This window comes from Chenopodium quinoa, unplaced genomic scaffold (genome assembly GCF_001683475.1).
Source record: "Chenopodium quinoa cultivar QQ74 unplaced genomic scaffold, ASM168347v1, whole genome shotgun sequence".
NCBI classification, from domain to species: domain Eukaryota; kingdom Viridiplantae; phylum Streptophyta; class Magnoliopsida; order Caryophyllales; family Amaranthaceae; genus Chenopodium; species Chenopodium quinoa.
In genome coordinates, this window is record NW_018745000.1 from 7,851,613 (window position 1) to 7,923,701 (window position 72,089).

General features: G+C 40.4%; 1 protein-coding gene across 1 annotated transcript; it reads left to right on the plus strand.

The window, feature by feature from the left end:
- The first annotated feature begins 34,236 nt into the window (after window positions 1-34,236).
- On the plus strand, window positions 34,237-56,114 carry LOC110707577 (methyl-CpG-binding domain-containing protein 9-like). The gene is made up of 10 exons (XM_021885604.1): window positions 34,237-35,407; window positions 37,689-38,400; window positions 38,532-39,638; window positions 39,745-40,416; window positions 43,006-43,311; window positions 44,291-44,626; window positions 48,407-48,505; window positions 50,477-50,911; window positions 52,278-54,602; window positions 55,286-56,114. Exons 1-10 carry the CDS (start codon window positions 34,839-34,841, stop codon window positions 55,586-55,588), a joined length of 6,864 nt encoding a protein of 2,287 aa, XP_021741296.1. The 5' UTR covers window positions 34,237-34,838; the 3' UTR covers window positions 55,589-56,114.
- The last annotated feature ends 15,975 nt before the right edge of the window (window positions 56,115-72,089 follow it).

A 72,089-nucleotide genomic window follows, 5' to 3' on the forward strand; every position in this document is an offset into this window, starting at 1 on the left:
GAATTAAAATCATATTAGCCTAAATCAAATTATTAATTATCTTATTAAGCATGATTTCATTACAAGTTCCCTTTAAACCTGCAGAAAAGGACGTGATAAAGCAATAACAATAAATCATGAATAATCAAGCTAAGCAATGTATAATTATTGACACAACAATCATCATCATCATCATAATAATCATCAAAATATAATTAGCAAGATCCTAGGCATGATACTAACAAGATTAATAACAAATCCTAGCATGTCACTAGATAAAAATCAAAGCTTTAGCCTAAACATGATACTAGGAATCAATAAAAGCATCCTAACATGATACTAGGAATTAAAATAATAATCTAAGCATGATTTCTAAAGGAATAGAGCAATTGAATTACTCACTTTGAAGCCTTGTACCTCTTTCTATCAAAACAATACACACGTTAGTAAATTTCAAGAAAGAATAAATCAAACAAATAAATCAAATAAGAATTGAAATATGGATTTGGGACCAAACCCTCAGAACTATCAACCTTTCACGTCGAGGTCTTAGGCAACTTCGAGCTTGGCTAGGTGTATTCAAATCTCGTGAATGAGAATGGTGATCAAATTAAAGAAGAATCAAGAAGATGTGTGATGTGTTTAGGCTAGGCTTAGAAAATTAAAAGAGAGAGAAAGAAAGAATAAGCTTTAGCTTAGAGAGGGAATTAGAGATGATGATTGTTGGTCCGTGAAAACGGAGGTAAACGTCCTCTATTTATAGAGAAAAAACGATCGAAAAGATCAGGATAGAGTAAAACGCTTTTCATCGCGTCGTGATGCTGATATCACTGCACGATATTTGCATCGCTGTACGATATTTCCATCGCTGCGCGACGCTTTTCAGAAGATAAGATCCGTACGGAATCCGACTTCCAATCTAATTGGGTTAGTCGATATCCGTACTTATCCTTATTTTATCAGAATTAAATCTATTAAACAACATTTTATCCGATAAAATTCTTAGTCTTAATCCTTTCGATAACAAGATAAATTAGAACCTTCTAGAAGATTCTAGAAGCTAATAATCAATCCTAATGGAATTAGGACTCAAAACAACTTTCTAGATAATGCTAGAAGCTTATGATAAATCCTAATGAGTTTAAAAATACAGTTAAGATAAATGGACCCTCCACATGATCATTGGGTCCGCAGATAAGGCTCGGTTTAGGCCCAATTTAGTATTTTGGCCATAACTTTTTCGTTATATCTCGGATTTGGGATTATAATATATCGTTGGAAAGCTCTTTTCAAACCTCATCCAACTACACAATTATTGGACCCATATTATGGACCAAAATAAACTGGTTTGGATTTTTTTCATAAATAGGACACGAAAAGAATGATTTTAAGGACACGAAATGATATTTTGGTTTAAAAAATTTAAAGAAAAGGTTAGAAAAAGGGAAATTCACGAGACTCTTCAACTTTTCACCAAACTTGATAATCAAAGACGTGAAAGATACTCATCACTGGGTTTGGTTTTTGGGGAGACACAATCAGGTGCCCCAAGGTGACACTAGTTGGTACTCGCTTGGTTAGCTCCGTGATCCCAAGTGAAGGGTTCCATATTATTAAGAAATAGTTAAGGAAGGAAACTCGTTCAATGCGTAATCCAAAGTTATTTATTAATAATTAATAGTGCTAGTTTTGAGTCAAAGGTAAGTTGACTTGTAAAATTGTATGGTGAGCATGTTTTAGTATTATTGCTAGGATGATCATGTTAGTGTGCTAGTTCTACAAGTGCATATGTAATCAGCCTTTGCTGATTCGTACTTTTGTGTTTGTGTTTGGTTTTCCTTTGGATTGGCCCTACTATGACTCATTTATATGGTGAGTAGAGGGGTTGAAATAAAGAGAAAGTGAAAGGTACTTAAACCATGAAGAGCATGAAGGGAGTGAGTGCAGACAATTATCTGTTATGCTTTCTTAGTTTATATTTTGAATTGTTTGATTATGATTTATGGACTAACATTATTATGTTTTATTTTAAATTTGTTTTTGAAGGGCCATGTTTTTATTGGTTCCAACTTGTGAATGTTTTAGTTTACTTATGTTTTGAGGTTGTGAACTCAAGTTATTTATTTTCAAAAGTTGGTTTTTTTTAGACTTCCACTATGTGACTTTGAAAATAGCTTTAGCCGTTATCACGGTGGTGGTAATGTTTTGGTTATTTCCTAAAATGAGTTTTATTTAGAGTAAAAAGGGGATTTTAAAAGAAGAAAATTTCCAGGGTATTACAATAATGATGTTCACTACGGATTTCCGTTTTCAAAAATTTGTCGTTGAACAATTCCGATGACTGAGAGGAAAGATAGTGAGGAGAGAGAAAGTGAGTAAAGTAAACCTTAATAGAGAAAGTAATTAACATTAACACTTTTAATTACTTATTAATTATTTTACATATTTTAATTATTTCATTTTCTAATTTTCATAAATATTAATATCCGAATTCAAAAAGAATTTTTAACATTTTCTAAAATTATTGAAATGACAAAAGGAAAATAAGGATGGACAATTTTTTTATTTTTTATTTTTTTTATTTTTTTTGTGGCCAAGTTGCCACCTCAACAAGCCCACTTATTTCTTAAGGTGATCTAATTTTTTAAGATCACTTTAGAAACATCCATATGACCAACAAAATGCCCATAGAGAAAAGAGATAAGTATTTGAGAGAAATTGGGAGTTAGGCCAACAAGTGGTGATTAAGTTTTGGTATTTTTCACCTTTTGATGATTAAGTTCCCAAACACCACCGTTTGGTAATTGGAGTTAAAATTCTAGTGGAAAAAAATAAACGGGGAACATAAACATAATCACCTAGAGTTAATAACTTAGTCACCTAGGGTTAATCAATGAAAATCAAGCACATGAAATTATATTAATATTAAAAAAATTAATAAGAAAACAAAACTTAATCACTTAAAATATGTATGAGCTATTAAAATATCATCATTAAAATTTTCTAGAATAATTAGTATTAATGACCAATTTAATACTTTTTTTTTTGAATTGGAGTATAAAGAGTAATTTGATTGATTAGGGGATTTTTACCCCGCCATGTGGACCAATCAAGACCCTCCACGTGTCATCCACGTAGACCAATAGAGTCCGCCACGTGTCACTCAGTGAAGAGTCCAAAGTGGACCAATTAGGGCACGACACGTGGCAGACAGATATCCAACTAGGAATGGCTGCCTTCAAAGCCCAAACTCCTAGGCAGCCCAATCAGTCCTAGGTTTCCGTAACCTAGGGCTGGGCACGTACTTCGAGACCCTATAAAAAGGAGATGTTCCCACCTTGGGAACAACGTTTCACAAAGCGTTCAGTGAGAGCATTAATTGCAGAATTAAACACACTTGAGAGTTTACACTTGGATATTGAGGATGTTTGCTATAGCCAGATGATCATTCCTCTCCTAAGAGGAACCTGATCCCATTTACATTCCGCACTTTTTACATCCGAAGACATTCTAACTTGATCGTCGGAGGCGGAACTCCCTCCAACCGGAGTCTCCGTTGTTTTGCAGGTACAGGCGCTCGGAATCTAGCCTTGGAGTTGTAACTCTCCCGCAGGACACCGAAAACCCTGAAACATTTGGCGCCGTCTGTGGGGAGAGTACTTCTAAGATGGCTTCACATGAGTCTGTACCACCTCCTAATGAGAAGCGGCCCTCGGCCGAAGTCCATGTTACTCAGACCAGGACAACAGTGACAACTTTGACGTCAACACCTATGTAGCTGCTGATTGTTCACTCAGAACCAGGCGCACCCGAACCTTGGAAATAAAGGAATGGGGCAATGATCAAGCTGGTCCAAGTGATCCAACTGTACAACCGAATGGACAAAACCAAGCGGCCGAAGGCGCAGCTCCAATTACCAGAAATGAGCTCATGGAATTTATGACCAGCTTCAAAGGGGAAGTTAAAGACTTGATCAACAAGCAGACGGCTATCTCCGACAGGGGACAGTCGGCCAAGAAACCTTCTTCCTCAAAGAAGAAGAAACCAGTCAAGGACCGAGTGCCTACTCCCCATCCTTACTAAAAGGAGGAGAACCGGCACTTGATTGACTTTTCTAAAATTCGCTTCCCTGAGACAGAGAAGAGGAAGGCCATTCGACATGTTCAGGCGGATGGTTCAAAAAAGATGTATTTTGATGCCCGGTTGTTAACACAAGAAAAATCAACAACTGTCTGAGTCGGCTTCAACGTCGATTTATCCAAGCAGCTTTCAGAATACCTCAATGAGGTATTCGCAATCAAACTGAGAGGGTCAGTTAGGCGGCCTGTCCGTCTACTCTGGCCCTCAAATAATCCATTTAGCTCCGTATGTGCCTTAGCAGCCATAAATGCCGTATGGACAACCATACATGCAGCCGACCGTCTTTGGGGTGCAGGCGGCACAAAACGTACAACCTTTGGACTGGCAGCTCCGTCTGCTAAAACTTGGGGAACAACCTCCAGCGTTCTCCAAGGAAATAACCGAGGCGACATAGCTGGCCAAGGTTAAAAATGTTATGGTAGGTACTTATGATGGTACCACCAACCTAGAAGGTCACCTCATGGCCTACACCAACCTCATGTATTTACAAGGGTTGGATGATGCCGCCTGGTGTCGATGCTTCCCGGCCACATTGAAGGGCGTCGCCCAACGATGGTTCGACAACTTGCCAGCCGGATGCATCAACAGCTTCAAGACGCTTGTGTACTTGTTTGCATCCAACTTCTCTATAAACATCCCTACTAAGAAAACAAGTCTTGACTTGGGTGCCATTCAGTAGGGAGATAGAGAAGGGCTTCGGTCATATATCAAGCGGTTCAATCTAATGAGAATTCAGATTCAAGGGTTGTCTGATAAAGTGGCCTATACAGACTTTTTCAAAGGTCTAAACGACGGGTCGGCCTTTAAGTTCGACCTCGTCAGAAAAAGGGTTGCTACCCTCCAAGAGCACTGATGGAGGCGGACGCCAATATTCAGGTGACCGAACTCTGCAAAATTAGTAAGTAGTCGGACTCAAAGCGATCTGACAAAAAAGAGAGTCGGCCATCACAACCGGCTAAGAAAGAAGAGAATAAAAAGAGAAAGGACGGCCGACAGATGCAAAGTAGTTTGCAATTCCTTGATCACCCAACCAACTTTTGAGAACAGGCGTCTCAAATTGGGGACCATTATCAAAAACCATAGACATGGGAACCCCGAACCGAATGATGACATTTCTCCAAATGAATGAAATTACATCTTTCGTCTTGATTCCCTTTACAGCCTCCGCCTCTACCCATTTAGTGAAGTAGTCGACGGCAACAAGTATGTACCTCCTTCCGCCTGTAGCAGGCGTATATGGACCCAGAATGTCCATGCCCCACTTAGCAAACGGTAGTGGGCTGTGAATGGTAGTGAGGTCAGTAGCCGGACGGTGAATTAGTTTGCCAAACCTTTGGCACTTGTCACATTTTTTCACCATCTCCATTGCATCTGCTTCCAAAGTAGGCCAAAAGTAGCCCTGCCGCCTTGCCCTTTGAGCAAGCATCCTACCACCTATATGAGAAGCACAGTAACCAGAGTGAAGATCATCTAGTATCTCTCGTCCCTTTTCTGGAGTAACACACTTTAAGAAGGGTTAAAGGTACCTCCTCTTGTGAAGTTCTCCCTTTATCATTTCAAAACAGGTGGCTCGTTTTTTCAGTGCTGCCGCCTGTTGAGGATCATCCGGCAGTGTACCGTTTGTCAGATATGCCCTGATTGAATCCATCCAGGTTGAGCTTCTGTCTAGGATTCCAATAGGGTTTTCCTCGATGCTTCTCTTCTCCATTACTTCCCAAAAAACAGTTCGAGGAGTATCAGAGGAGGCGGATGATGCTAATTTTGACAGTGCATCCGCCTGGTTGTTTTCTGATCTCGGCACTTGGATTAGATGGAAATCCTCAAGGGAGCCGACTGCTTGTCGGACCGCCTGTAAATACTTGATCATGGCCGGATGGGTTGCTTCGTATTCGCCATTGTACTGACTCACTATCAATTGTGAATCGGAACAGGCGTCTATTTTTCTTGCCCCTGCCGCCTTGCACATGCGGATCCCGGCTAGTAAAGCTTCATATTCTGCCTCATTGTTTGAAGCCTGAAAACTGAAGCGTAGAGCATACTCGTACCTGTCGCCCTCTGGCAACTGACATATGACGCCTGCTCCACAACCATTTGAAGTAGAGCTTCCGTCCACATATACCTTCCATACTTGGTCTGGAACTTGAGAGTCAGGAGGACGAGTCATCTCTACAATAAAATCAGCAAAGGCTTGCCCCTTCACTGCTTTTCTAGGCTCGAATGTAACTTCGAGGCTCTGTATTTCTATGGCCCATTTAATCATTCGGCCTGACGACTCCATGATGGTCAGTGGCCGCTTGATAGGTTGGTCTGTATACACGACGACTGCATGTGCCAAAAAGTAGGGCTTCAATTTTTTAACAGTCATGAAGAGTGCAAGACCAAATTTCTCCACTAGGGGATACCTCAACTCGGCATTTTTCAGTACGTGACTGACAAAGTAGACCGGGAGCTGACAGCCGTCCCTTTCAGCAAGGAGAACAACGCTTAACGCATGATCAGAGACGGCCAGGTACATGTAGAGAACCTCTTTGGGCAAAGGGCTGACCAGCCTTGGCAAGGAATGCAAGTGAACTTTTAATTTCTGGAAGGCGGCCTCAGCATCCGGCCCCCATTCAAACCTTGCCTTTTTCTTAATTGCCTGGAAAAAGTATAGGCATTTGTCGCCTGATCGGCTTAGAAATCTTCCCAAAGCCGCCAGACAACCTGTTAACTTCTGAACCTCTCGGATGGTACGAGGCGACTGCATGTCAATGACCGCCTGCACCTTCTCAGGGTTCGCCTCTATTCCTCTCTAATTGATAAGGAATCCGAGAAATTTCCCAGACTCAACTCCAAATACACATTTCTTGGGATTGAGCATGACATGGTGCCGCCTGAGTGTGGCGAAAGTTTCTCGGAGGTCCGACAGATGATCTTTCTGAAGTTTAGTCTTGACAATCATATCATCAATGTATGCCTCGACGTTTCTCCCAATCTGATCAAAGAACACAGTGTTTATCATTCGTTGGAAGGTAGCCGGGGCATTCTTAAGACCAAACGGCATGACCGTGTAACAGTATAACCCCTGATCAGTGACGAAGGTCGTCTTCTCCTGATCTTTCTTCCATAAAGGAATTTGATGGAAACCAGAATAGGCGTCCATAAAACTCATCAAGGCATGGCCGGCTGTTGAGTCGACCAGGTTATCAATTTTAGGCAGAGGGTAACTGTCTTTGGGGCACGCCTTGTTTAAGTCTGTGTAGTCTACACACATTCGCCAGGTGCCATTCGACTTTTTAACAAGCACCACATTTGCAACCCAGTCTGGGAAGTAACATTGCCGAATGAACCCTGCATCAAGTAATTTTTTAACTTCGGCGGCTGCCGCCTGACTTCTTTCTTCGCCATGGTTCCGCTTCTTTTGCCGTACCGGCTTCTTTTTCGGATCCACGGCCAGTTTATGTACCGCCAGATCAGGACTAATGCCTGGCATTTCATGGACTTCGAATGCAAAGATGTCCTTGTATTATTTCAATAGTTTGTGAAAGTCGTCACCAAGGTTTCTCAGAGCAATCGTCCCAACTTTGACTGTTCGGTCAGGACGTGAGTCGTCTAAGATCAGGTCCGCATGCTCACCAGCCGGCTGAGGGCGGAACTCATCCGGCCGCTCTTCTGCCAATGATTGCTATTTTCTTGCTTTTCTTGCGGCCCCTGTCTGGGATGCCTTTCTCTTTTTGCCGCCTGCTTCTTGAACAGGCGCACTCTCCTTGTCAAGGTCCGTTTTTTCACCGCTTGACCCAGTAGCCATAACAGTGGGCTTGACATCCGAGAGATAGCACTCTCGGGCCATCCTCTGATCTCCCCTTAGGGAGCCGACTGTTCCATTATCCCTCTCAAACTTGAGCAACATAAGAGATGGGATTATAACAGCCTTGGAATTATTCAGGGTAGGTCGACCCAGAATCATGTTGTAGGCCGAGAGTTCCTCTACTACCAGGAACCGGACTACCATGTGTCGTCCTTCCCCTTTTTCACCCAGGCGGATGGGTAAATCTACTCGTCCCAGTGGGTGGACGACTCCTCCTCTAAACCCTACTAAAGGATGGGAGGCCGGATGTATGCAATCAGTCTGATATTTTAGTTTCGACAGACATTTGCTACTGATGAGATCTGAGGAGCTTCCGGTATCTATGAGGATTCGGCCAACTCTCTAGTTGGCCACTTTACATTCAATAACAAGAGGGTCGTCATGCGGCCCTCTTACCCCTCCTAGATCTTCTTCAGTGATGACAATCTCAGGAAATGAATATTTGGACGGCCGTTCTTGGTGAACGGAATTTACATCTAACCGCCTGATATTGTCTTTGTTGCCCCTAATAGTGGGGCCGCCTCCTGAGAAGCCGCCTGCAATGGTGTAGACGACTGCATCATCTGTATCAGAGCTGTCGGCCTGCTGATGCTTTTTGGCCGACTGCTTTTTTGAGGAAGTGTTCCCCGTAGATTTCTTGACATAAGTGTCAAGATCACCTTGCTCAGCCAGGCGGTCTAGGTACCGCATGAGACTGATGCAGTCATTGGTGTGATGACCAACATCATCATGATAAGCACAGAATTTATCTTGGTTCCGGTTGTTTGCAGAACCCTTCATGGGGACCGGCTTCTCAATTGAGATCCGTCCCTTGATTTCTTTTAGGATAAACTGGTTATCCTTGTTAAACGCATACTTTGGGGAGTATGGTTTGAATTCTTTTTTCTTTTTCTGGGCCGGCTGTTTAGAGGAATCAGCCGCCCAGACCTCTTTTCTTTTCTCATCTTTGTTTGACGACTGTTTCTGTTGTCCTTCTCTTTTGTCGAACCTTTTCCCATCCGACTGTTTTATCGTACAAAGATCAGTCGCCTGTATATAGGCTTCTGCTTCAATCAAGGCCTCTTGAAGAGTCGCCACCCTCTTTCGAACCAAATCAAATTTGAAGGTAGACCCGTCTTTGAGACCTCTGAAAAAGTCAGTATATGCTACCTCATCCGGTAACCCTTGAATCTGTATTCTCATCAGGTTAAACCGCCTGATGTAGGAACGAAGCCCCTCCTTTTCGCCCTGCTGAATTGTTCCTAAATAAAGGGTTGTTTTCTTCGCAGGGATGTTCATGGAGAAGTTGGAGGTGAATAAGTAAGCAAGCGTCCTAAAGCTATTTACACAACCAGTCGGCAGGTTGCCGAACCATTGTAGTGCGATTCCTTTGAGAGTCGCTGGGAAACACTTGCACCAAGTGGGATCATCCAACCCTTGAAGGTACATCAGGTTGGTGAATGCCATCAGATGGTCTTCTGGGTTAGTAGTGCCGTCATAGGCGCCTACTAGTACATTTTTTACTTTGGCCGGCTGAGCGGCTTCAGTAATTTCCTTGGAGAAGGCCGACGGCTGTTCACCAAGTCTAAGCAACCGTAGCTGCCAGTCCATAGGTTGGACGTTTTTTTGCTGCAAGTCCACCAAACGGAGGTGGCTGCAAAAAATACTGTTGTTGCGGCACAAATGGTAAGTTTGGTACCGCCTGGTCGCTATGAAAGCCGGACTGACGGGAGGTGCCGCCTGACTGACTCTCATGATACGACTGAGTATGCCTCATCGAGGCATTTCGCAAACTGTCTTGAAAGTTTGAAGTAGAGGCCGACTCTGACAATCGGTCACTCTTCTTCTGCTCTAGCAGTAGCCGAGCATCTGTGAATGTTTGCTTCGATCCGTCCGCCTGAATATGACGAACAGGTTTCCTATTTCCTGTAGGATAACGGAATTTTGTGAAATCAAGGGCAGGTGGCTCCCGCTTCCTAGATTTAGGATGAGGAGTCGCCTCTCGCCCTTGAACTGGCTTCCTCTTCAGTGAAGTGGAGGGTTTCTTGGCCGACTGCTCCTTGAATGGAGCAGGCGGCTTCTTGTTGATCAACTCTTGAATCTCTCCCTTGAAGTCCCTCATGAAGGTCATGAGTTTGTTCCTTGTGATGGGAGCAGACCCATCAGTCGGCTGTTGCCGAACAGGCGGTGCGCCTGCTGGCTCGCTTCCTGTTTGAAGATGTTCCCGTTCCCTCCTTTCGGTATGACGGGTACGTCGGGCCCTTAGGGTCCCGTCTGAAGCTGTATGAGCTTCAACTTCGAATTCACTTTCGGTATCATGGTCCGACTGAACTTGAGGGTCGTCTAGGGGACGCCTCTCTTCAGGAGTCGGTACAGACTTGGATGCCATCTCAGAAGTACTCTCCCCACAGACGGCGCCAAATGTTTCGGGGTTTTCTGATGTCCTGCGGGAGAGTTACAATTCCGAGACTGGAACCGGACGCCTGTACCTGCAAAATAACGGAGTCTCCTGGGAGCTCCGCCTCCAACTGTCAAGTTAGTACTTGATTAAGGAGTAATTAATGCGGAAATTAAAGTGATTAGGTCTCTCAAGGTGAGAGTGATTAACGTAGGTAATCTGCTTTGTTAGCGAGATCAGCCGGTTATTACTGTGTGTAATTAATGTGTTTTTTCCGTAATGTTTCTGTTCTCTCTTTTTTGTAATCCTTTTTGTTATCCCCCTTAATGAGGATTAAGGGAGGTATTTATAACCTTGGGAAACGTGCCCATCCTAGGTTTAGGTAAACCTAGGGCCGATTGGGCTTCCCTCGGAAGTTGGGCCTGGGTGGCCGGTTTCTCCATTAGGCATGGAGTATGCCACATGTCTTGACATAACAGGTCCAAGGTGGACGAATAAGCGCGTGCCACGTGGGAAGCTCTGACTGTTCCAACTGGGGGACACTTGGCAGGACCTGATTGGTCCACGTGGCGCATTCCGATTGGTGGGAGCAAAATCCCCTAATCACTACCCATTAACGTTTTCCATCCAAAAAAACAGTTAGTGGGCCCCACATTGTACACGTGTCATTTTTTTATTGGATAAAACAGCGGAAAAAAAAAACCCTAAACCCTAACCCACCACTATTGGCAATCATGAACTGCCGCCGGCAGCCCCAAAACCTTAACCCAACCCCACTGTCGGCACCCCCAGCCACCGAAAAACCCACCGGAGCCGACCTCGAAGCAACCTAGCTACCGAAAAACCCACCTAACCCATCCTTGAAACACCCCAGCCACCGAACAGCCACTGAAAAACACCCCAAAACCCTAATATGGTCCCAGAACCCCAGCCACCAGCCTCCACCACCCCGAAACCCCACCCACCTTCTCTCTCGCACCATTTCTCTACGATGCCGGGCCCCCTCCCCTTCCCCTCCTCTTCCCAAACGCACAAAAACGCCATTGAAGCTCCATTGAAGCTCACGCATGAAAGCTTGAGGAACATCATTTCTTCACCAAATTTTATTAAACTTGTACCAAAATATTCACAATTCAACATACAATCAATTAGAGCAAACAATTTTGTGAATTGCTTCACCAAACAAAAAACCCCAAGTCATTTTTTTAGGGTTCTTCACAAAAATTGGTGGTGATTGGAGTTTAGGCTGGTGGTGATGGTAGTTGTTTGGTGTCGTGGGCTATGGGTTTTCCAGTGGAGAGGGGAATGGGGTTTCTGGGTTCTGGTGGCCGGTGGCCGGTGGGCAGCGGGGATGGGGTGGTCAGGGAAGAAGGGTGGGGTTGGGTTGGGTTGGATTGGATTTTCTGAGTTTTTTTTATCCAATAAATAATTGACACGTGTACAATGTTTTTGACGCATTACAGATGGTCTTTCCAATGCGGACCTTTTTATGCTTATGCCACAATGTTAATCAAAATTACGCACATGAATATTTAGAACGTGTCAAGTCTCATCCACTCATTCTAAATCAATTGCCAAAATAAAATTTAGGAACTAACGTAGAGATCCTCCCCAGTGGAGTCGCCAAAAACTGTAGGGAATATTTCAACGCTCAACTTTGAGCCCCACTGTGATCATGCATTTTAGCATGGTGGTGTCCAAAGGGAAAAATCTAGAGCAAAAGAGTCGCCAAAAAGTTTTAGGAACTTGTAAACCGTCCACGGGTGTGAAGGTTACACCCCATTCACGATCACAGAGATCGCTAACTCCATAGTGGTCAGGAACCATAACTGGACATTCGAGGATGATGGTACGAATCCAACCTAAAAGTGATTAAACCCGCCCTAAATAGACCTCTACTTTATTCTTATCATCTTATCATATTCATGTGCGCTTTCCGATCAACATACATCCAATACATTAATCCTAAACATATTTAATCTACGTTGGTTAATTATTAATGCACAAATAGACCTATTATTAGCGATCACTTGAATTAAAATCATATTAGCCTAAATCAAATTATTAATTATCTTATTAAGCATGATTTCATTACAAGTTCCCTTTAAACCTGCAGAAAAGGACGTGATAAAGCAATAACAATAAATCATGAATAATCAAGCTAAGCAATGTATAATTATTGACACAACAATCATCATCATCATCATAATAATCATCAAAATATAATTAGCAAGATCCTAGGCATGATACTAACAAGATTAATAACAAATCCTAGCATGTCACTAGATAAAAATCAAAGCTTTAGCCTAAACATGATACTAGGAATCAATAAAAGCATCCTAACATGATACTAGGAATTAAAATAATAATCTAAGCATGATTTCTAAAGGAATAGAGCAATTGAATTACTCACTTTGAAGCCTTGTACCTCTTTCTATCAAAACAATACACACGTTAGTAAATTTCAAGAAAGAATAAATCAAACAAATAAATCAAATAAGAATTGAAATATGGATTTGGGACCAAACCCTCAGAACTATCAACCTTTCACGTCGAGGTCTTAGGCAACTTCGAGCTTGGCTAGGTGTATTCAAATCTCGTGAATGAGAATGGTGATCAAATTAAAGAAGAATCAAGAAGATGTGTGATGTGTTTAGGCTAGGCTTAGAAAATTAAAAGAGAGAGAAAGAAAGAATAAGCTTTAGCTTAGAGAGGGAATTAGAGATGATGATTGTTGGTCCGTGAAAACGGAGGTAAACGTCCTCTATTTATAGAGAAAAAACGATCGAAAAGATCAGGATAGAGTAAAACGCTTTTCATCGCGTCGTGATGCTGATATCACTGCACGATATTTGCATCGCTGTACGATATTTCCATCGCTGCGCGACGCTTTTCAGAAGATAAGATCCGTACGGAATCCGACTTCCAATCTAATTGGGTTAGTCGATATCCGTACTTATCCTTATTTTATCAGAATTAAATCTATTAAACAACATTTTATCCGATAAAATTCTTAGTCTTAATCCTTTCGATAACAAGATAAATTAGAACCTTCTAGAAGATTCTAGAAGCTAATAATCAATCCTAATGGAATTAGGACTCAAAACAACTTTCTAGATAATGCTAGAAGCTTATGATAAATCCTAATGAGTTTAAAAATACAGTTAAGATAAATGGACCCTCCACATGATCATTGGGTCCGCAGATAAGGCTCGGTTTAGGCCCAATTTAGTATTTTGGCCATAACTTTTTCGTTATATCTCGGATTTGGGATTATAATATATCGTTGGAAAGCTCTTTTCAAACCTCATCCAACTACACAATTATTGGACCCATATTATGGACCAAAATAAACTGGTTTGGATTTTTTTCATAAATAGGACACGAAAAGAATGATTTTAAGGACACGAAATGATATTTTGGTTTAAAAAATTTAAAGAAAAGGTTAGAAAAAGGGAAATTCACGAGACTCTTCAACTTTTCACCAAACTTGATAATCAAAGACGTGAAAGATACTCATCACTGGGTTTGGTTTTTGGGGAGACACAATCAGGTGCCCCAAGGTGACACTAGTTGGTACTCGCTTGGTTAGCTCCGTGATCCCAAGTGAAGGGTTCCATATTATTAAGAAATAGTTAAGGAAGGAAACTCGTTCAATGCGTAATCCAAAGTTATTTATTAATAATTAATAGTGCTAGTTTTGAGTCAAAGGTAAGTTGACTTGTAAAATTGTATGGTGAGCATGTTTTAGTATTATTGCTAGGATGATCATGTTAGTGTGCTAGTTCTACAAGTGCATATGTAATCAGCCTTTGCTGATTCGTACTTTTGTGTTTGTGTTTGGTTTTCCTTTGGATTGGCCCTACTATGACTCATTTATATGGTGAGTAGAGGGGTTGAAATAAAGAGAAAGTGAAAGGTACTTAAACCATGAAGAGCATGAAGGGAGTGAGTGCAGACAATTATCTGTTATGCTTTCTTAGTTTATATTTTGAATTGTTTGATTATGATTTATGGACTAACATTATTATGTTTTATTTTAAATTTGTTTTTGAAGGGCCATGTTTTTATTGGTTCCAACTTGTGAATGTTTTAGTTTACTTATGTTTTGAGGTTGTGAACTCAAGTTATTTATTTTCAAAAGTTGGTTTTTTTTAGACTTCCACTATGTGACTTTGAAAATAGCTTTAGCCGTTATCACGGTGGTGGTAATGTTTTGGTTATTTCCTAAAATGAGTTTTATTTAGAGTAAAAAGGGGATTTTAAAAGAAGAAAATTTCCAGGGTATTACAATAATGATGTTCACTACGGATTTCCGTTTTCAAAAATTTGTCGTTGAACAATTCCGATGACTGAGAGGAAAGATAGTGAGGAGAGAGAAAGTGAGTAAAGTAAACCTTAATAGAGAAAGTAATTAACATTAACACTTTTAATTACTTATTAATTATTTTACATATTTTAATTATTTCATTTTCTAATTTTCATAAATATTAATATCCGAATTCAAAAAGAATTTTTAACATTTTCTAAAATTATTGAAATGACAAAAGGAAAATAAGGATGGACAATTTTTTTATTTTTTATTTTTTTTATTTTTTTTGTGGCCAAGTTGCCACCTCAACAAGCCCACTTATTTCTTAAGGTGATCTAATTTTTTAAGATCACTTTAGAAACATCCATATGACCAACAAAATGCCCATAGAGAAAAGAGATAAGTATTTGAGAGAAATTGGGAGTTAGGCCAACAAGTGGTGATTAAGTTTTGGTATTTTTCACCTTTTGATGATTAAGTTCCCAAACACCACCGTTTGGTAATTGGAGTTAAAATTCTAGTGGAAAAAAATAAACGGGGAACATAAACATAATCACCTAGAGTTAATAACTTAGTCACCTAGGGTTAATCAATGAAAATCAAGCACATGAAATTATATTAATATTAAAAAAATTAATAAGAAAACAAAACTTAATCACTTAAAATATGTATGAGCTATTAAAATATCATCATTAAAATTTTCTAGAATAATTAGTATTAATGACCAATTTAATACTTTTTTTTTTTGAATTGGAGTATAAAGAGTAATTTGATTGATTAGGGGATTTTTACCCCGCCATGTGGACCAATCAAGACCCTCCACGTGTCATCCACGTAGACCAATAGAGTCCGCCACGTGTCACTCAGTGAAGAGTCCAAAGTGGACCAATTAGGGCACGACACGTGGCAGACAGATATCCAACTAGGAATGGCTGCCTTCAAAGCCCAAACTCCTAGGCAGCCCAATCAGTCCTAGGTTTCCGTAACCTAGGGCTGGGCACGTACTTCGAGACCCTATAAAAAGGAGATGTTCCCACCTTGGGAACAACGTTTCACAAAGCGTTCAGTGAGAGCATTAATTGCAGAATTAAACACACTTGAGAGTTTACACTTGGATATTGAGGATGTTTGCTATAGCCAGATGATCATTCCTCTCCTAAGAGGAACCTGATCCCATTTACATTCCGCACTTTTTACATCCGAAGACATTCTAACTTGATCGTCGGAGGCGGAACTCCCTCCAACCGGAGTCTCCGTTGTTTTGCAGGTACAGGCGCTCGGAATCTAGCCTTGGAGTTGTAACTCTCCCGCAGGACACCGAAAACCCTGAAACATTTGGCGCCGTCTGTGGGGAGAGTACTTCTAAGATGGCTTCACATGAGTCTGTACCACCTCCTAATGAGAAGCGGCCCTCGGCCGAAGTCCATGTTACTCAGACCAGGACAACAGTGACAACTTTGACGTCAACACCTATGTAGCTGCTGATTGTTCACTCAGAACCAGGCGCACCCGAACCTTGGAAATAAAGGAATGGGGCAATGATCAAGCTGGTCCAAGTGATCAAACTGTACAACCGAATGGACAAAACCAAGCGGCCGAAGGCGCAGCTCCAATTACCAGAAATGAGCTCATGGAATTTATGACCAGCTTCAAAGGGGAAGTTAAAGACTTGATCAACAAGCAGACGGCTATCTCCGACAGGGGACAGTCGGCCAAGAAACCTTCTTCCTCAAAGAAGAAGAAACCAGTCAAGGACCGAGTGCCTACTCCCCATCCTTACTAAAAGGAGGAGAACCGGCACTTGATTGACTTTTCTAAAATTCGCTTCCCTGAGACAGAGAAGAGGAAGGCCATTCGACATGTTCAGGCGGATGGTTCAAAAAAGATGTATTTTGATGCCCGGTTGTTAACACAAGAAAAATCAACAACTGTCTGAGTCGGCTTCAACGTCGATTTATCCAAGCAGCTTTCAGAATACCTCAATGAGGTATTCGCAATCAAACTGAGAGGGTCAGTTAGGCGGCCTGTCCGTCTACTCTGGCCCTCAAATAATCCATTTAGCTCCGTATGTGCCTTAGCAGCCATAAATGCCGTATGGACAACCATACATGCAGCCGACCGTCTTTGGGGTGCAGGCGGCACAAAACGTACAACCTTTGGACTGGCAGCTCCGTCTGCTAAAACTTGGGGAACAACCTCCAGCGTTCTCCAAGGAAATAACCGAGGCGACATAGCTGGCCAAGGTTAAAAATGTTATGGTAGGTACTTATGATGGTACCACCAACCTAGAAGGTCACCTCATGGCCTACACCAACCTCATGTATTTACAAGGGTTGGATGATGCCGCCTGGTGTCGATGCTTCCCGGCCACATTGAAGGGCGTCGCCCAACGATGGTTCGACAACTTGCCAGCCGGATGCATCAACAGCTTCAAGACGCTTGTGTACTTGTTTGCATCCAACTTCTCTATAAACATCCCTACTAAGAAAACAAGTCTTGACTTGGGTGCCATTCAGTAGGGAGATAGAGAAGGGCTTCGGTCATATATCAAGCGGTTCAATCTAATGAGAATTCAGATTCAAGGGTTGTCTGATAAAGTGGCCTATACAGACTTTTTCAAAGGTCTAAACGACGGGTCGGCCTTTAAGTTCGACCTCGTCAGAAAAAGGGTTGCTACCCTCCAAGAGCATTGATGGAGGCGGACGCCAATATTCAGGTGACCGAACTCTGCAAAATTAGTAAGTAGTCGGACTCAAAGCGATCTGACAAAAAAGAGAGTCGGCCATCACAACCGGCTAAGAAAGAAGAGAATAAAAAGAGAAAGGAAACCTGGGCGGCCGACAGCTCTGAGCAACCGTCCCAGAAGAAAAAGAAAGAATCTAAACCATACACCCCCAAGTATGAGTTTAACAAAGATTGTTACTCCATCCTCATGGAGATCAAAGACCGAGTGGCCATTGGGAAGCCGGCTGCTATGAAAGGTTCCGCCAAAAACTGGAACAAAAATAAATATTGTCATTTCCATGAGGACATTGGCCATGACACCAACGACTGCTATAGTCTCAAGCGGTTGTTGGACCGTCTGGCTGATAAAGGAGTGCTTAAGTATTATATTTTGAGGTCTAAGGTTACTCTACAAACTAACCATGGGCAGTCGTCCAAAAAGAAGCCTCAATCTGCTAATAGTTCGAACACTGATGAAGAACCGATCTATACAATTGCAGGCGGCTTTGCTGGAGGCGGCACAACCATCTGGGTTACCAAGGACTACTGCAGACGGCTGGATATCAGCTCAGTGGACGAGGGACAGGCGTCTAAGGACACCTTCCCTGAGGTTATTATCACTGAGAAAGATAAGGGCAAAGGTTAGGAGGCCGCATGATGACCCATTGTCATTAAGTGCAAAGTGGCCAACCAAAAGGTAGGTCGAATCCTCATAGACACTGGCAGTTCCTCTAATCTCATCAGCCACAAGTGCTTGGCAAAGCTCAAGTACAAGCCTGAAAGCATGCACAAGGTATCTCACCCCTTAGTTGGTTTTGGGGGTGGAGTTGTGCATCCGGTAGGCCGGATAGATTTACCCATCCACCTAGAGGAAAAGGGGGAAGGACGCCACATGATTGTCCGTTTCTTGGTCGTCGAAGAGCTAACAGCCTATAACTTGATATTGGGTCGTCCCACTCTAAATGAATCCAAGGCTGTTATAATTCCTTCCCTTATGCTCCTTAAATTTGAGAAAGATGACGTATCTGTCGGATCCCTGAATGGGGACCAGAAAACAGCTAGAGAATGTTATCTCTCTGATGTCAAGCCCACTGTGGCCGCATCCGGCCAAGGGTGACGAACAAATCGACCTAGACGAGGTCAAAGAAGTTGCACCTGCTATCACAGCAGGCGGCAAAAAGAGAAAGGCTGACCATTTTGTGGCCATTAAAAAAGAAAAACAATAGCAATCACTGACCGGGGAACGATCGAATGAGCTCCATCCCCAGCCGGCTGATGAACACATTGATATTGCTCTAGACGACTCATGGCCAGAGCAAACTGTTAAGGTTGGGACGGTTGCTTTTGCAACCTTGGGTGCAAACTTGCACAATTTGTTGAAAGAATTCAAAGACATTTTTTCCTTTGAAGTGGAAGAGATGCCAGGCATAAGTCCGGATCTTGCTATTCACAAACTTGCTGTGGATCCCAAAAAGAAGCCGGTTAGGCAAAAGAAAAGGAACCGTGGTGAAGAAAGAAGTCAGGCAGCAGCCGCTGAGGTAAAAAATTGCTCGATGCTGGGTTTATCGGCAATGTTACTTCCCAGATTGGGTTGCCAATGTTGTGCCTGTCAAGAAGCCGAATGGTACCTGGCGCATGTGTGTTGACTACACAGATTTGAACAAGGCATGTCCCAAGGACAGTTATCCTCTACCAAAGATTAACAGTTTGGTCGATTCTACAGTCGGCCATGCCTTGATGAGTTTCATGGACGCTTATTTAGGTTTCCATCAGATACCCTTGTGGAAGAAAGATCAAGAGAAGACGGCATCCGTCACTGATCAAGGGTTATTCTGCTATATTGTGATGCCGTTTGGTTTGAAAAATGCGCCTGCTACTTTCCAACGAATGATTAATATAGTCTTCATTAATCAAATTGGGAGGAATATAGAGGCGTACATTGATGACATGATAGTTAAATCCAAACTAAAGGTGGATCATCTTGCTGACCTCCGAGAAACATTTGCCACACTCAGGCGGCACCAGGTCATGCTCAACCCAAGAAGTGTGTTTTGGGTGTTAAGTCTGGGAAGTTTCTCGAATTTCTAATTGATCAAAGGCGGACAGAGGCCAACCCAGAAAATATACAGGCGGTCATAAACATGCAGTCGTCCCGCACTGTAAAAGAAGTTCAAAAGTTGACAGGTTGTCTGGCGGCATTGGGGAGATTCCTCAGTCGGTCAGGCGACAAGTACCTCTATTTCTTCCAAGCCATAAAAAAGAAGACTAGGTTTGAATGGGGGGCAGATGCTAAGGTGGCCTTTTAGAGATTGAAGGAACACTTGCACTCATTGCCAAGGCTTGTTAGCCCTTTGCCAAAGTAAGTGTTGTACATATACCTAGCCGTCTCATACCATGCGCTAAGTGCTGTTCTCCTTACTGAAAGAGGCGGCACCCAGCTCCCGGTCTACTTCATCAGTCATGTTCTACTAAATGCAGAACTATGGTACCCCATGGTTGAAAAGTTTGGACTTGCTCTTTTCATGGCATTCAAAAAGTTAAAGCCTTACTTCTTGGCGTATCCGGTTGTGGTCTACACAGACCAACCTATCAAGCGGCCTATAACAACCATGGAATCATCTGGCTGAATGATCAAATGGGTGATTGAAATTCAAAGCCTTGAAATCTCCTTCGAACCAAGGAAGGCAGTGAAGGGACAGGCGTTTGCCTTCTTCATTGTCGAAATGACAAGGCCGGATGATCCTGAAAATCTTGATCAGGTTTGGAAGGTATATGTTGACGGGAGCTCTACCATGAACGGTTGTGGTGCAGGCGTCATATGTCAATCTCCTAATGGAGATAAGTATGAATATGCACTATGATTCAAGTTCCAAGCCTCAAATAATGAGGCAAAACATGAAGCCTTACTAGCCAGCATCCGCATTTGCAAGGCGGCAGAGGCAAGAAAAGTTAACGCCTGTCCTGATTCACAATTGATTGTTAGCTAATACCATGGTGATTATAAGGCCACCCATTCGGCCATGATCAAATATTTGTAGGCGGTTTAGGAAGAAGTTAAGACACTTGATGAATTTCATCTAAGTCAGTGCCCAGGTCAGAGAACAATCAGGCGGATGCTCTCCCTAAGCTGGCATCATCCGCCTCTTGTGATACACCTCGGTCAGTCTTTTGGGAAGTTATGGAAAAAAGAAGCATTGAATAAGATTCCATTGGAATTCTGGACCGAAGCTCAACCTGGATGGATGGCATCTGGGCCTACTTAGCAGACGACACCTTGCCGGATACTTATCCAGAGAAGGTTGCAATGAAAAAACGTGCGGCCAATTTCGAAATCCATAATGGAGAACTTTTCAAGAAGGGTTATCTGCAACCACTTTTGAAATGTGTCACCCTAGAAAGGGGACGAGAGGTTTTAGAGGACCTGCATTCGGGCTTTTACGGCTCCCGCATAGGCGGCAGGACCATTGCAAAAAGGACCAGGCGACAAGGTTACTTTTGGCCTACCCTCAAAGCAGACACCATAGAAATGGTGAAGAAATGTGACAAGTGTCAAAGATTTGGCAAACTCATACACCGTCCGACCACTGATCTGACGGCCATCCATAGTCCAGTACCATTCGCCAAATGGGGCATGGACATTCTGGGTCCATAGACGCCTGCTACAGGCGGACGGAGGTATATCTTGGTTGTTGTCGACTACTTCACCAAATGGGTAGAAGCAGAGGCGGTCAAAGGCATAAAGATAAAGGATGTCATCTCCTTCATCTGGAGAAATGTTATCACCCGGTTTGGGGTACCCATGTCTATGGTCTTTGACAATGGTCCTCAGTTTGAGACGCCTGCTTTCAAGAATTGGTTGGGAGACCAAGGGATCTCTCATTGTTTTGCATCAGTCGGGCGCCCTCAAGCAAACGGCCAGGTAGAAGCCTTTAACAATTTAATCTCATATGGCATTAAAAAGAAAGTTGAGAGAGCTGGCGGCCTATGGGCGGATGAATTGCCGCATGTTCTATGGGCCATCAGGACGACTGAAAAAGGGGCGACTGGTGAAACCCCATTTCTCATGGTTTATGGTGCAAAAGTTGTCATGCCTATTGAGAATTATGAGCCGACTCTTCGAATCATGCTATAAAACGACGAGACAAATTGGGAGGCCATGCAGCTAGCATTTCACTCACTCCCGAAACGCAGGGGCAATGCTGCCTTGCGCCATGAGATCTACCGTCTAAGAATGACGAGAGCCTACAACAAAAGAGTACACAAGCGGCCCTTGAAAGTAGGGGACTTTGTGTTACGAAAAATGGAGGCAACTCGTAGGGCCAATGAGCAGGGAAAGCTGACTCCCAATTGGGAAGGCCCCTACCGGATCTATGAAGAAATAAGAGGCGACACCTACTGCCTGGAAACACAAGACGGCAGGCAGCTAGCCAGAACTTGGAATGTAGACAACTTAAAAAAGTACTACTTCTAGGACTTGTAATTTTTTGCACTTAAAAGTATCAATAAAAAGTTGCATCTTTTATCTTCATGTACCGTCTGCACAATGTGCAGGCCGCCTTATTAACATTTTGAAAGTCCGCTCCAATATGAGTAGATGTAAGCTAAGTCTAAAAACTTAGCAGCTATGCGTTGTTCCTTTTAACAACCTATTGAGGCCAATGGCCGGATAATATAAAAAATACGTCTGTTTCAAAATGAGCAGGCGTCCGGCTACATCCATCCGGCTGAATTCGTCGCAGAGAGCATCTCCCATTTGGGTGGCACATTGCTCTATAAACTTAAAAACAAACGGCCCTACCGACTGTATGTCTAGTTCACAGCCGTTTGAGTTGATCAAATGAGACTAGGTTAAAAAGACTACCGACTGTTCTAAAAACAAGCGGTAATCTGTAATATCTGGGTCGGATACCGACTGTTTTTGCTCAGGGGCAATACAGTCGGCTAAATTTGAGGATATAAGCTAAGTACAATACTTAGCTGCTAATTGCAAAAATAAGCTAAGTCCAAAACTTATCAGCTAAACATACGAAGCAACTACATGCAGTCGTTGGCCATCTGCTTCTTCTATACACTCAAAATCAAGCGACAAAGACTGATTAACCCAAAGGGCTAACTCACGGTCGGTTGGTATGAATAGCCGAAAAAGGAACCTAAATAGTATGAACAAAACCGCCTGTCTTATTGACACCAATCGGTATTCGGCCACTATTCCTACTTAGGTTAACGAAACCAAGAATATTAAGGCTACCGCCTGTAATTTAACAAGCGGCTGCTATCTTGGTTAGATATCCAATTTGACGCTTGCTATTGTACAGGTATCATACAAACGGCCAATTTACAATCAACAAAACTTAGCAGCTAAGCGTGTTCGTCTTAGAACTATAATGAGGCCGAAGGCTGGATAATGCTGAACGTTTATCCGCCTGTGCAATGGCCGACTATCCGCCTGGTTTGGGGAAATCATCATAGTGATTGATTGATTGATTTACCTTTGAAAACCAAGTGCACAGTCGGCCAGGGGCAAGAACAGTCGGTATAATGAAAAAAAAAAGCATTCAAACAAAAAGCAAGTTATACTTAGCAAAAATTTATGAAATGCAAAAATTTAAAGCAAGTGTGAACTGGTGAAACTGGCCAAATAACCGGATAATTCATAAACATAGTCAACCTCATGACCGAAAAAAACAGTTAATCGATACAACCGACAAGAATAGTTAGTAAATCCGACCCCTTAGTCGGTAAAGATACATTGAAGCATACGGGATGCAGGCCGAAGAAGTAAATACATGGCCATCCGGCTGCAGAAAAAACTACCCAAGGCTTAAGCTTTAGGAGGAGGCTTTTCAGTATCAGCAGCCGCATCCTTCTCTTCCCCAGTCGGCTCCTGTTCCTTTTCATCATCCTGCTCCTCCTCCTAACCAGATCCCTCGGCCGAATCAGACGACTTCTCCTCCTCTTCTTCCTCTTCCTCTTGAACTTGATTCAGGAGTTTATCATTGTACTCTTGAAAGGAGGCGGCAAATTGATTCTTCCAGCCGTCATAGCAAGCATCCGGGAAAATAGCCTCCCATGTCATCTTCATGATGGCATCGCAGTCGTCCATCATCTGCTTGACCAGGGCCTTTTTCTCCTCCTCGGCCCTTGAAGTATACTACTTGGCGAGTTGGACCTCCTAGTTTTGCAGCCTGACCTTGAGTTTGTCCACCCAGGTGCGGAGGGCGGCTGCTTCCTGGTCCACCTCTTTGAGGGGCTCAAGCTTAGCCTTGAGGTCCTTAACCTGCTGCTCCAGCTTAGAGACCCGCCTCTTCGCAACGTCCAAATCAGCCTTGACCTACAGGTTGGTAGTCGCCTGTGAATACAGTATGTCAGTCGCCAATATTTCATTTTGAGCAATCTGAAACATGGCCGTATCTAGAGAAGAGGCGGAGCGAGCATTCGCAGCTTTTACCTCCTTGGTCCTCTCATTGATGGGCCTGCGAAAACCGTGCACTCGCAGCATAGACTGCATTCGGCAAAAGAGAACATCAGTATCAGGCGGCTCTAAGAGTTGTATTAAGAAAAAAGAAGTAAAAATTACAAGTCAAAAATACCTCAGCAAGAAGAGCGAGGATGGCATCAAAGTTGAGGGTGCCGACTCCTTTGACCGACTCCCTGTCCTCATGGGAGATGGCTCTCAACATGATTTTGGCCAGCTGTTGAAGATCCAGCCTTTGAGGGGCATCTGCACAATCAACACTTTGTAAATACTTGGTGTAAATTCGACCTATAGACCGGCTGCTTTCAAAGGTACTGGTCGACTGCTAATTGAATTTGACCCTACAAGGGTAAGGCAAAGGATTAAAACTTGTAATACCTTCGGCCGCCTCCTTCTCCTTTTGGGGCAAACCACTCTGAGGGACGGCTAGGGACTTGGAAGGATAGGTCCTTCCAGGCCACTGGGCCGCCACATGTTTCTTGGACCTACCAGGAGTCGTCACATCGTCGGCCGTCTGCTTCTGAAGCTTTGGGTCCGGCTGTGAAGATAGAGAAGGTTTGGCCGAATCGCCCTACATATAAGCCAAAATGAGTAAGAAGCAGACGGGAAAAGTATATCAAGACTTAGCCAAATTAAAGAAAGGCTTACCTTGGGCGTTTGAGCAGCAGGCGTCCCCTCGCCCTTTCGCTTGCCCAAAAGGGAGCGGTAGTAGGTGGCTGGCTTCCTGGTGGCCGAGAGTTTTTCTATTGCTTTGTCTGCACAATAAATTTTAAATGGTTAACTAAGATATATAAAACAATCAAAGTCTTACTAAAGAACTAAAGCATTCAGCCAACTACCTCTCGGCCTCTCAACGCTAAGGCTGCAGGCGACCAAATAGTTCCCGTCAAATAGCCAATCATAATGAGGGATATAACTTTGAGGTATGACCTCTCTCACTCCGGTTTCCTCATTAGGCCGGATGGTCACCTTGAAGAGGCCTATATCCAAGATCTCCTCCTTGGATTTTTTGGGAACAAGCGGCAATTCGGATCCGCCTGATAGTAAAGGTGGGTTCCTGTTCCACCTGTTGAACTTTTTGTTCTTCACTTTGTCAGGGCAGGATACAATATAGAACTTGTTTCTCCAACCCTTCCATTTGTTTTCCTTCCCAATGGTCATCATGTAGCCCTTGTGGCTAGACAAAGTGTACCAGCCGGACCCATTTGTTTTTGGGATTCGGCTAAGGTAATGCATGTGGGCGAATGCCTCGAAGCTGGGATCTACTTCCAGCATTTTGCAGGCGGCGACATAGCCCAAGATATTAAACCAAGAATTTGGGGCAAGTTTCCAGACACCCAGTTGGTATCCATCTAAGATTCGCTCCACGGTTAGATGGAGGGGGAATCTAAGGCCAGCCTGAATGGCCGCCTCATAGCAGCCAAAGCATTCGTCCCCGTAGCTGGACGCCTCTAGCCAGACTACGGTATCCTCGGCATCCGGCACAACTAAAATAAAGCCATGTCCCATGACATGATTAGCTATAAAAGTCCCTATATTATAAGTCATTGCTTTCCGCCTACCCGCAGGAACGTGATGATAATAAGCGGCAAATTCCTCTCGGCGGGTAGTAGACAGTTCAGCCCAACCCTCGCCCTTTTCCACGGAAAGGGACTCTCTCGTTGTCTCCAGCCGAGAGCGCATTTCCTCGGAGCCATTGAAGGATCTGCTAGAAGTACTAGGCTTAGACTCACTGTCTAAGCTATCGGACCTAGCGTCCGCCTGAGGGGCCTGGCCAACAGAGCCCGAGACTTCACTCTCTAATCCTTCCTCTGATTCTTGTAATATTGAATCATTAAGGGTACTTGGGGTGCCAGGCGGCACGTCCGAGATTTCGCTAAGAGGCGCCCTAAAGGTGTTGGATATCATAGCGTCCAACGCTACGCGGAAAAGAAACCCGCCCATGACCCGCTCACTAATTAAAGCAACTAAATATTTAATCACATATTTACAACATAAAAGAGAGAAAGAGAAAAGACATTGTTACACTTGACGCGTGCTTCACTCGATTCACGAGCTCTTGTACTGTAAGCTTCCCTTACTAAGAGGACCTAGTTGCCTGAGTGTTGCCGTTATAATCCCCATTTACGGCAGACGTTGGACAACATCAAAACGACTAGTACTCAAACAAGAGAACTTGCAATGCTCATGGTCGAGGAAAAAGGTTTCGATAGCTATAATAAGAAATATACTTATAACAATTTTATATCTCTTAAAGTATTCTCATAGGTCGATCCGGTACAGTTCCAAACTAGTACTTGTGCAAATGATTTATGACAATCATGTCCTCGTAGCACAAGAAACGGTGCTATAAATCATACTACACACTAATCTCAAGTGGTCATTAATCGTCCATCGTTTATTGACCTTGATTAGGGATGATTTTCGATTAAAATATTCAATTCACTTAACAGGTGTTTCTTTATCCAAGACATGGTCTTGATAACCCTGTTTTGAATATTCTCAGTAATCGAATGGACTCATTATTTAATTCTAAACCACAATTAAATAGAAATGGAGTAATAATAAATTTGCTGAAAATTTAATTGCTCCAAAGTTGAATGGTTCAACATAGTGTTTTACATTAAAACATTAAGTTTAATTAAAACAGATATACAGGGAATTCAAAGCCAATCTCCAATATGCTTGATTCCCATTACCCTCAACGTGCTTGTTGTGCTTCACTTGAGGCAAAGGTTTAGTCAATGGATCGGCTACATTGTCGTCCGCTCCAATCTTACAAATTCTGATTTCACCCTCGGACTTCCATTCCCTTATCATGTGAAATCGCCGCTTGACATTTTTGACCTTTTGTTGTTCCCTTGGCTCCCTGGCCTGAGCAATAGCTCCATTTTTATCACAATAGAGGTCTATCGGACCCTTGATGGAGGGTACAACACCAAGTTCACTAATGAACTTACGAATCCAAACTGCCTCCTTAGCTGCTTCCGAAGCTGCCAAGTATTCGGCTTCAGTTGTAGAATCTACAGTGGTGCTCTGCTTAGCACTCTTCCAACTAAACTCTCCTCCATTTAGGCAGAATATGTACCCTGACTGTGACTTGGAGTCGTCTCTGTCAGTCTGGAAGCTTGCGTCAGTATAACCTTCAACAACCAAATCATTACAGCCACCATAGACCAGAAACTTATCCTTGTTCCTTTTCAGGTACTTTAGGATATTCTTGGTCGCAGTCTAATGCGCCTCTCTTGGGTCTGATTGGTATCGGCTCGTAGCACTCAAGGCATACGATACATCCGGCCTAGTACATATCATGACATACATGATCGATCCAATAAGAGAAGCATATGGAATCTGACTCATCCTCTCTCGCTCATCAGGTGTCTGTGGACACTGCTTCTTGCTGAGAGTTATGCTATAGGACATGGATAGGTGCCCTCACTTGGCCCCTTCCATGTTGAATCGTGCCAGTACCTTATCAATGTAAGTACTTTGGCTCAATCCAACCATCCTCTTAGATGTATCCCTATAGATATTGATGCCCAATATGTACTGTGCCTCTCCCAAGTCCTTCATGGAAAAGCACTTACCAAGCCAGCCCTTTAAGGACTCTAACAGTTTAGTGTTGTTTCCAATGAGTAAATGTCATCGACATATAAGACTAGGAATGCGATGTCACTCTCACTGACCTTCTTATAACACAAGACTCATCTAGATCCTTGATAAAACCAAACTTACTAATGGCTTCATCGAATCGCAGATTCCAACTTCTACTTACCTGCTTTAGTCCATAAATGGACTTCTTAAGCTTGCATACCTTCCCAGCATTACTTGGATCAACAAAACCTTCCGGTTGTGTCATATACATAGTTTCTTCCAAAATCCCATTAAGGAAGGCGGTTTTGACATCCATTTGCCATATTTCATAATCGTAATATGCAACAATTGTTAGGATAATCCGGACGGACTTAAGCATTGCGACTGGCGAAAAGGTTTCATCATAATCACCTCCATGAATTTGCCTGTAACCTTTTTCCACCAGTCTAGCTTTGTATACAAATACATTTCCATCTTTGTCTGTTTTCAACTTGAAAATCCATTTGCAACCGATAGGTTTGTAACCTTCGGGCAAATTAACCAAGTCCCAGACTTGATTTTCAGACATGGAGTCCATCTCGGATTTCATGGCATCTTGCCATTTTGCAGATTCGGGGCTCGTCATAGCTTGTTTGTATGTCGTTGGCTCATCTCCATCCATAACTAGGATTTCTTGATCTTCGGTTAAGACAATACCAAGGTATCTGTCTGGTTGAGATCTTGGCCGTTGCGACCTACGCAGGGTAATAGGTTGAGCATTTGCATTGTCGGTTTGACTCTGACCAATGTCATTAGCTGCTTTTAAAGCACTTTGATTGTCAGTTTTGTCAGGTTGACTTTGTTGCTCGACCTCTCGAACTTCGTCGAGTTCGATTCTCCTCCCACTTCGTCGAGTGCTTTGAGGAATATGTCCGGAAAATAGAAGGAGATCTTTTCCTTCCAATCTTCCGGGATGGAATTAGCCATTCGATGTGTGACTTTCTTGCAATCGGAAGACCATTTATCATGAGCCTCATCGCTCATGATTCCCTTAGAGAAGAAGCTTGGAATGGGAGTATCAAGAGTGTACTCCAAGGAACAATTCCAAAGAGTTTTCCTGAGTTCCTCCTCCCATTCCTTGAAGTTGACCAAGTTAAGGCTAAAAGCCAACTTGTTGGGGAGTTCCGGACACATAGAGTTGTTGTTTAAGTTACTTGCAGACATGATTCTACAATTGAAAGAATTTGAAATGAAAAACCATTCATAAACCAATAAGTTTGAAATTTAAAGCGTTTATGCAAATTTTCAATCTTATTGAGCATTTTATCCACGCATTAACATTAGTCCCTTTTAGGCGAGAATAAAATGATTCCAAGATCCCAAAAATCAAAAAGTGATTAAGCATGCTTTGGCTTGCCTTAACACTTAATATTTTAGGGTAAGCAATCCAATTGCTAATAGCTCCAAGCTACTCTTGGTTCGATAAAACGTCGCTTCTAATGCTTCCTTGACATTTTATCTCCATTTCCACGACATCTAAGGACTCCTTACTGATATCGTTGAGCTTAACAAAGACGACTTGTACACCTAGTATACCTTACGTTCCTAGGGAAGTGGTGATGCCTCGCTTTGGCGTAGCCCATCACCACGCGCATTAGTTCGATAAGTGTCGTTCTTAGAATGGCAAATTTGGCTCAATATTATAAGGACCTAGGGTTTCTATGTTGGTTGATTAAGTGAACTTAATTAATCATCGCAACATTTGAAATCCTAAACATGCATCTATCATACAATTCAATCATATATAAACACAATTCAATCAACTCAAATGATTAAATACAAAAATTAGCTCAACATGGAATTTAGCAATCAAAGTTCCAACCAAATAAACAAATAAAGATCGAATCTTTAACATATTAGGGACTTCAAAATTACAAGTTCACCATAAAAATTCACACTTGAAGCAATTTATTTGCAGAAATGTGAAAATTTCAAGTTTATGTGAAAAATGAACTCACCAAATTAAGCACCAATTATGACTTCATAAACATGCTTAATAAGGTTTATAATTGCAGTAGATTAGTAATGCAACCATACATTTAATATACCTTTAACAAGCCATAATTAATCAAGGTTTAAAGATTTAAAATTTTTCATCAAAAACGAAAAACCCCTCGAAAAACATGTTTCTGGGTGGATTTTGGCTTCTTGACGGCCCATAAAAGGGTCAAAAACGATTTATAACATCGATTCCACCCAAAAATCACTATTTTTGAGTTGAAATCTGGGTTCGTAGACCAAAATTAGTAAGATACGAGATTAAAAGTAATTTAAACGAGCTTCTAATCTTATTAGAAAGCAAAACCAGAATTTAAATCCATTTTAAATCACTCAATTAATTATTAGTTACAATAATTAAAATGAGCGCGACTTCGATACCGCTGTTGGGTTTCGTAGCGTCCAACGCTACGCGGAAAAGAAACCCGCCCAAGACCCGCTCACTAATTAAAGCAACTAAATATTTAATCACATATTTACAACATAAAAGAGAGAAAGAGAGAAGACACTGTTACCCTTGACGCGTGCTTCGCTCGATTCACGAGCTCTTACTTCAAAGCCCGAGCCTTGCAAGGGCTACGACCTCCTACGGCTCGCACCCTCGACCCGACCCGAACGGTCTTAGTCCCGAAGGTTAGTCGGGACTTGATCAATAAAAACTATAGTGTTACGAACTTAAGGTTTTCTCACTTTTCTAAGGAGATGCCTTTTTAGTTCCACTCAAGTGTTCTTCCCAAAACCCAAAACTTGGGAATGGAGACTTGATCTCCATTCTCCCATCAATGTGGGAGATTTGCAATTTCCTCTATTTTATCAAAACAAAATAAAGTTGCAATTCAATCAACAAGCTATAAGTGGCACAAGGAGGGAGAGTGAGTCGGTGAGGACCACCAAAGGGGGGACCAACTCACCTTGCTCTCCAAGCCTAGCACCATCCCATTTGGTCCCCTCCTTGACCGGCTGACCATGCCACATGGCTGGCTGGCAGCCTGCCAGCTGGCGCCTAGCACCAAAGCTGGGTTGACCAGCAAGCACACCCATGCATGCGTGCTGCTAGCAAGCCACGCATGCTAGGCTGTTACCTATGCGCTGCTATGCAAGGTGCTGGGCTGCTGCCATGCGATGCCTAGCACGCATAGCGTGCTGCTGCTTGGTGCCCCTACGCTGGCACGCAAGCACAACATGCAGCGATGCCTGGCAAGCTTGGCTAGCAAGCACGCACAGCGCAGCACACTGCTAGCATGTGCGATGCTTCGTGCTAGCAAGGCCCAGCCTTGCGATGCTGCGTGCTAGCAATGGGCTGGGTGCTTGGCCTAGCATGCTAGCAAGCACGCAACGCACCATGCTTGCGATGCTTGCAGGCTGTGCTTACCCATGCCTAGCACGATGCGATGGCTAGCGCTGCTATGCTAGCACGCCTAGCCACGCATGCACAACCACACCACACACATGCATGCACGCATCTTGCGATGCTTGTGCCATGCGATGTGCGTGTGCTAGGGGATGCTAGGCACCCATGATGCGCATGGGTTGGTGACCTCGCCTAGTCTATCACTTGCATGGCTAGGCCAATGCGAGGCTACGGCTAGGCACAAACTTGTCGCTTGCTTGATTTCACGTCTCATCAAATTCTAAATTCGACTCGACTTGCGACGCTCTAAGCTCGATATCCGACGTCTTTGTTCGTAATACTTTAATGACTCATCTAATCCTTCGGATTGATTCGTCGATTCGGATCGGTTATTCGATTAGGGTGCGACCCAAAGGGTTCAGTTAAGATTAAGCCGTAATATTAATTATGCATTAATATTACTGATCGGAAGCGGCCTCTACCTAGACATTCCGATCACTTGACCTCACTGAAGAATTAGCTTTCTAATAATTCCGAACCCTCTATCGGAATAATACACTTGTTGGAAGGACACCATTCCTTTCAAAAGGAGCCGTCCGTGTATTGCTGCCTAACTGTTTGCTCAAATAATCTAGTCATGGTGTCCTGCACAGACACATAGACAGTCAGACTAGGAGAAGTTTACAAAGTGTGGTCCAGCAAGGGGCAGTCGTCACTCCTAGTTCTAGATTCAGCCGTCCCCGGTGACCAGCTGATCACTAACTAGGCCGTGCCGTGTGCTTTTGGGAAACCATTTTCAAAAAAGGAAAGAAACAAAGTAAAAATACGAGAGAAAAGCAGGCGGTTACCTTTGGTTTGTGAGTGCTGAAGATGCTTGAAAAGGTCTCGAACTGCTGTAAAAATAGCCAGTCAGGGACAGGTGGCAGTCGTTTCTCTCAAAAAATGACAAGTTCTTTCTAAAAAGTCCAGAGGTTCTATGTCTGAAAATCTTGAGAAGATGCAAAAAATTATTGGGGCGTCACCCTTATGTAAAAGGGTAAGAATTTTAAGGGCCACCCCTGAAATTCAAAAAAAAAAAAAAAAAAAAAGGGAAAAACGGTAAAAAAATCCGTCTTCCAATCCGCATGTGACACTTGTCACAGGCGCCACGTGGAAAGCCACGTCACCCCTGTGAGGGGCAAATGATTAGGGGATTTTTACCCCGCCACGTGGACCAATCAAGACCCTCCACGTGTCATCCACGTGGACCGACCAGAGTCCGCCACGTGTCACTCAGTGAAGAGTCCAAAGTGGACCAATTAGGGCACGACACGTGGCAGACAAATATCCAACTAGGAATGGCTGCCTTCAAAGCCCAAACTCCTAGGCAGCCCAATCAGTCCTAGGTTTCCGTAACCTAGGACTGGGCACGTACTTCGAGACCCTATAAAAGGGAGATGTTCCCACCTTGGGAACAACGATTCACAAAGCGTTCAGTGAGAGCATTAATTGCAGAATTAAACACACTTGAGAGTTTACACTCGGATATTGAGGCAGTTTGCTATAGTCGGATGATCATTCCTCTCTTAAGAGGAACCTGATCCCATTTACATTCCGTACTTTTTACATCCGAACACGTTCTAACTTGATCGTCGGAGGCGGAACTCCCACCAACCGGAGTCTCCGTTGTTTTGCAGGTACAGGCGCCCGAAATCCAGTCTTGGAATTGTAACTCTCCCGCTGGACACTGAAAACCCCGAAACAATGATCATGTAGGCTGGACTTGTGAAAGATGGATGGAATTTTGTTAGAGATAATCGAAAATATATTAATGTGATGTAATTTTAATATTGATAACATTAGGAATATAGTTCGATTATACTTCTTATACATTTTAATATGCAAATAATATCTTTATTATGATTAATTATGTAAAAAAAAAAAATGAATGAACGAAATAAGTGACGTATCTCAATGTCTTGTGCCAAATTGAGAATTGACATCTTTACAATCAAATCCATCTAATCATGCGTCCACGCTTTGATTCATTAGCAAAAATTACCATTAAGAATACAAGTATGTGTCATTTAAATTCATATAGTATGAATTACAGAGTACTAATTATATACTTTCAACTTAATATACGAATCAATCAATGATGTTACTTCAATTGATCCTTATATTCAGATTCAATACATAGTATAAATTTGCCGAAATTCTTAGAATAGCTTAATATTGTAGCTCTAAAAGTAGCTATAAATCTAAAATATTTTATTTGTGATTGAGTTCGTTAATGTAGCATGGAAGATTATCTCTAAAGCATTATTTGGATCATAGTTTGAGTTCGTTGGCATGGAATATAGTTTTTAAAATGTTTTGGATGAACTTATTACAAAGTTAGAAATGGAAAACATATTTATGTAAAGAATTTCCTAATAGCTAGTTTTTATGTTGGAAAATAAATTCGCAAAAAAAAAAATCATTAATTTCTGACAAGTGATTATGTTTATGTCTCAAGTGATTATGTTTTAGTGTGGTTAAATTAAAGGTGAGGTTAGTGAAAATTCCGGTGGGTTAGTTGGCTTGAATTTCCCCTTCAATCACCAAACTACTAGCAAAAAAACTTGATCACTAAAAGGTGAAAAAACTCAAAACTTAATCACCAAATGTGGGCTTAACTCATCGCTCTTCTTGGGAGGGTTTTTTTGGTTCCCTCTAGGGTTTCTCCTTTGGCAGGGTTTTTCTAGCCTCAATTGCTAGATTTTTTCTGCTTTTTTTTGAAGGTTTTCCTTCACTCTTCTCCTTTTCTCTCTTTCTCTTTCATCTCCTTTCTTCTAGTCTCTTTTTGTGAATCTTTGTAGGGGCTTTCACCGGTGATAAGCCCCAAAAAACTTTTAAATTGCTTTTAATAAATGGATCCCATCTTGGTAGTTATTCTATTAGGGTTGTTTTATTTTTATTTTTATTTATTTATTTTTTCTTCGTCTGCCAAAGATTGAAGATATAGAGTTTCATAATCTCCAGAAGTATTTAGATGACCATATGAGTATTTTTACTCAAACAACTATCCATCAGCGAATCTCAACCCGAATTAGTGCTAACTCACATATTGTATTGTTTTGGATGAAGTTTTATTTTTATTTTATTTATCAAGGTGATCGTTGATCGAGTCTGCGATGTAACTAGTTATATGGTGATTTGTACTTGTGTTGGAATTCTAAATTTTCTAGGAATTGTTTGTAATTGCCGTTTGGCTTTTTATCATTAATGATTTTTTTCCTTCTTGTTAAAAAAAATAAGGTAATGCTATATGTAGCCCCAAGGGCTATATATAAATATTAAATACACTCTTGAAAATGTATAAAATTAGGAATTTATGACAAAAATACGCGTAAGTCAGTGTAATTAGTGTTTATATTTTTATGATTTTTTAAAATTTACACGATTTTTCAGTCTGTATTTATTGCTTATGTATAACATTTTTCAAAAAAAAAATTGTGGGCTTAACTCGAGAAATTGGACAAGCAAAGAAATACCCATTGGTTAGCACCAGAGTTTGGATAATCTTAAAACTTAAAAGACAAGGCAAAATAAATCAAATTCAAATCCAATAAAAAAGCAAACCAAGGGGAACCAAAAACCTTAATTCCAATTTCCAACTCTTCCAAAGCCTTTTACAACGTAAAAAAAAAAAAAAAACAATCTCACTACTCTCAATCACGCTCTACTTTCCCTTCTTCTCCTTGTTCTCCTAACATTACGTCACCACGTGCCAAAGTATTAACACCAAACAAACTATTTTTAATATCTTCTTTCTCTCTCCTCTTTCAACTCACACCTTCCTTCTTCCCCTTCTCTCTCTAAAACCCCTCCTTTTCTTCTCCTCACTCTCTATTCCCTTACTCACTTTTTTGGTCTACCTATTTTCTTCTCCTCTTTAACACCCCCCTCCCAAAAAAAAAAAAAAAAAAAAATTATAAAAATGCGACGACAAAGAGAAGAGTACCAATCCAACTCGTTCCGATGAAACTCACCGAGTCAAACTCGTCGTCGATAATGGCGGCGAAACCTTCGTCAACATCAACAACATCTTCGTCAACATCTTCGCTACAACATCGTTCAGTACTCGCAATCGATCTCAACGAAGTTCCATCTCCTTCAGAAACCCTACCTTCTCCTTCGAGTTTTATTCTGTCTCCAACTTCGATTGTTCGCTCTATTCACGACAACCCTCCGTTGCCGGAGGGTCCTCCGGCGGAGATCCCGGAGGATGTGACGCCGTGCGCCGGTTGCGGCGGACCTTCGCCGGAGTTGGTTTCCGAGAGGTTGGTTTGTGATGGGTGTGAGCGTGGGTTTCATTTTAGTTGTACCGGGGTTTTGCCGGGTTCGGCGGTTGTGTGGGATGAGTGGGTTTGTAGGTTCTGTACTGCGGATGGGGTTGGGAGTAAGAGGTGGCGACTTGGGAGGAAGGAGGAGAGAGGGTTTAGGTTGCTTGATATGAATGCTTCGCCACCGAGTGATTGTGATGGCGAAGCTTTGGCTGCTGTCGATGCTGCCACTGCTGCCGCCGCTGCTGCTGCGGCTGGTTCTAGGTAATTTGTTGGGTTTATGCAGTTTTGAGGTGATATTATTGTCTTTATGTTTATTTGCATGTTATAATGTGAGCAGGAATGTTTTGTAATGTCACTTTTTTTGCCTGATGGAAATGCATGTTTTAGTTTATTGAATTTCTGAACGTGAGTTGCTGCATTTGCGATCAATGCCATTGTTATAATGTTTATGTGTGTGGAGGCGTGATCGGTGGGTCGAGCAAGCTAAGTTGTTATGATGAGATGTACATTAGGTGAATTTCTTTTTTGCTTTTAAGAAATTTGGGATGTTGTCTTGGTCGTCTTAGGGTTGCAAGTTTGTACATTAAAGACATTAGCATGAGCTGAGGATAGGGAGCGTACCATTCGTTGAACGACATTGCTAAAAGAATGAAATGCCAAAATGTGCGTTTAGGTTTTAATTGAACAAGATTTCTGTTGTTTCTTTAATTGAATGGGCCATGAACAACCTTAATGTGCAAAATTTTGGGGGTTCCAGATGTTTCGAGAATGTTGATTGATATTGTATGACAACTAGCTAATATTCATATATGTCAGGTTTGGGAAGTGTTTGTCTTTACCTTTTTTTTCAATGTAACTGCGATCTAAACTCAGAAGATTGATTTTGGCGAGTTTTTGGGGGTTGAGATGACCTCTTATTTAGTTATATCTTGGAAGATAGTAGTCTTTTTTTAAGTTTCTCGTACTCTAAGTGTCAGACACACCTTATGGATCATTTGCTGGATTTTTTTTCAAATGGAATTGTCCATCTATCAAACTCATGTCTGAAATTCGAGTATCGAGTATCGAGTATCTGACATGGATACTTGAGGTGGAATTAAGAGTCGGAGAAACATTGACTTTGTTTAAATTAACATTATACACAATTCTATAGGCATTCAACTTAGATTCTGCCTATGTAATTAGCTAGTAGCCAATTGATATAGCTAATTGTAAGTAGTTTGACTAGTTTGTTGTATTAGCCGGTTTGATTAGTTGATTGTCTGTAGAAGTGTTAGGTAAAAAAACAGTTAATTATTAATTATTTCAATATGTGTAATTTTCAAAAAGCTAAATTTTCTAAAAGCTATTTCAAAGAGTTCATATTGTCAGCTTTTTCAAAAAGAGTTTTTGGAGCCCAAAAAACTCTTTTAATAAGCTGTTTTCCAAACTCACGAATTACCTTTTTAGAATGTTCAAAACCTCTAATAGGCCCCAATATGCTAAAAGCTTTCCAAAAGTTTCTATCCCAAACAAGGCCTCTGTCTGCATTTGACTTAGATTCTGCAGGCATTCACCTTAAATCTGCTAATTAGAAGTAAATTTGTGCCTATTTCATGTCCTTTATGTGTCCGGTGTAAAGGTAGAGGGCAGATGGAATATATCGAATGCTGTATCTGGGTGTGTTTGCTGTCTATCTCAACTCTTAAGACATGCAGATTGAATATGTTTCTCTTGGGAGTTGGTAGTACCAGTGGGAGGAAGTGTGCTTAGAGAGTGGCATTCATTGATTTCTATTTTTATTGTGATTTGTGGCTTGAAAGAATTTTAGCTTATTCTACAGTTATAATGTATACATCATTACTATTGGAATATCAAGTTTTTAAGCCCTCCCTTAGGTAGCCAAAGATATATATGGACATCTTCCTATCAGACTTAAGGCATTTTTGGTTTGTAGTCTTATCCCATACTGATATATACTTGGATATTGGGCAAGGAAATTAAGATTCTCTAGGAATTGGTACTTATTAAATGTGCTTTCCCTGGCCTATTTTATTGTTTTACCTTCAAATTTTTTTGACAAGGGAGTCTTGAATCTTTGTTGACTGATTCGACTAGGAAATGTTTGATCCTTACAATGTCTAAGATGAATATATAATAATTAGTCATGAAAAGTTCCTCTTTCGTTCTCTCTCCCCCCCTCCCCCATTTTTTGGTGGGGTGGGGCGGGGGGGGGGGGAAGACGTGAGTCATTTGAACAAAAGTTGAGTTAACATCACATTAGCTGTTACATATGACAAGTATACTCTATTTAGCATGTTAAATCTTGATCCTTTCTTCTGACTATATCCCAGTTTAGCTAAAAAAATTCATTATTAATGAAAGCCAAGGTGCCTGGCTCATAGATCATGTTTTGGAAGTTAACTTCCGCACCTGGATATAGATATTAGTGTGCATTTTCAATTTTAATGCCATCCAAATGTCTAATGAGCGAATTATTTTTGGAAATGTCTGTCTCTTCACTTCAGTACTGATACCTTTTTTTTTTTTTTTTTTTTTTTAGAAATCTCTGTTTTGGCAATAGCACTATCAGCAGTTATGCACCTGGTGGCCTGCTGCCATATCCCCAATTCATCTATTCGGGTAATGGATTTGGCTTTCAGAAGACATCTACTATAGTAGCACATACTGTGAGATTGGATCCTCAAGATATTTCACATAACAATCGGTCTACAGCTAGAAGCTTCGAAGACATAAAATATGGTTCTCAGTTAGAACGAGTTAGGACTAGTGGCACAACATTTAGGTTACCATCTTGGAATTCAAGTGAAGTTTTGCAGTCTCTTAGAGATTTTGTTTCTGAAAGGCATGGTGTTCTAGAGGATGGTTGGCGTGTGGAATTTAAACAATCTAAGAATGGTTGTGAATCATATGCTGTTTACTGTGCACCAGACGGGAAGATGTTTGAAACCATGTCTGATGTTGCTAATTATCTTGGCTTATCATCTCATGGAACTCCTTTGGAGCTTGAAACAAGAAGTGATTATGGCTCTACATTACGAAGGAATGGGTTGCATACACCCAAAAGAAGGAAGTTAATGAAGATTCCAGTAGGCAATGGTTTTGTGGAGAACAAGGACAATTTGAAGAGTAATTATAGTAATAGTTTCTTTTTGAATTCGCAGAAAGACAAGTTCATGAGTATGCCTGAAAAAATTATAGAAGTTATGGATGCTGCACAAGAAGAAAATGGCATCACTGGCATCGAAGAAAATGTAAGTTGCTGGTCCTTATGGCATCATTTTGATACTTTATCTTGTTTTATAGTGCTTTTTGTGAGATGATTGTTTGCATCTCGGTTGTTTTAAGGTCACTCATATTTTGTTATGTTTGATTATGTTTTTAGGAAGGGCTCCCTCTCCAGTATGAAGATTTGTTTGTTCTTTCCTTGGGGAAAATTGATACAAGAACATCATACCATGATGCTGGTCAGATTTGGCCTGTAGGTTATAGGTCATGTTGGCACGATAAATTTACTGGCTCTCTTTTTCTTTGCCATGTATTGGATGGTGGTAATACAGGACCTGTTTTCAAGGTTAGAAGGTTTGCATGTTCTGCACTCCCCATTCCTTATGGGTCAACTGTTTTGCAGAGGAAAAGTGGTATCTGTTTGAATGGTCCAGGTAAAGAAGTTGGAGGGAAAACAATTCCCTTAGAAGAAGAATGCTGTATTGAGATGCTTCTCTCAGATCCTTGCTTCCCACCAGAAGATGATTCTTTGTCATGGCTTCTAAGTAGTCCAAATGAGGTTAATGGTCAGAAGGCTATCAGTTCAACACTTGAAGTCCATTCTACTTCGGAGAAGCCAGAAGATTACTTGGCTCATAATCTATCTACAGGTGAGAAGATTGGTGAATTTTCAGTAGATGGCCGCTCTTCATCTGTTGTTTGGAGCAATATATCCCAGAAACTTGTTGATGCTTGCCGCCAATCGTACAAGCAGATGGGCTCTCTGAAGTTCTTCTGCAAGCATGTTGAAGAGGGCATGTCATCTGTCTGTGATGTCATGACTTACAAGGACAAAGATGCATTTTCTTCATTGGATAAATTTTGTAGCTTGCTGGGCTCACTGAAGGTCCCATTGTTAGTAACAAGTGATGATGAACTTGATTCAACACTTGAAGCTCTAAAGAACTGGTTGAGTGTGGATCGGTTTGGATTGGATGTAGAATTTGTCCAGGAACTTATTGAGCAATCTCCTGATGTCCATCAATGCTCAAATTATGAAATTTTGAAGAGAAGAAATGATAATTTTACCACGCCATTGGTTTGTAATGGGCTGTTACTTGTCAACGGGAAGAACATAGAGCAGTGTAAACAAGACAAGGTATTTAATGGCCTGTACAAAAATTACAGGACAACTGAGGAGCTTGCTGGCACTGATCATATTCGTCCCCCTGGGAAGCATCTGGGTGCTAAGCTTCCACCTCAGCGAGTTGGAGATGTTCTTCAGGTTTGTCCCCTTATTATCTAGGTAGTTTGCTTTTTATTTTAGTTTTTTGGGTTTTGGTTTTGGCTATTATGAATCTATGCTTCATCCTCATTTTTGCTTCTCATAGGTGTGGGAGTTACTTCGCCGTTTTCATGAGATTCTGGGTTTGGAGCCTGTGAATTTTGATGAACTTGAGACAGAACTCATTAGCTCTTGGTTTGAGAGTTTGTCGCATCATGGATTTCGCGAAAGGGATTCTCTAGGTGATCATGCTGTAGATGGATCCAGTATCCTGAGTGAGCATACTTCCTCATCGAGTAGTGAAATTGCATGTCCTCCCGAAGAGAATACATTTATAGAAATGCAGTCCGCTGCTGTGAGGGAAGAGGTTCATGCCAGTCAAGTATCGTGTACTAACAGTAAGTGCGCTGGTGTTTCATTGAAGAGGGCCCACATCTCTTTGCTTGATGTGCTTGTGAGTGAGCTGCAGATAAAGGTTGCAGCAATGGTGGATCCAAGCATAGACACAGAGTCGAAGTCAAGGCGAGGTAGAAGAAGAGATGTTGACAGCTCAATTCTTGCAATTAGGCCAAAGCTTAATCTACTGCCTATCAATGAATTGACTTGGCCAGAATTGGCTCGGAGATATATTTTAGCTGTGCTGTCAATGGATGGGAATCTTGATTCGGCTGAAAATGTTATCCGTGAATGTGGAAAAGTCTTCCGTTGCTTACAGGGTGATGGAGGGGTCCTCTGTGGCTCTCTAGTTGGGGTTGCTGGAATTGAGGCTGATGCACTGGTAAAGATTATGCATATATCCCCTGTATTGGGTTGTTAGTTATCCAATTAAAGTTTCCTTGTTCTCTGATATTACTCTTTCTAGAATCTTTTAGTGTCAGTGTTTCTATCTGTCGAAATGAATCCAACTTCAGGATTTAGTATTGAAGAATGAGCTTGGTAATCATTATGTTAGTCTAGGTGATAGGTCACCACTTTGGCACTTCTTTTGATATTCTTCAGTCTCAATTCACGCAAAGGATCTACAGACCTGGACAATCCAATCAACCATAATTTGAACCTAACTTATCAGGGAGACATTTGTCTGGAGCTTCACTATGCTGCCAAATTTGCGTATACCAGGGGGTTTACCTGATGAAGGGTAGGGAGCAATAATGTGGCTAACTTACCCAGAAACTTGATTCAGATTTTCCCTTAAACACACCAATAAATGCAGCATGCAGATCAAGGTCAATTTATTGTATCTCTTTCATTAATGGTGGGCTAGATTTGTGTAATTGGGTAAGGGTAACCAGAGATTTCCTTGTTTGATTTGGACCACGTTGGGCAATTAGGTATTTGCGTCAAGTTCTTTCCTCTATGCAGCATTATAAATGAATTAACCTGGTTTATTGAGAATGAGATACTGAAATGTATGTTGTTTGTGGGATAAGTGGATAAATACTAAAGCTATGGTCGATGCTAAGCTGGACAATGTAGACAACAGTTAGAATTCTGCCGCTTTTTCCCATGGTTTGAAGTACGGTTTTGATTGATTACAGTAGCGGTGTCGTGGGAGTATACATGGATGCACTGATGAGTTTGTCATGATGAGAAATTGAATTCAAAGTCTTTTTAGGATTTTAGTAGCTGTATGCTATTATTCCCTCTTTCTCTATTTAGGTAACATGGTTTGACCGATAAAGGGTTCCCGGCATATTAATTGATTTAGTATTGTATGTGAAAGTTGGTGGTGGGGCAATTTCTTATAATAGTTAGTGGGTTGTGGGAACAATTACTTTGTGTTTTTTGGGTGAGAGGTTGTGATTTTTTATTTGCTTTCAGAAGTACACATAAAATTAGGACCCGTAACATGTGAGAGATTTAATTGTGATTTAATGGGGCCATACCATATTATGAAATGGATAGAAGTGTGTCTATTCAACAGGGACGACCTTATAAGGAAAGTGTATCAACTAGAAATAGGAATAGGGAGAGAGATATATGGAAAAAGTAGAATTTTAGAGGATTAGAGCCATTAGTGGGGAGACATGGGGAATCTTTCAATATAATGTTTAAAGCCCAATTAGTGGAGAGTCATTTTTGAGTGAAGCACGGGATGTAACGTTTTATGCTAATATTCTGAAACATCCACGGTTGATATAGACGATTTCGATCAATTGATATCTTTTTTCTCATTCTTTTCCTTTTGCAAGTCTTTTGATAGCATGGAAACTTGTTACCTACCTAATTTTTACAAGCAGAAGACTATCACATATTATTAGAAAGCTAATATTTTGGTTCAAAATAGGAGAGCAAGTAGAAAAGACTTAGGGGTTGTTTGGTTAGATCATTTGGAAGGGTTGGAATGGAGTTAGAATCCATTCCATCTAGTTTTTTGTTTGGTTGAGGTTTTTAGTAATGGAATCTCATACCCAAGGGGTTCTAACTCTCCCCATAACCATGGAATCCCATACTCACCCCTTCCCCTAAGATTCATAATCCATACCAATCCATTCCAACTTGATGAACCAAACACCCCCTTAATTCTGAAACTTAAGGATATGTCACTAAAGAAAGCAGTATTCTATTCTAGAGCAAATAATTGACTTTTGATATGATGCTCTGCAAATTTAAACAAGAGTGCAACAGCAAACTAGAAATCCAATCATCTGTGTTTAGTTATGAGCAGAGGACAGGAAAAAGAGATACCTGTTATAAGGCATGATATATAGTCCAAAAGAAGAAGGAATATTTCAAGCAATATGTAGCAAGCTGCAGCTAAAAGCAACCCAAGAGCTATTTGGGGAAGATCAGCTCTACAATAAATTTCATCATGCGAGAACAAAGAGCACACCCAGCAATAATTTATAAGTCATAGGTGATGATGATAGGTTGGCTCTATGAAATAGTAATGGGTTCTTGTGATGCAAGTAGTTCTTATGATTGACAAAGTAGTGGTTGCAGAAGAGTATCTTCAATGTGTACTAAACCATCAAAAGGTTAGTTATAGAAGATGTTACCTTATCTTAGGACTCTTATTACCAAATGCCACATAAGTTTGATTAGCATCCTTATAGCTTTTTTTTTTTTTATCAAGCAAGATATAAGGTTTCTTTTGAATCTTTAAGTTGAACACTGTAATCGCCTTGCTTTCTGATGGAATAATCTTTATCTGTCATGTATGTGTTTGTAGTAAATATGCTTGTATAGATAATATATCCTGGAAATATGTTTTGTCATCCATTTGTGATTACTCTTTGATCCTTTTCTCATATACTTTTAAATTTCAAACTGATTTTGTTTTCGAAGTTCCTCCTGTGTGTGTGTGTATTGTAATTAGCATGGCATAGAAATAATTTATTTTTGCATTAACATAATTGATTCTCAGCTACTTGCAGAAGCCAGAAGGCGGATTTATGGATGTCTAAGCAGTGAAAATGATAGTCTGACCATAGAGGATGATGATCTGGAACCAGTTGGTACTTCTGAAGGGATGGGTAATGGTGATGGAATCATTCCAGATTGGGCTCAGGCCCTAGAACCTGTAAAGAAATTGCCAACTAATGTAGGTACAAGAATCAGAAAGTGTGTTTATGAGGCTTTGAATAAGGATCCACCCGCTTGGGCAAAAAAGACCCTGCAGCACTCTATTAGCAAGGAAGTTTACAAGGGCAACGCTTCTGGACCAACTAAGGTGGTATTCCTGAACTTATTATCATCATGCCTTTAAAACCGCAGATTTCCTTGCGGGTTTGCTTTTTTTTGAAATTTTTTAGTTTGCTCTTCCTTTTTTAAATTTTTCTCCTGATTACTGGATTGGCAAGGATTGTAACTTTTTCTTTTTGTTTATATGTAAGCGTTTTTGGCTTCTCAATGGAGTCCTGAATGTGTTCTTTTGTTTCTAATGATTATTTTTTGGGTTTGGGAGGATGAGAAAGGGATTGGGGGGAGGGTGGTGTTGTTGCAGCATCGTGTGGAAGCCTTACGAAAAGGCTTTGACTCATTAATAGCTGGCCCCTTGGAATTTCCTCTTCTGTCTGTATATGTTTAAATTTCATCTCTATGTAAGCGTTGGTCCTTGGTATTTCCACAACATTTTGGACACTAACATGCCAAAAATGTTCATGAAATGTCCCAAAACACCAGGGTAGAGCTCAATATATTTTGTACTGACAAATGGTATGGGGTTTTGAAATGATCATGACAGATATGAAACATAGAGTTGATGTATTTTGACATATTGAAAAATATTGGACCCCAAGTTGCCAACGTGTGCGGAAAGTCCCAAAAAGGCTTGGTGGCTTTTGTTCATTTGGTGCACGTATGACGAGCAGAAATTTGAAGAGTGTTACAAGAGTAGAAATTTGTTCTTTTGTTTTGTTTTGGGTGCAAAATGTGTGTAGTGGTGTTATTTCTGATGTCTAAGTTTCTTAGTTTTTTGCAATCCTTTTAGGTTTTAGAATAGTGAACGTTGATTTCAACTACGGATCGGTTCAGATCCCCAGGTTGCTCTGTTGTCAAATTTTTCTGCTGTTTTTGTTGCTTTATAAAATGCATCTAGAATGTTCCTTGTGCTAAGTGTGCATTTATTCATTTATACTATCTTGTATAATATTGTACTTGCTTATTGATGCAACTATCTTGTATAATATTGTACTTGCTTATTGATGCAGAAAGCTGTCCTCTCAGTGCTGGCAGACGTTCTCAGTGAAAGCTCACAACAAAAAGCTCGCATGGAAAGAAAAAAGAGGACAATTGTTTCCATATCTGACACTATTATGCGGAAATGTCGAATACTTCTGCGTCGTGCTGCTTCTGCTGACGAGGATAAAGTATTTTGCAATTTGGTAGGGAGAAATTTGATCCATTCTTCTGAAAATGATGATGAAGGAATGCTTGGTTCACCTGGGATGGTGCCTCGCCCACTAGATTTTCGGACAATTGACTTGAGGTTGGCATTTGGAGCCTATAGTGGATCACCTGAAGCCTTTCTTGAAGATGTTCAGGAGGTAATCTTCTTCATATTGTTTAAATACACACTGAATCTTGTAATACTTGTTGCTTCTCTCTTGCTGATGAGCTTATATGATGTCAAATTTTCTAACGTATTTTTTAACTAAGAAAATTAATTGTCTGCCAAAGACAGTGATTGTTAGGCTAATTGATTGACCTTAGAATTCATAAGCCTCATGATAGTATACTTATAGTAAGCTAACCCAGTTCTGTGATTTATGTAATGCATTTCTGAGCACATCACCAAATCTTTGGTTGTAAAGTCATGTGATTTTTGTGCTTTTGTAATATAATTGTCTGCATGACACTTTTTAAAATTTGTAATCTTTAACGTTAATCAATATAACTTTATAAAAAATGTAACCTGTTATTTACAATGATGTAATTCTGGGTTTCTTTAATAAATTAGAATTACAGTAAGCAATGAATTGACAACACTGTTACATTTTTTTAGAGAAATCACTTTTTTATTTTGATTTACTCAATCAAAGCCATGAACTTGCAAGGATAATTTCTTTTACTGGCTGTTCCCGTCTATGATTCTCCTTTTCCATATCAAGCATTTTGCTTGCTTTTGCACCCCTCTTGCATGTCTGCTTTGGGAAATGGGAATATTAGTAGGTTTAGAATGAAGATGAAATTAAGCATCAAGTTTCTGTCTATGAATGGACTTTCTCTTGTGGAAATATGTATCAGCCTTTGCTTCTAGACTTCATGTCTGACTGCTTTTGAGTCCTTTTTCTATGACCAACACTTTCTGGTATCAAACTTGGTGAAAAGTAACTTTGGTCTCAGGAAATGTGTGATTGTTGGAGTAGGTGAGTAGCAACTTTTAGGCAGAGAAGTGTATCAATATTATGTTGCTGACTGTTTGCTCGCTAAATTTATTGTCATCTTGCTTTACCGGCCTTTCCTTGCCCTCCCTACATGCAAATTTTATCAACGTTTTTCTTTAATCTTAACAATTTGTGAAATTATTTATAACATTTTTCATGAAGGATGAGGCTAATTTTAATGAAATTTCTTATCCATAATATTAAATTGGCATGTTTTGAAAATAGTTTGTTTGAAGCAGAAATGTAAAATGGATAACATTCTGTTACTGGAAGTGAATTTGAGATGGTTTAAATTCTTTACATTATGGCTTTCAGGCTTGATTTATTCAGATGCAATGAATTAGAAATTGTGGATCTGAAATATGTTTCCTGAGTAGATTGCTGTTAATTTGTTCAAAGCTCAATAATCCGGGACATTCTAAGTGCTCTGAAATTTATGTGACGACCACTTGTTTATGGGGGCTTTCCCTGCTTGATTTTTTCTCATGAAGTGTCATGGGATAATGTAGTATTCTTGGTTTCCTTTGATATCTTTTTATCTTGGGAGTTTTGTGGAAATGTTTCTGCATATTTTCATCACGGTGACACCACTGTCTCTTTGGTCTTTTACTCCATTTGACTATTTTTCTCTTGTTCTGTAAAGGCTATTTTGATAATTAGTGAATTTTTTATTTGTTATTTGTAAAATTTATCAAGAATAATCCAACCTTTGCCTCATTCTCCCAAAATAATCCAACCTTTGAATTAACCCTGAATAATCCTAAGTTTACCTATTAATCTATTATTGTCTCCCAGCAAACCTAACCGGCTGAATAAGTCAACATTTGTTTTTTTTTTTTTTAAATTTTTTTTTTCCTTTTTTTTTTCTTCCCCTATTCTCTCCTCCTTCCTTCTTAATTCCAAGACTTCTAACTGACATCAATGTAGGATGGCTAACCCACCATCCCTTAAACACCACCACCACACAACAACCCCACCCAACAACCTCCACCCAGCTACCCGCTCATCCTCCCCGGCTTGTTGCCGCTCCCACCACCGACTACCAGTGACACACCACTCCCTTTCCCCGCCTTCACGCAGCCCCTTGCCCTTTCCCACCCCTAAAACCACCGTTACCTCCCACCGTACTCTTACCCCCAAAACCACCACTCTCTCCCAACCCCCCCCCCCCCCCCCCCCCCCCCCCCCCCCCCCCCCCCCCCCCCCCCCCCCCCCCCGAAACCACCACTCCTCCATTTCTCAAAACCTTACATCCTCATCTCTCTCTCAACTTAATTTCTCTCTCCCCCTTGAAACAACCACCACTAGCCCATTGTCAACCCTCGTCAGTTTGGGGTTTTAACTTTGTGGGTGATTTGGAGTGTGTGTGGTGGTGGTTCGTGGTAAAGGAGTGGTGAGATTCGTGGGAAGTGGTAAGTGGTGGCTGGTTCGTGAGTGGTTTGCAGTGGTTCGTGGTGATGGTGGTTTGTGATTCATGGTGGTGGTGATATCATGTTGGTGTGAGCTATTGTTGGTGGGTTAGTGCGAGGGAAGGTGAGGTGGTTATTGAGGAAGACCATAGAGGTAGAGGAGAGAGAAAGAAGCAGCAGAAAGGGGAAAAGAGAGGAAGAGGTGGATTTTTTTTTTTTTTTTTAAAAAATTAAATAATTTTTTCTAAATAAAAAAATGGCCAAATTAGAAAATAACACCCAATAAAAACCCCGATTTTGATAATAACACCTGTAAATTTTTTTTTTTATTATTACACCACCAAAAATCCCAAAATTTTGGTTTCACCACCCACTAACGGATTTTTGGATGGAAACCGTTAGTGGGGTCCACTAGGGACACGTGTCAATAAGGTATTGGCTTAAAAAAAAGATAAATAAAAAAAAAAGTAAAATTAAAAAAAAAAAGAAAAACCCCTGAACCCTAACCTAGCTACCAGCCCCACCACCGGCGGCCGTCACTCCACTGCCAGAGACCCCCAATGCCGCCGGAACACCTTCCTTCACCGGCGCAACATCACCACCACCGTCGCCCCATCACCACAGCAACAACCCTATCACCAGCCCCAACCCACTAGCCGAAGAAAACCACGCCCAATTCCACCCCAGTGCTAGATCCAGTTGCGACCTCACCCCTTGCTAGCGACGCGAAACCACGAACCTTAAACCAGCGAAAAGGATTGTTGGTGGCTGGTGTGGTTTCGACGGAGATTGGGAAAAAGAGGTGGTTGTGGCGACTTTTCCTTTTCGTCGGTGTAGGGATCGTGGTTTCGACGGTAAAGGAGGGGCTGTGGTGGGTGGGGTTGTTGGCCAGTGATTTCGCCGGTGAAGGAAAGGGTTCTGGCGGCATTGGGGGTCTCCGGCGGTGGAGTCATGGCCGCCGGTGGCTGGGTTAGGGTTTAAAGGTTTTTCTCTTTTTTTTTTTTTAAACCAATAAACAACTGACACGTGTCCCTAGTGGGCCCCACTAACGGTTTCCATCCAAAAATCCGTTAGTGGGTGGTGAAACCAAAATTTTGGGATTTTTGGTGGTGTTATAATAAAACTATTTTTTTGACAGGTGTTATTATCAAAATCGGGGTTTTTATTGGGTGTTATTTTCTAATTTTGCCTAAAAAAATATTAACCAATAAATACTTGACAAGTGGATTGGTAACCGGTGATAATAGGTGGGATGACCTGTTGGGGTTGCTAGGAGAAAATAATAGGTAAACTTAGGATTATTCAAGGTTAACCGAAAGGTTGGATTATTTTGGGAGAACGAGGGAAAGGTTGGATTATTTCTTTTGAAATTTTCCTTGTTATTTTTGTAAATTTATTTATTTTAATTTTTATATTTGGTTTCTGATGGACAGTATCTTTGGTTCTACCTAGTGTGCCTTTTAACATTTGAAGATAGCTGAGCAAAATTATAGATTTATTGTTTGCTGACCATGTTCAATCATTTTGGCAGTTGTATAAAAATATACGAATCGCCCACATAGAGCAGCCAGAGCTGGTTCAATTGGCAGAATCATTGTCCGAGAGTTTTGAGACGCTTTATGAGGAAGAGGTTTGCAAAATCTTGTACTCTTCCCGGCAGCCTTAATCTTTGTTTATTGTTATTTATATTTTAGGGCCCATTTAATACAGTTAACAAATAGAAAGGGAAACTGACTAAATGGTTTCATTAATATGAGGCAAAGAAAATTATTAGCATAGGCCATAGGGGATAGAAGAATGTCACATTTCCCAACTTATGCCACACAATTCCCTCACCACTTGTTGAATATCTCCTCCATTCATCACTCAACTTCAGCTTTACTCCTTTCTAAGTGTTGCCTTTATAGGCACATTAGATGTTTAAAATTAATGAACCATGGTTCCTTGTCTAAATTTGTAGTTTTCTTATTGACCATCAGAAGTTTGGGTCATACCGTGATTGACATTACTTCCTTTGTTTCACCTGACATGCACCATTTTTGTCTTTTTAGTTTTTACTGTATTCATATACTAACTTTGACTATGCTTATTACTAATATGTAAAATATGTCATTATATTAACTATTGTTTGTTTAATCTTACTGTATTTATTACATTTGGTTTTTTTAGTTGGCACGTTTTGACTTTAACACTATTCATACACTTCTCTTTGATAGGGTTTTGTGATTGATAGTAATGAAAGATATAGTAATGTGAGATCTTGTTAGATTTTTCATGTTATATATTTTCAACATATCAACATTTTATAATTTTTACTTATCAGTAATTAAAGATACTAATGGTTGAATTTATGCATTGGCAAATGTGAGTAAAGAAACGTGAAAAATAAAAAGAAACGGAGGAAGTATATTTAGGCCTTGCTCACTTCACCTTAAAAAAAAAATTATATCCAATAAAATACTTTCACTTCAGTAAAAATAATTTCAGTTTAGCAAAAATTAGTAAATATAAAGAGGATATATAATAGAGAATTAGTAAAAGTAATTTCAATTCAGTAAAATTAATTTCAGTTTAGTAAATTATTTCAAGTCAATAAAAGTAAAAAAAAATATTACAATTTTTAATACACCAAGTACCCCACGTATATGCTATTGTATTAAAGTCACTTAAACTACCTAAAACTAGGTCCAAAGTGTAACACATAAAAAAAAACGGATTTTTTTTGTTTATTTTTATATAAAAGGTGATCAATGCTCCAAGCTGTATTGTTGGCAAAAGTTAAAATGGTGCATTTATTCTGAAATTGAGGAAGTGTATATTCAACAAACATACCAGGTAGGTTTTTATTCTGTGTATCATTCTCTCTCTCATCGGCCATGAGTTCTATTGTGCCTTTGTTGTGGAGCTTTTCTTATACATGGTCAAATTTGAGGTTAGATTAATTGGGATGGTGTGCTTTGGCAGTTGTAATTAGTGATGGTGTATTGATGCTTATTTATGGTAATGTCTGTTTAGTATTGGTGGTTTTGGGTGGTATTTAGGGCAGTCAGTGGTAGGTAAAGTGAATATCGTGGGGGGTGTATTGATGCTTATTGATGGGAATGTCTGTTTAGGTTTGGTGGTTTTGGGTGGTATACAGGGCAGTGGTAGGTAAAGTGATTATAGTGGTGGCTGCAGCGGTAGTAGATTGGATGTTCAATAAGATGAAGGTGAGTACAAGTTAGTAGGAGGGTGACAGGGTGGTGCTATTAGAGTGGTGGATCTGGTTGTTATAGTAGTAGTTGGTAGTGTGGTAGATTCCGGGTAGTTACTAGAACATCGTCTCATGATTCTTTTGCATGTGGGATACAAATTTTTTGGGGAGGATGGGTAAGGGATAAGGGAGTTGCAACATCACTTCTTGGGGTAAAATTATCACCACAAGGGTATAATAGAATGAATAAAAATAGCTTAATTGAATTTGTAGTGGGAAAAAAGAGATCTTTGGTTTCTTTCCTCAATCTTATCAGTCCTGTTTTATTTTTTCCCTTTATTAGGCACTCTGCTGGTCAATGAGTTGTTGATACTGGTCTTGTCTTTGCTGATTTTGGGGTTTTTGCAGGTTGTTTCTCTTGTTAGCAAACTTAAAGAGTATTCAGAAATGGAACAGATAAGTACTGAAGCAAAGAAGGAGATTGAAGATGTATATGCCTCCACGAGAGATATTCCTAAAGCCCCATGGGATGAGGGTGTCTGCAAAGTCTGTGGCATTGATAAAGATGATGATAGTGTTCTTCTATGTGATACTTGTGATGCTGAGTATCATACTTACTGCCTGAATCCTCCTCTTGCTAGAATCCCCGAAGGTAACTGGTATTGCCCCTCTTGTGTTTCTGGGTTAAGTATGTTAGGGAGAACCTCTAAAGGTGTTCAGTTAATTGGCCAACGACATCGGAGAAAGAATTACGGAGATGGGATACGTAATTTCTTGGAGGAGCTTACTCAATTAGCTACTGTAATGGAACATAAGGAGTATTGGGACTTCAGTGTAGACGAGGTTAGTTGTCAACACATTTTTATTCTTTCTAATTTTTAGTAAATTTCAAGCAATGGAGATGGAAAGTTCTTGTCTGGTTAGCCAAATGGGTAAGCCCCTCTAAAGAACTTGCTCTCTTGTTTGATTTATTAATCTGGTCTGATGTTATACTTCTTATTTCCCTATTTGCTTAGCAAAGTACACTTTTCAATTAAAAAAATAAAAAGGAAGACATTGTGTACATGCCACATGTTTTTAAGATAATACTATATTATACTAATGTCATCCTACTATTGTTGATTCTTAGACTTACGACAATGCAAAATATACTCACCTTGATTATCTCTGCCGTGTATGGATTTTAAATTCATTTGTAGTGGTGCATGTGGGGTAAGGTGGAAAAAACTTTGTTAAAAGCTAAAGTAACAAACAAAATAATGGATGTAAACGGTAAACATAACTATTAGAAGGGAGTAGAAGTAGTCTATGGGTAGCATACTGATTTACAGGAAATAAATAAAAAGAAAAATGGGGAAGGAAGAATGAATGTGTATGGAGGCCTGTAGAAGTTTCTTGGTTGTTGTCTTGTTAATCATATTGCAAGTCTCCTCCAACTGATAATCACAAAGATGAATTGCAATGCACAACGGAAAATAGTAGCTCCCTCCCTCTTTCCATTTATCATATAAGGAGTTGAGTAAGGACATATTTTAATTATCTTCAATTTGTTATTGTAATAATACGTAAGGTGAAAATTTAGCTGATGTTTGTTTTGGTAAATCTTCTATTTTTCTTTCTTTTGTGCTTTTGGTTGGAAGAAAGAATGTACTTGGATTGGTTAACAAGATGTCAGACAATCCAGAAGATCAAGTGAACAGCTTATGTTAGCGAGATACTTCTGCGTCTATATATCAAAGTGAGCAGTTGCTACGTTTAATAATTTTGTGGGACCTGCAATCTGGGAGTTTTAACTAATGTAATTACAATGTTATTGCTAAATGCCTAAAGGTGCAGAAAGAGGTTGCTTTCAATGGGGTGTGGGGTTGGGAAACCTTGGTATCATGTTTGAAGAATTCTTTTGCAAAGTTGATATTCTAAGAAGAGATAAATTTTAAGTAAAATATCCTTGATGCATGAATAGGGATTAATTATATGCGTTTTTATTTGCTATATGTAGCTGGTAACCTGGTATCATTTTAGTTGGATGGTATTTCAAATCATTAGCTTAGTAAATTTTCTATTGTGAATTCTTTATATGCTGATCTGGTTAATTGGCTATTGTTAATTGCATGTAGCTGTATGCTTTAGGTCACATAATTACTTTGTGGTGGCTGAAACTGAGTAATTCTGAATTTTATTCTGACAAACATTGCCATTTTTGGTGCAGAGAATTTTGCTACTTAAGTTTATGTGTGATGAGGTGCTTAATTCAATTTTAGTCCGTCAACACCTAGAGCAATGTTTTGAAACGTCTGCCGATCTGCAGCAGAAGCTGCGGATGCTATATTCTGAGCTGAAGAATCTCAAGTTACGGGAAGATGTACTGGCTACCACAGCTGCAAAACTCGTGTCTAGTGTCCCAGTTGTGACAGGAGATGCTACTACTGAGGGAAATATTGCCCCAATAGCAAACCCTAGCAATTCCACAGAGCTTCAGAATTCTGTAACTGAAAGAAGTGAATGCATTTCTTCTTTCTCTGATAATGCTCCTCAGGCTAAAAGGGATACGGGTGCTTTGCATTCCAACAGTCATAGGAGACATGAAAATGTTAATTACTTAGAGAAAATTAGTTCTAGTGACAGTCAAGTTAAGAAGCCAGTAGATTCTATGTGTCAAGTGAAAGATCTTGTGGAGATTGTGAATGAAGATAGTGCCTCTGTTGAAAATCATGACCCTCACGAGCGATCATCCAAACGTCATAAAAGCGAACCATTACAGGATTGCTCTGTTTCTAATGCTGCTCTGCCTGAAACTAGTGGAATGGATATTGAATCTTCTTGCCATGGTAGAGCACATGAACACAGCATGCCAGGAGTCTCTGTTGTGTGCAGATCTGAAGATATACCAGGAGTTTCTATTTCTTCGGGTCGTGTGAACTCTGAGACGACTGAAAATGTCTCTTGCTCTACTTCAAATGAGTTGCAAGCTTCCAATTTGGAGCTGAATTCTGTGCAGAAGGAGCTGTCTGTCCTTCAGCAGTCAATTGCAGATGCAGAATCACAACTTTTGAAGTCTTCTGTGCGCATGGAGTTTCTGGGTAGTGACTCTTCTGGTCGATTGTATTGGGCCTCAGCCCAGCATGGTGCACGTCCTTGGATTATTGTTGATGGTACTTTGGCCTTGCAACCTAAAGCACAACATGTGGGTCAGGCAAAGAGGTGTGAGGGTTTCTTTTTTGAAAATATATCTCCCTCTGTATCTGATAGCCATTTGAGTTTTGAGGGTTCTAGTGCAGCTTGTCCATTTGTTTATCGGCATGATTGTTCTCGCCCAACCTGCACACAATGGGTCTATTATCAATCTGAGGAGGAGGTCAAAAATTTAGTCAAGTCATTTCAACTTAACAACCCAAAAGAAAGAGAACTGAAGGACTCTATTCTAAATTGGCAAAAGTTGAGATGTCATGACTGGCATCAAACTAGAAAACAAGATAAGATCTCTCTGTCCATGTCAATACCTGCAGAAGAGAATGATATGCCTGGTCTTCTAGTCACGAGAGCAGACACTCTTCTTGAGCGTAGCTATGGACCTTTTTGTCAGGCAGATAAGATGGAAGATGTAAAGATACGACTCAGGCGGTCAAGAGAGACCAGTGATGAAAAATTGTATAGATGTAGATGTCTTGAACCCATATGGCTTTCCAGACACCATTGTCTCTCTTGCCATAGAACCTTTTACACCTCGGAGGAACTTGACAATCATAACAATGGCAACTGCAGATCTAGTTTAACAGTTCTTGGGAAGAGAAAAGATAGCGATGAACATGTTGGGGGAAGGATCATGAGAAAACATGAAGCTCAACAGCATTTTGCCATGGTAACTGATAGAGTTCCAACATCTAAACCTGTAGATTCTGATCTGTCAAAATACTTTAAATTTCGAAATGAGGGTTTAAATTGTCCTCACAAATTGGAAGAAGTTAGTTCAAAATTTGTCACAAATGACTCCATCAAAGAATTAGTGCGTGGAATAGGATTAATTGGTTCTGAAGGAACACCGTCTTTTGTGTCAGCTATGTCTCCTTATTTGAGCAATCCAACATTGAGGTTTGTAGTATCGAAACAGGATATTTCTGCAGATGTTGATCAAAGCATGGTCCCTGAACAGGCAGTTGGCCAAAGTGACCAGTTTCCAGGTAAAAGCTGCACTGGTAATGTGGTTGATCCTGGCAGTCAAACGTTTATACCAAACAAACATGATGAGATTTCGGAAACTGGCTTGTTACAACCAAGAATCTCTCGTGAAAGATCAATGAAATTTCCAGCAAGTAATATTGCATCCTCTACCTCGACAGATACGTATTGTACTGTACCAGAGTCTTCATTGAAGCCTGTAGTTGGTAGAGATGCTCAAATTCTGAGACAACTTAAAATTTGCTTACTTGACATGGAAGCTGTGCTGCCTGAAGAAGCAATTAGACCATCAAAGGTTCATCCAGATAGAAGAAGAGCCTGGCATGCCTTTGTAAAGGCAGCAGAAACTATATTTGAGGTATGATCCGGGTTTAAATGTCATTTTGGAAGTGTCGTGGACAGAATAGAATTGCTATGACTTCAGTAGAACTGTGAATGTCATAATGCCATCGTCCTACATATTGTCACCTTTTTTTTTGTCATAATATTGAGATAGTAGTAGCGATAAAAAATTCAATATTTATGTCACAGAGACGAGTTGATGAGTAGAGATTCCGGGTGCATGGTGCACGGTGCACCCATGAGTATTTTGTTCTCAGTTTGATGAGTTTTTTTCATTTAATCATCAAATGAAGAGCAAAAACTAACTTTGGGTTAGTTGGGTGCACGGTGCACCCGGGTTTATATGAAAAATTTCAGTTGATGAGAGAGAACTTACCTAGGCATCTGTCATTTTTTATTCCCGTGATGAAAGTATATAGGATTCCTATGCTCATTCAGTGATATTTTTTTTGCACATTAATCCTTCTCATTTCATTTTAAGAATCTCATCATTGAAACCAGGCATCTGTCATTTTTTTATTCCCGTGATGAAAGTATATAGGATTCCTATGCTCATTCAGTGATATTTTTTTTTTTTTTCACATTTATCCTTCTCATTTCATTTTAAGAATCTCATCATTGGATCCCAACCCTATATGTATACAAATACATTTTTTTTTTTAACCGAAGATATTAATGTGTTTTGGATAACTTTTTCAGATGGTCCAGGCGTCGATTGTACTTGAAGACATGATTAAGACAGAGTACTTGAAAAATGAACGATGGTATTGGTCGTCGCTATCTGCAGCTGCAAAAACTTCTACTTTGTCGTCACTTGCGCTGCGTATATATGCCTTGGACAATGCCATTATTTATGAGAGAAATGTATCTGATCTAACAGTGGCTGACAGTTTGAAGCCCAGTGCTGATGTAGATCAGCAATCACCCTCTAATTTGGACTCATCAGAGAAACCCAAGCAGGGCAGGAGATCTAGTAGGAGGAAGAGGGATGCTGAGGGTTGACAGGGGTTAAGATGTATGCTTGCTTGGCATAAATTTTCCATTGAATTTGGATCCCAGTTGAAGTGGGTGGCAGCAATTTTATTGCGAGATGATTATCTTCCCTGACCATGTTTGTTTCTGGTCATAAGGGTTACAACAAAAACTGAACACCATAATATGGAGCCTCAAGGCATCTGTATTTGCTGCTCATCGCTGAAGGTCTGAAGGGATTCAAGGCTGACATGCTAACTTGGATTCTAGGGGAAAGAACTAAGTTTCGCACAGAGACAGGTGAAGTGTAATTTTCGACTATCGCTGCAGCTTCTTGATTTTAGTTTCTTTGGTGGGAATGGGTACCTTTTTTTCAAGGTACCTTTTTATTGAGCTAAATTGATATGTAAATCAGAAAATGATGTAAAGATAGTGTAGGAATAGAAATGTATAAATAACAGTCTTTAGCAGAGTTAGTCAATTGTTCATTTTTTCACAGCCTTTTTGGCTTCAACTTACCATCTTCACCGTGTTAGCTCTAATTTTCACTAGTTTATATCCGTTCTCATTCGACAATGCTTATTTTGAGAGAAATCATTAGAGGGTCTATGTATAAAGATTTGGATAGCAATATGATAAGATCAACCACAATCTTAAATTAAATCGAATTTGAAGTCTAAAATGGAAGACGGGCAAAAACAACACTGGAATTTCAATGTGTTCTTTATTTCAGATACATGCTGTTACGCTGCTGCAATCTATAGTTGATTCTTTATCTTTCGTTTTTGATCTGATGCAATAACCCTCAGGGCAACAGGGCAGGTACGCCAAATTGCTACTCATACAATTATTACATGTAGATAAAATCTAAAACATATTGAACTTGACAAAGCCTTTGAATTATACCAATATTAGATTAGTCTGGTATTGTAAGCCTTTGAATTAGCTTCCAATACCAATACAAAAAAAAATACCAATACAAAGCGTGTCTATGGGCACTCCATATGGGTATTCAAAAAGGTTACAGTCGGATTCTCAGGTACATTGATTGTTCTACCTTGTTGTTTGGTTTGGGATTTGTTCTCATTTCTTCGAGGTGGTTATTATGTGATATCCGGTCTGCTCTTTTGAGTCTTTTTGAGTGCAGAATTAGAAACGTCCCTCGTTCTTGGATTACCCCGCCTCATTGGTTGGCCACAAAAGCCCAACGGCGTAAGCTTTTGTATTTTTCTTTTTGACTGGTTTTGTTTTTTAGTTCTTCTTGTCAAAGAAAAAAAAAAAGATTAGTTTTCTAAGCTTACTAGATATTTAACATATGGCACTGCCTCAAAGGCCCTTTAAGGCTTCAACCCGACCAACTCTCGTTTCTGTGCTGCTTGAAAACGGAAGTATGGTCTTTCTGAGAAGAGGAGCATGTCTACTTTGAAAACTTTCTCGAAGGAGCATAATCCACCGCTATAAGTCTATCTGATACTTCAATTTCCTGCGTATTGATTCATCAATACCAGTTGAACGGGAAATGCTTGCTTCTATTCTTTCCCTTCGAGCGATGAACCGTGATTGTCTAGCTGTATGAAATTATTGGGGAGTAAAAGGACATGCTTCACAAAAATTAATTGAATAGAGTTTTGACCAATACCTGAATTTAGTCAATACTTGAATTTTTGGTGTTCTCTTACCAAATTACCTAAACCTTAGCTTGTCTTCCTTAGGTTAGACACAACATAGATCTAAATCATTTCTTACCTTATATCGTAATCTTTAAACACGTTATGTTATGTTATGTTATGTTTTAATGATGACATTTAAATAGTAAAACATTTTAATGTACTCAATGTTTATTTTGTAGGCCCTAGACCACTCAATTTTAGCTATTCTAGGGTGAAGAAGCACTGAAGCGTATAACTATTACTCATACAGTCATACCCTTTTACCCTCCAAACTATTTTACTTCTTTCAATTAGAGCCCAAAAATAGCTTAATCATGAGAATTTTTGCACTAAACCACTTAATTAGCCTAGAGCGCAAATATAACCTAACCATTAGTCTCCTTTAGTTTTTTTATAGTGTAGTTCTCATAACCTTTTACCCTCCAAACCATTTTACTCTTCAACGGATCTTCAACTGTTTGTGTGCATATCAACATGCAGTACACTGGTGCAAACTGCCCTAATATGCACATTTAAAAACCCATAATGTGTAGGTGTTGAGCCCTGGGTCAAGAACTCAACCTTCTTTTTTTTTTTTTTTTTTTTTTTTTTTTTTTTTTTTTTTTTTTTTTTTTTGAAAAAGGTAAAAAGAATATTATTAATGAATCAAAAACGGCATACAACACCAAGGCTACTGTTGGGCCGTACTCCTAAGAGGCCCAGATAACGTAGGGCACAACCAAAGGTCCGAGAGCAAGTCAGAATAAACCAAAGATCAACCAAAACGGCTTGATTGACACAAGTATGGCAAGAAGATCAAGGAATCAATCAGCTGGGAAACGTACCAAAAATACACAAGCAACGCAAGGAAAGAAGAACAAATAAAAAGATCTCGTCCTTTTGAATATTATTCTGATATCTATGTAAACCCTAGCAATCCCTAGGTATAAATAGAAAAACCAAGCATTGTAATGAGGAGAGGAGCACATTCATGCATTAATACAAAATATATCAGCAAGTTCTTACGAATTCTGTGTCTATTCTGATCAGGGAGTCTATCCTTACTCAATATTATATCTTTAAACTCTCTTTTTGTATTTGAATTACTCGTTTAGTGCTTTATTATCATTCTTGGTTATTATGATTGATATTGTGGGTTTGGTTGTTATTACCCCTTAAACCTTAAGCAGATTCCTAGTCCTACCTTACTAAGATTTACCTAAACAATTTGGCGCTAACCGTAGGGCAAATAATCAATTAACCTGCCAAATCCTCCGAAAAACAAGATAATCACCATGACTACTGGACTACTAGTACCTTTCACAATAGCTGAAATCAATGAGGGAATGAACGCATTCCGTCAAACCTTGGACCAGCAGAAAAGCCAGATCGAAACCCTGTTGGCCCAAAAAGTCTAAACTGAAGCCAAACTCACTAACCTGACCAAAAAAAATGAAGCCCCTCGCAACCAAATACAATCAGTCGCATCTAAACAGTCAATTCAAGAAAGAACACCGAAAGCATAACCAAGCAACTGGATATGTTAGGAGCTTTCCATAGCCCTATTAACGGGGAAATAAGTTCTAACAACAGGGAGGAAACCCTGGACGAAGGTTTTATTGGCGTAGGTACTTTTCAAAAAAGTAAGCAGACAGGAGCTGAGGAGGGAAAGATAGAAAAGGTAGTCAAGGAATACCTCAAGGCATTCAAAGCCAAGATTGCAAAGATCCCTGGAGTGCCAAAGCCCATGGAGGAAGAGGCTGCAGATGGCTACATAGAGTCACCCTTCTCAGAGGAGATTGCCATGGTGGAAGTACCGAAGAGATTTAGTACGCCCAATATGGCCATGTATGATGGAACAACAGACCCTGATGAGCACGTGTCCCTTTACAAGCAAAAGATGGTGACCAGTTCAATCCCTAGAGACATTAGAGAGGCAATTATGTGCAAAGGCTTTGGAGCCATATTATCAGGTCCAACTCTAACATGGTTCATTAATTTAGATAATGGTACTATTCGATCTTTTGCAAGAATGGTCAATCTATTCAAGATCCAGTTCGCAAGCAGTAGGAAGATCGAGAAGCAATCTTCAGATTTGTACCGAGTTGTGCAAAGGCATGGAGAATCCTTGAGGGATTATCTTAATAGGTTCAACAGGGAAAAGATTGGGATACACAAGTGTGATGCTCCCACAACCGCCGAGGCGTTCAGAAGGGGATTACTGGATCACAACGAGCTCTACAAGGAATTAACCAAGTATCCCTGCACAACCTTTGAAGATGTCCAAGCTAAGAGGCAATGGCCCAGGTTAGATTTGAAGAGGATGTTTACGCAAGAAAGACCCCTGAACCAGATCGCTCGTCAAGAAGGAGCAACAATTTTCCCAAAAGAGACCATTGATTCAAGCCTTATCAGCGTTCTCGCTTTGAGGAAGGAACAGTCAATGCTGTCGAGGGAGGATTCACAGATTGGAGGAAGATCCCGAACTCCCTCCTAAGTTGCATGAATATTGTTTCAATGTTAACCCTACAGGCGTAATTAGGACCTTGAACAAAATGGGAGATATGGTGCAATGGCCCAGGAAGAGCGACAAATTAGGAGAAAAGAAAGATCCGTCAAGGTGGTGTGACTTCCGTTCAAATATCGGTCACATTACTGAGGAATGCGTCGCGCTCAGAAAGGAAGTTGCTTACATGATGAAGAAGGGATCAAGGATGGAAAGTATGGCAAGAAGATCAAGGAATCAATCAGCTTGGAAACGTACCAAAAATACACAAGCCACGCAAGGAAAGAGGAACAAAATAAAAAAGATCTTATCCTTTTGAATATTATTCTAATATCTATGTAAACCCTAGCAATCCCTAGGTATAAATAGAAAAACCAAGCATTGTAATGAGGGGAGGAGCACATTCATACATTAATACAAAATATATATATAAGCAAGTTCTTACGAATTCTGTGTCTATTCTGATCAGGGAGCCTATCCTTACTCAAAATTATATCTTTAAACTCTCTTTTAGTATTTGAATTACTCGTTTATTGCTTTATTATTATTCTTGGTTTGATTGTTGTTACCCCTTAAACCTTAAGCAGATTCCTAGTCCTACCTTACTAAGATTTGCCTAAACAACTACAAAAAATTAGCCACCCACCTACACAAAAAACCCGATCTAACAACACAAAAAACAGCTATACAAAGAAAAACCAAGCTAAACATTCCCTATTCCTCCTGCTCGTTTTCTTTGGCATAATTTGGCTATAATTCTAGTCTGATACACCTCCCATACCAGCTTCTAAACAACCAACTTAGGACTCTGCACGCACAAATCCCAGACAGCCTTATTTCTTTGCTGCCAAACTACATACATAATCCCTGCATAGTAGCTCTGTCTTTTGAACCTGACTGTAATGCCTTGTAGCTTCAAATTGCATTCTTCCAGGGAGCTTGGACTACACTTAATGCATGTAATCTGGTCCACTAAGTCACAACATTCTTTACTGTAATGACACTAAAAAATAAGTGCTCTGTAGTATCATCCCTGTCACCACACAAAGGACAAGAAGTATCATTAATGATGCCCAACTTTGCCAACTTTATTTTCACTACTCTAATTCTTTTCCACACAATTAACCAGGTAGTAAAGATGTGTATAGGAATATTCAATCTGTTCCAAACCCAATTACACCATGGAACCTCTGAAAGTTCCTTCTGTAACCATTTATAACCACTAGCAACTGTGTAGCCCTTTACATTTGCATTCCATCTACTACCAATAAAGTCAGGCTTAAAAAGCTCCTTTACTTTCCACAATTGTTTCCAGCTCCAGCTCCAGCTAGCATTAGCAGGGCAAGAAACTCTTTTCCAATTGTTTTCTTTTATGTACAGATGGTTAATCCACTTAAGCCATAAGCTATCTTGCTTACTAGCAATGTTTCAGACCTGCTTTCCAAGGCAGCAAGGTTCCACAAATGACAATCATGCACCCCTAAACAACCATGCTTCTTATTTCTGCAAACAATATCCCTAGTTATTAGGGGAACTCTATTGGACATAGCCTTACCATCCCACAAAAAGTTCTTGCAAATAGCCACAATACCAATGATCACACTCTTAGCAGGCAGGACAAATATAGAAGCCCAGTAGGAATGTAAAGTTCACTAACATAGCTCTTCCTGCATAAGAAAGAGATATGGTGCCCCAAGATCTAGTTCTAGCAGTAATCTTATCAATAAGACTCTATCAGTTAGTCTTATTAAGCTTTTTAGAGCTAACATTCACACCCAAATACTTGAAAGGCAGGAAATCCTCTTTAAAACCAGAGTTGCTAATAATCTCTCCTTTTTCTCTAAGACTCATATTACAACAATAAATATTCGATTTCCCATTGTTAGCTACAAGACCAGAGGCAGCTGCAAAAGTAGAAAGGCTTCTCAGAATAAGATCAATAGAAGCTTTCTCCCTTTACTGAACAAAATCAAGTCATCTGCAAACACTAAATGGTTCAACTTTAGATTCCCGCACTTAGAATGAAATTTGAACCTCCTGTCTTCACCAAACAGGTAAAAGAACTCGACCATATTTTAGCAATAAACCACTAATTACCTCTCATTTGTGCTAGATGAGTTCAGTCCACGATAATAGAGGCAATTATTACATAAATCAAGTAAGGTTCCATCCTAAAACCATGTAACTAGTAACTATATACTAAAGGAGAAATCAAGAATGACACATGTCATCTCCTGTTTAAAAATTTTCCCTCCAAAGGTTTTAATTTTTTATTGTTTTTTTTCCTTAGAGAAGTATTTAATACTTACTATACAATAATATTTTTCTTCCTATTTGGTAAGTGTATTCCATTTATACACATATTCAACAAAGATATTATTCTTACATACAATACTATGCAATAATATTTTTCTATCTATAATTTTGTGATATAATCTATTGTTTTTCTTTTCTTTCTTTTTTTCTTTTTTTTTTTTTCATTTTTTTCTTTTTCTTTTTTTTTTTTTTTTTTTTTTTTTTTTTTTTTTTTTTTTTTACGTGCACGTATTTCTCCCTTTGTCTTCTTTAGTGTTTTTGAAATTAAATAGTAGTGTTAAACTAATGATAAATATTAAAAATTACTGTGCATGGAACGGAACCTAACCTAGTTATTTATAATTTCCTGCAAAGTTTTCATGTTATATTACGTAAGGCCCCAACTTTAGGAAAGCAAATGCAATTCCAATTTACTACTCTCTCCGTTTCGTATTAATTGCAATACTTTCCTTTTACATCCGTTTCATATTAATTGCAACACTTTCATATTTGGAAAGGACCCACCATTATTTTATAATTTTTCTCTGCCACTAACCCCATTTTCATGAATATTTAATTATTTCTCTTTCCTACTGTTTTAGGTATTTTTACATAGGACACGTGGTCCAATGGAAAGGTGACACGTGTCACCTCAGGAAAGGTTCCTAGAGAACCAATCCCCTGCTGACACGTGGCATCCCCAATGATTGGGAAAAATGGCGGCTTTTCTAGCCCAATTCCCGAGAAAGCCCACCATTCCTAGGTTTCCGTATCTTAGGATGGCGGCACGCATTTCGAGACCCTGTAAATAGGGAGATGTTCCCGTCATGGGACACATTTAGAAATATACACAAAAAATAGAGCAATCATTAGTTGCAGATATTCTCTCGGAATCCGAGAAAATACTTTACTTTTCGCACTTTTTACAGGCTCCATACACGTTCTAACTTGATCGTTGGAGGCGGAACTCCACCCACCCGGAGTCTCTGTTATTTTACAGGTATAGGCGTCCAAAGACCAGTCTTAGAATTGTAACTCTCCCGCAAGACATAAAAAAACCCCGAAACATTTGGCGCCGTTTGTGGGGAGAGTACTTCTAAGATGACATCACAAGAGCCTGTACCACCTCATAATGAGAAACGACCCTTGGTCGGAGTAGAGGTCTATACAGACCAAGACAGTGGTGACGACTTCAATGTTGACACCTATGTGGCACCCGTTCCTTAGAAAGGAACGGAGTATTGGTCAACCTGGCCCCAGTGCCCCAATCGTACAACCGTCTGAACCCCAGGCGGCAGAAGGTGCAGCCCCTGTCACTCGAAACGAGCTCATGGGATTCATGACAAGATTCAAAGAGGAAATCAAGGATCTGATCAACAAGAAGACGGCTGGCTCTAGCAGGGGTCAGTCGGCCAAGAAGAAAAAGCAAGTCAAGGACCGTGTGCCTACTCCACATCCCAAACAAAAGGATGAGAACCAACCCTTCTTTGTTCAGTCTAAAATCCGATTCCCTGAAACAGGGAAGAGGAAGGCCATCCGGCAAGCTTCAACCTAATTAAGGTAAGTACATAGCAATTAGGATTTATTTTTATCCCTCCATTGATGAATTCCTTTGAGTTTTTGGTGGTTTTGCTTTACAATTTAGTAATTATAAGTTCCTTTTATCTAGGGTTTGTCAATATAGACGCGCATTCCCCCCCTCCACGTAATTCTCGCTCTCATGGTTGGCTGATAATGAGTCTGGGAAGAGTATACCAAGTGAAGTGAGAACTAGTTCTGGCATGTTTCTTCAAAAGGGTCAGGTTTGTATTATTTTTTTTTGCTTAATCTTTTAACTAGTTTGTTTGATTACTTTATAATTGCTTAATGTGGTTGAGCAATAGTTTCTTTATGTCATGATACTACTATTTAAATTTTATCAACCTTGAAAAACTTAGGAAAAAATTAGTTTAGACAAGGGTTACCACCAAGGTTGAATTTACAATTAATTAAGTTCAAGTAAGTTTAGGTTAGTTTAGATAACTGAAGAATTATAGGTTAGTTTAGATAAGAGAAGAATTATAGTTTAGTTTAGGTTAATTTACAATTAATTATAGTCCCTTATTAGTTCAATTAATGGATGTATACATACTTACTAACTTTTAATTTGTTTTTTGTCTTTGCGTTTTTATAGGTTCATATGTGAATTGAAGTTCAAGCTAGTTAAGTTTGAAGACTACACATTAATTAAGCTCAAGTGGGAAGTTAGAAAGAATACATCCATTGTGTTGGTATGAATTATAAACTTCTCTAAGCTATAAATATTTCTTTCTCTCTATTATTGTTTTAATAAATGTTTTTTCATGCTAGCTATTACATTTGTGTATTATATAATGACAAACTAAATACAACAATAAATATATGAAATGTTTGCATTGCATCATCATATGCCTAGATACCCGTTCAAGGCTTTCTCATTAGGAGGAAGTCTTGAATAGTCCCCGGTTGGGACTGTTCTTGAACGTTTACTCTCACTTAGGTGGTGAATGTATGTCCTTTTTTTTCGATTTTAAGGAACATCTTGGCTTACCATTTCCTCGATCACCATGTTCTTTGGGTACATATGTGGGTAAGTAATTACCTACGTCGTGTACTTGGAGAACTGGGGGGAAATGCTGCTGGATTTTCCTTAAAATTGGAAAGTTGACATACATTCACTAGTGAGAGTAAACGTTCAAGGATGGGTTAGGTTGGAGTGATAAGGACCCTTTGGAAGCATATATTCATTTGTGTATGTATATGAAAGTTATATGCATGGTGTGTGTTTGAATTTGATTTATATATATAGTAGATGTAGCAATTATACATTATTATTCGTAATATGTTGCCATGTTTAGAGACAATTTGCTTAATGGAGAAGGATCGTGGCTGGATGTATGGTAGACGTGATACGTTGGAATTCTTTGATGGGGTTCAAGAGTTTTACGAGAGGGCTTTATCTTATCAACACAGAATGGGTTTCGAGTGCCTCTATTGTCCTTGTGTTGATTGTAATAATGTGAAGGTGGTCAATAGTGTTGATATCATTAGAGATCATGTAGTTTGTCGTGGGTTTAGGCTTAAATACCATGTGTGGATTTGGCACGGTGAAGAAGGAGAGTACAGTGGGGATGTTATTGGGAATGATGTGCATGATGATAGAAGCAATGACATTCGTGTGGACGAGGAATACAAGAATAATGATGATGAACATATTGTTGATGATGGTGCTGAGGAGGGATTTGAGGATGATCATGTGGATGAGGTTGAGGATGAAGGTGTGGATGAGATGATGCGTGGTTTTGAAGGTGACGTGTTTGAGTCATTGTCGGAGGCTTCTAAAAAGCCTTTGTATCCTGGGTGCCAAAAATACTCCAAACTAAGTGCCGTGCTAACGCTTTTTAACATTAAGTCGAAGCATGGGTGGACGGACAGTAGTTTTACTTCCTGGTTGAGCGTGTTAAGTGAGATGTTGCCCGATGGGAATGAAATTCCTAAGTCTTACTATTACGCTAAGAAGCTCATGTGTCCATTTAGTTTGGATTATAAGAAGATACATGCATGTCCTAATGATTGTATTCTTTACCGAAATGAATATGAACAATTGGAGGAGTGTCCACGATGCAAGAAGTCGCGCTACAAGCGCAAGAGTTGCAATGCTGGTACGAAGGGACCTCCTACTAAGGTGTTGTGGTATCTTCCCATAATTAAGGTTTAAGCGTCTGTTCTCTTTACCAAAAGACGCTAAAAACTTGAGGTGGCATGCAGAGGGAAGAAAGAAAAACAGAATGCTGAAGCACCCAGCCGACTCCCCGCAATGGAAGAACCTTGATATGAAGTTTGGGGAATTTGGTGATGAAGTCAGAAATTTAAGGCTTGGTTTGTGCACAGACGGGATGAATCCATTTGGCACTCTTAGTACCCAACACAGCACATGGCCGGTACTTTTAGTGATCTACAATTTGCCTCCTTGGTTGTGCATGAAACGGAAATATGTAATGCTTTCACTTTTGATATCGGGGCCAAGGCAACCTGGAAACGACATAGATGTTTATCTTGCGCCACTTGTTGATGATTTGAGAAAGATGTGGGAAGAAGGGGTTTTCGTGTTTGATGCTCATAAGAATGTGATGTTCACATTGCGTGCAACTCTTATGTGGACCGTTAATGATTTTCTTGCATATGGCAACTTGTCTGGGTATAAGAATAAAGGGAAAAGGGCATGTCCAATTTGTATTGATGATACGCTAAGAAGACGCCTTGATCATTCTTTCAAAGAGGTGTATTTGCGGACAAGAAGGTTGCTCAGGCGCGATCACCCGTACCGTCGGCAGAAAAAGGTTTTCGATGGGACAGTGGAAGAGGGGACTGCTCCTAGGCCATTGACTGGTTAGGAGGTTTACGCTCGAGTTAAGGGTGTACGAACAACATTTGGGAAATCTAAAAAAGTGGTGGAATCAGTTGCTCTCTTTAAAAAAGAATCAATCTTTTGGTTGCTCCCGTACTGGAAAGAACATGACGTTAGGCACTGTCTTGATGTAATGCATATAGAGAAGAATGTGTGTGACGCTCTTGTGGGAACGCTGATGAATATTCAAAACAAGACAATGGACGGAAAGGGTGCATGTTTAGATTTGGAAAAGATGGGGGTGTGTCCAGAATTGTGGGTTCAGCAAAGGGTTAGTAAGGGAAAGGAACAGGAAAAGGAAAATGAAATGGGTTCGAAAAAGGGAAAGGGGAAGAGAAAGGGAAAGGGAAAGGCCGCGGATGCGTCGAAGAAGAAAAATGAGGGAAAAGCCAAGGAGGGGAAGGCCTATTTACCTCCGGCTTGCTACACATTGTCAAGGGTAGAAAAACGGATGTTTTATGCATGTCTATATGGCATTAAGGTTCCATCAGGGTATGCATCTAACATGAAAAGATTTGTATCCTTAAATGGAGAATTGAAGCTGACAAGTATGAAATCCCATGATTGTCATGTTCTGATGCAAGTTTTTCTACCAATTGCAATACGTGGTATTTTACCAAAGCACGTGAGGGAAGCTATTACAAGCCTCTGTTCGTTTTTCAATACAATATGTAGCAAAGTGCTCGATCCTTGTACACTTGATGCTTTACAGGCGGATGTGGTTGTGACTTTGTGCAAATTTGAGATGTACTTCCCACCCTCGTTTTTCGACATAATGGTGCATTTGATTCTTCATTTGGTGCGTGAGATTAAGTTGTGCGGTCCAGTGTTCATGAGTTGGTGCCATCCTTTTGAAAGACACATGGGTACATTGCAAGATAAAGTTAGGAATCGGGCTCACCCGGAAGGAAGTATGATTCAAGGGACCGTGGCCGAGGAGATTGGTAATTTTGTGGACGACTATATAGCCGTTGCTGAGCCTATTGGTATTCCTACTTCTCGACATGAAGGGAGACTTGATGGTCATGGCACAATCGGGTCGAAACGAATGTCATCTGATCGAGAGAAGTTCTTACAAGCACACCTATATGTGTTGCACCATGTTGCAGATGTTCACCCATATTTAGACGAGCACATGGCTAGTTTGTGTGATGAGTTTCCGTCGAAAGGTGAAGGGAACTGATGCAGTTGCACAATAAGAAGTTTGTGAGTTGGTTTCGTGATCGAGTGATGGGTGGAAAGTATGAGAGTGTCACAGATACAGTAAGGTGGCTTGCTTATGGTCCTAGGAATGACGTTCGCTCATTTGAGGGATATGACATAAATGGGTACACATTTTGGACTGAGCGTCAGGATTTGAAACCATCCTTGACCCAAAACAGTGGTGTAATGCTTGTGGCATCGTCAAGGGAGTTTGCAAGTGCTAAGGATAAATCACCCGTTGATGCAGAGTTGTCATACTACGGTCGAATTCAAGAAATATGGGAGCTTGATTATTGTGACTTCACGATTGCTCTTTTCCGGTGTAAGTGGGTTGATAATATCAGGCGTAACGTCAAATATGATGGCTTTACTCTTGTAGATCTTGGCAACCTGAATGATAGTGCGGAACCATTCATCCTTGCATCTCAAGCTAAGCAAGTGTTTTACGTATCTGACCCTGCCGACTCAAAATGGTCTATTGTGCTAGCCGGCAAAAGAAGAATCCTTGGCGTTGGAGATGTCGAGGATGAGGAAGAATATGATGCCTTTGATGACTCGGCCCCTTTCACTGTTCCTAGACCTGCTGTTCCAAATGAGATAGACGACCAAGCCAATTACATGCGATCAGACCACGATGAAGGAATATTAGATTGAGGTACTATATATTTTCTGTTAGTTTGGATTGTAGGCATAGAAATAATTATAATAAAGTAACTTGATTCCCCATTTTCTATGTTTATTTGTATTATAATTTAGAAATTTATATATGATTATAAGTTTATCTTACAATTCAGCATCTAATAACATGTTATGTTTGTAATGACAGGTTTTAACATCTAATGGCGGACGATCAATACCGTGTTGGAGTTGAGGATGTTGAATCTAATGATGATGATTCATCTAATGATGGGGACCAACTGTATGATGTGAACAAGGAACCTGATCTGGGTGAGCCAGAAGATCAGGCCCAAGATGTATGGGAGAGAATGCTAGATGACTTTGAAATTATAGCTGATCAAGCGCCTCCAATCGATAATGAAAATTTCGAGCCGTTTCGTGAGGATCAAAGTGGAGGGGGGGTACAGGCACCGGCGAAGAAAAAGCTGAGGTGTCTGACGACAGGTTTCAAGAAACCTGTCGGTGCTATGGTCTTGGAGTATGACAGGGTAGACCAACCCACAGGCAAATGGCGTCGTCAGTATGCTGTTCAAGTTAGGATTTGTGCTCGCAAAATCCCCATTACGCTTCGTATGAGCGACGTACCTACAGGCTTGATTGACACGTTTTGGAATGATACCAGGGTAAGTATGCTGTTCAAGTTTTTTTTTATTGCACATTTATAAACAATTTCAATTTATAACTATGTTATGGGCAAACTAATAATGTTTGTTATTTGTGCTTGCAGAGTCTATTTAACATTCCAAATGAGTACGCCAAGCGAAGGGTCTTTGAATCCGTACTTGCGGCAAAATTCAGAGGCTTCAAGTGTAACTTAGTTCGTCGGTTTATCACAAAGAAACTTGTGAGGAAACCAAAGAACAAGAAAGGAGGTGGCAGTGATGATGAAGTCATCGATGAAGAGAAACTCCCATGGCAAATATGGCCTACCATATCGAAGGATGATTGGGAAGCTTTCGTTCTTCAAAAATGTAAAAAAGAAGAAATTGTAAGCTTAAAGAACTCTGTTGAGAATTGCGTTGTAATTTTTTACTGTTTTAGTAGTAATGAAACTAACATATCTTTTTATGTAGGAAATGAGGAAGCAGAATTCCAAGAATGCATTGCAAAAGCAATACCACCATCATATGGGGTGTATGACGTATGATGAATGGAGGGAGACGTGGGTGAGTGAAGGATATACCCCACTGCGCTTCTAGGGTCCTCCACAGCGCCCTCTGACTCTACGACCACTACTTTGGTGAGTCGTGCCGGCGATTTCTTTTGTTCTATGCATTCGCGGGACAAGAAAAACGGAAAATGGTCCATCAAGGCTTCGGAAACCAAAGAAATGACAGATAAGCTTGTAAGCAACTATGAACTAGTGAACTACATTATTCATTTGCATATATATCACTTTACATAAACACTGACTTCATGTTGCCTTTTTGTTTTTGCTACAGCTTGAGTACACTGGAGAGCTTGTTGAAGGCAAGCTCGTCCCGACGGTAGAGAAGGACTCCTTCACCTTGGCTATGGGAAAGCCCTACCATCCAGGATGGGTATTTGGTGCTGGGGGGAGCTTGCTAGGATGGGAGAGGGTAATGGGTCCCGAATATACCAAATCTGGAAGATCCCGAGCAAGTGTGAACTCGCCACAGAACTTTGATGCCACGGTGGCATCAATTAAAGAACAAGTGCGCAACGAGATGCGCGAAGAGTTCAATGCCTGGGCGAAGCAAATGAACTTGCCAACCATGCACTTTTCATCGACTACACCGGTCGACTCAAGTAGTCACCCACAAAGAGAAGGAGAAGAGGAGATAAATGCACGCGAGGAGGTACATGATTAGAATTCAACTCTATAAGTTTTGATATGTTGAGTTACGTGGGTTCTAATTAATGTTTCACTATCAATACACTGTTGCAGATTGGTAATCCTTCACATGCGTACTCGAGGGGGCTTGATACTCCAACACCTCATGACTTTCCTATTCTACAGGTGATTTCTATGTTATTTGTTTGGATGGTGATATTGTTTTTTGGATTGTGTTGTGAAATGGTTAAGTTGGCTGTGAAATGGTGAAGTTTGCTGTGTTGTGTTGTTGGTGTTGCTCTGTTGATGTGATGTGTGTTGTTGTTTGCTGTGATGTGTTGTTGTTGTGTTAAGTTATAAGTATCCTCCTTCTCCTTCTCCTTCTCCTCCTCCTTCTCCTCCTTCTCCTCCTTCTCCTCCTCCTTCTCCTTCTCCTTCTCCTTCTCCTTCTCCTCCTCCTGCTCCTCCTCCTCATGTCATGAAAGGAGGGTGTGAGAAAGATAAAAGGAGGGTGCACAGGCTGTGCAGCAGCTGTGCAGAACTGCAGCAGCTGTGCAGCTGCTCGCCTTCCCGATCCTTTTTTTTTTGGTTTTTTTTTGGGTTTTAATTTTTTTTTTTGGTTCTACTTGAATTGGTTCTTACAAGTATCTTCCAAATTGGTGCAGGAAGAGACCCGTTGTGAACTTCTTCACCTGGGTGAATCATATGATGGACCTTTGAATGTCGTTGCATATGGAAGTGCACAACCAGCCGAACAAGGTATGGTCCATTTGCGACCTCTTCTGCCTGAGCATTATTCGGTCGGGATCAATTCTGTGGTCGTCGGGTTCGAGGACATCTTAATACCTGTGCCCGTGGAGGAGGATGAGTTCACTACACTCTGGGCAGCAAAAGGTAGTTTTGTGCAATGGCCATGTGCTTGGATACAGTTGATCAACCAGATAATTAAGATTTAAAGTTCACGCTTTACTCTATACCCGATTTTCATCCCAAGTGTTGGATGAAATTGTTTTCTAACCATTTGTGTGATTTGTCTTATTAGCCATCGAGGAAAAGCCAAACTCCAAAGAAGAGGGTGGAGGGGCCAAAGAAGAGGAGTGAACATGGCTCGGTGAGTGGAAAAGCGTCGATGAAGAGCCCTTCACGAGGTTCAGCTATGTAAGCTACTCCACTAGTTGAAGACACGGTGCTTCAATCGCTATCTCAGGAGTTAACTTATTTGCACAACCGTGTTTGCGTGTTGCCTAGTGATAGCCCCATTCAAATTCCACTTCCTAAGGAAATGTTCCACTTCGATGATGATGCAACGACATGGCTATTCAAAGAAGATGTGAAGGAATTTCTAAGTGGTGCAATGCTTAACATTTCCCTCATTCAAATATGCATCAGGTAATTCAACTGGTACTCAATTTATGCTATTCAGTTTAGTGGTGTTTGTGGTTTGCTTTTCGATTAACATTTTGTTATCATGCATGCAGAGCACTCCAGGAGCAAATATGAGAGCTTGAATCTCCTTGTCAAGTTGGGTGGTTATGCCCTGAGCAGATGTCCACTGCTAAAATCTTAGGCAACTCCGCTGATGTGTTGTACTATGCTGAACGGGGTATCAGGCAATCAATGAGTACGGGAGACAAGTTCATATTCGTCCCTTATTATGAGAAGTACGTCTGAAAGTGCTTGTCAAATTCATTTGTTTTCCCAGTTTATTTGTTGTAATAGGATAACTATTGATTTGTTTGTCTCGTGTGGAGTGAACATTGGACCCCTACTTGTGATTTGTGTTTCCAGTAACACAATCTTCTTCTTTGATTCTGCTCGGTTACCTCAACCAAGAAAGCGCCTCGTGAGGTCCATACTACAAAAGTAAGTATCTAGTCTGTTTCAATACTTGTTATTGATTTTCGTATCCTAACTCATATGTATTAATTATAATAATCAAATTTGAACTTACTTTGATTTTTTGTAGTGTTATGAAGAAG

Coding starts and splice junctions, on each gene's coding strand:
- LOC110707577 (XM_021885604.1), top strand. CDS start 34,839: ATGAAACTCACCGAGTCAAACTCGTCGTCGATAATGGCGGCGAAACCT. Junction 44,627..48,406: donor TTCTTGAAGATGTTCAGGAG/GTAATCTTCTTC, acceptor TCATTTTGGCAG/TTGTATAAAAATATACGAAT. Junction 54,603..55,285: donor CAGCAGAAACTATATTTGAG/GTATGATCCGGG, acceptor TAACTTTTTCAG/ATGGTCCAGGCGTCGATTGT.